The sequence below is a fragment of the Eleutherodactylus coqui genome, chromosome 13 (genome assembly GCF_035609145.1).
Source record: "Eleutherodactylus coqui strain aEleCoq1 chromosome 13, aEleCoq1.hap1, whole genome shotgun sequence".
Classification (NCBI taxonomy): Eukaryota; Metazoa; Chordata; class Amphibia; order Anura; family Eleutherodactylidae; genus Eleutherodactylus; species Eleutherodactylus coqui.
In genome coordinates, this window is record NC_089849.1 from 69,997,876 (window position 1) to 70,069,630 (window position 71,755).

General features: G+C 46.1%; 3 protein-coding genes across 3 annotated transcripts in view; 1 reads left to right on the forward strand and 2 right to left on the reverse strand.

Annotated features, from left to right (window-relative positions):
* Positions 1-713: 713 nt before the first annotated feature.
* SUMO2 (small ubiquitin like modifier 2) lies at positions 714-8,466 on the reverse strand. Its single transcript, XM_066586148.1, has 4 exons — positions 8,309-8,466; positions 5,539-5,670; positions 3,272-3,343; positions 714-1,373 (listed from the first exon to the last, which is right to left on the reverse strand). Exons 1-4 carry the CDS (start codon positions 8,327-8,329, stop codon positions 1,311-1,313), a joined length of 288 nt encoding a protein of 95 aa, XP_066442245.1. The 5' UTR covers positions 8,330-8,466; the 3' UTR covers positions 714-1,310.
* A 24,494-nt stretch (positions 8,467-32,960) lies between these two features.
* NUP85 (nucleoporin 85) lies at positions 32,961-67,755 on the forward strand. The gene is made up of 19 exons (XM_066586121.1): positions 32,961-33,096; positions 36,372-36,465; positions 40,392-40,551; positions 46,391-46,461; positions 51,676-51,719; positions 52,798-52,867; positions 53,304-53,425; positions 58,171-58,305; positions 60,494-60,607; positions 62,534-62,665; positions 62,880-62,986; positions 63,064-63,147; positions 65,281-65,346; positions 65,481-65,632; positions 66,056-66,173; positions 66,569-66,669; positions 66,756-66,907; positions 67,405-67,509; positions 67,598-67,755. The coding sequence occupies exons 1-19, from the start codon at positions 33,064-33,066 to the stop codon at positions 67,694-67,696; spliced, it is 1,959 nt and encodes a 652-aa protein (XP_066442218.1). The 5' UTR covers positions 32,961-33,063; the 3' UTR covers positions 67,697-67,755.
* A 1,864-nt stretch (positions 67,756-69,619) lies between these two features.
* The window catches only part of GGA3 (golgi associated, gamma adaptin ear containing, ARF binding protein 3), a 33,541-nt gene continuing 31,405 nt past the window's right edge, over positions 69,620-71,755 (reverse strand). Inside the window, exon 17 of the mRNA XM_066588017.1 lies at positions 69,620-71,755. This exon is cut by the window's right edge and continues 304 nt beyond it. The gene's annotated coding sequence lies outside the window, so the exon portion shown is untranslated.

Genomic DNA, 71,755 nt, shown 5'->3' on the forward strand with positions numbered 1-71,755 from the left:
GTCCCCATTTATCGCCTCCCCGTGGCATAGCAAGCTGTGTTAAAGATGCTTTACCAGCGGTTTTAATGCACCCCATTTCAAAGGGCGAACAGGGTGTCAAAAACGCGCTAAATGCTCGAAGATAAAATACAGAAATTGTTTTAGCATCCATTAGAAATGCTGGGCTAAAGGCTATAACAAAATACAGCAATTTTCAAGCGCTGTCCGTTCTATTTGTGCGGTTTAGCGCTTAAATGCACCTCATCACCCATAACAATGATAGGGTGCATTAAAAAGCGCTGTCAAATGCTGTAACATGCTCAAAAAACGCTGCGTGAAATCAGTGAAATGCCTTGATTTCAAACAGCATTTTCTGAATGCATGTGTGAGAGTGGCCCGAGTTTTGGCACATGGTAATGAAGAGCTGTATAGTTTATAGGTGCATTCTGGCTGCTGTCTCTGTGGATATAGTGCTCACCATATGCGTAGCATTCGGATTTAGGTTTTATATATCCTTTTATGCAGCTTGACAAAGCGAATAAGTTTGCAGTTACAACGTTTCAGGCCAAGTGTGAACATCTGGACTGTTTCGATAAACCTAATGAGCATTTAGAGAAAAAAAAAATTCCTGTGTGCTGTCCAACCGTTTACTACTATCAGTCCATAACTCCTTAAAAGTTCTCAGGTTTCACCCCCATATTGATAAAAGGGAAAAAAACCCCACAACAAACAAGTTTCTTTTAAACCAGGTTTATTTAAACAACAAGATGCCGGAAGGGAATTTCTACCTAAGATTTTTCAGCTTTTTACATTTTTTCCTATTCACCCAGCTACATGTAACAGCTACATACAAAAAGTTATAAAATCGTAATCCGTTCAATAATAAAAAAAAGAAAAAAAAAAAAAAAAAGTGAAAGATACCAATTGAGAGGTGGGCTTGCTCCCTTAAGAATTCTAACCCATTGACCACCAGAGGTGTCACAGTTGCTGTTTAAGGCACCCCAGGCAATAACAGTTGAATATCTGTGAGCAGTTGATGGGCTTGTAAAACAAAAGCAAAATAATTTACTGGAATAAAAGTAGAGAGCATAGCAGTATCGGGTGAGGTGGGAGACTGTGCAAAGCACCCACCATCTCAAATTAACTTGGTCCAGAATCATAAATGACAGGAAGCAAAGATAAAAGGAAAGGAGAGGGGGCAGGTGTGAAAATTAACCCCTAGAATAACACACATCCACCCTATATTATGTACAGTATGGGAAGGGGGATGATGGTGAACATAGGAAACTGAACAGTGGAGGCAGTGGGTGAGGGACTGGTCAGAACTTGTTCTAGAAGTTTCCTCCCGTTTGCTGCTGGAAAACATCAATCGTATCTTCATCCTCCATTTCCAACTAAAGAGATAGGGAAGCAAAAAAATATATATATTAGGCAAGAAATTTAGCAAAGGTTGGTTTTCTCAAACTAATTAAAGCAATACATTCATAGTAATGTTTTCAGTGACAAGTAAAAGTTTTAATTGCCTCCGATACTTGTGCGGTCCAAGGCGCTATTCACACTGGTGTTACTGGTTTTGATCACTACAGGGTCGGGATTCACTGGTATTCATTATAAAGTGGACTCTGCATAACGATCATTACTACAAAATACACAGAAGCCATGATGCTATGGAGAATGTAGCCCTAGTTGTCACCCATAACGATCAAACATGCACACACCATGTATACTTAACCCCACTGGATGCAAGTTTACATCCTCGCTAGAGGGTACTTAAAACACAGTAAGACGTAAACTTACGTCCCCATTACTGGTGCGGGCTCAGAAGCTGAACTCTACCACCACACAGTGGGAGCCAGGCATTACTGATAGCTGGCCTCCTACTACAACAGCGGGGATAGATACCAGGTATCCCCGCTATGTAGATTGCAGCATGCAGAGGGTTCGGAGGAGCAGCACACTCCCTCGGTGATGGCATCAGCCCTCTGCAGTGTAATCCTGGAGGGCTGATCTTTCACAATGGAAACAGGACTCTAGATACTAGGTTTATAGTTCACAAGTCCGGCAGCACTCAGTCAGTAAGCAGTTTCCAGCAGAGGTGTGTTTTAATATGCAGAGCCACATTCCAGGGATCATGGACCTCCAATTCCCTCCAACGTCCACACAATAGCAAATAGTGGCAGCATCAGTGGTGTTTAAATAAAGTAGTAAATTATTGCTCCATGTTAAAAAAAAAAACAGGCAACGTTTCGACTACTCTAGTCTCTTAAGCCTCAGGCTTGAGAAAGACTATAGCAGTCAAAACGTTGCCTGTTTGCGAATGTTCTATTGTTTGAATGTGTGAGGAATGTGGCAAATTGTCCGTGTGGATGACTATTGCGGATTTTGCAATTCAAACCTAGAGACCAGCCTTAAAGGAGTTATCCGTGGAAAAGACTATCAGGATAGGTCATCAATAGTTGGATCAGCCGGGTCGGTTGCTTGGGACCCCGATTGTCTGAGCGAGCGCATGCTGTCAGAGCCGCAAATACAGAGGTCGGAGTGGAAGTCTCTGCGCCGACCTCTGTGTAGTGTCCAGCACTTATAACTGCAGGCACAGCTTGTGCTGATTTCGATACAAGCCGTGCCTGCAGTTACAAGCACTGGCCACTACACAGAGATCGGCACAGAGACTTCCACTCCAACCTCTATATTTTAAGCTTACAGTCAGCCAAAATCCCCAATTCCTTTCCCACGTCAGTGTTACTCATTTAGTGTGCAAGTGTAGATTTATCAGTGTTAAACATCATTCTTTAAGTAAATGAGGTTAAGGATGTTTTTAAGCCAATAAGCCTTGCTTTCTGAAGTTCAGCACTTTTTGTAGCGCCCCGATAAGACACCCTATTGAAAGACTAGTGAATTTTTACTATAACCACCAAATACGCACACCGTGAAAATAGTGAGTTTTTTCATGGACCAACAATTACATAGTGTGAATGAGCCCTCAGTCAACCAGATTTTTTTTATATTTGCATCAAGTGAAAAACCTAGAAATACTATTCACTGAGTGGATCCATCAATTGGAACGGAGGACGCCACTCAGACAATTCGTCAAACATATATCCACCCGATTTTGACTGAGCGCAGTTTCGAACAAAAGGAAGAGGTAACAATTCTATTGTTTTTAGGTGCCCAGACGCCATACACAATACCTATATTTGAAAGATTGCTACAGCGAGTATCGCATCATCTAGGTTATTATGTAGGGTACTATCCAGTTTGCACCAAGTAAGCTTTGATAACAAGAGTTACTCACCTGTGCTGGTGTATCTGTCTCATTAATAGGCTGGCCATCAAATCGGAATCTAATTTGCCTCATTGATAACCCCTAAAGACCAGAGGAAAAAGAAAGAAATAGCATGATGATCTTAAGAAACTATAAAAATGCAGTATGTTAGTAACTTGTCCTCCAGACTCTATACACAATGGTAAGGCACCTGGGGTTGGGGGAGAGTAGCATAATGCTGCAAGCAAGGTACATAGTAACATTAAAGGGATTGTTCAGGATTAAGGGGAAAAAAAACAAAAAAACATGGCTGCTTTCTTCTAGAAGCAGCGCCACATCTGTCCACAAGTTACTGTTACTATAGTTCAATACACTTCACTTCAGTGGTGCTAAGCTATTTGGAAGAAAGTAGCCATATTTTTCTAAACCTGTACAAGTAATAATCAAGACGTTGCATGTACCCTAAAAATTATACCATAGAAAGCTACAGCTTGTCTTGCAAAAAAAAACCCTCACCCCCAGTCCATTGGCAACATTTTTTTCTTTACTGTGCAAAAGTAGAAAAAAAAAATAAAACCAAGTTTGATACAGCTGTATTATACTGATCAGGAGAATAAAGTTGTGAATGCTGGAAAAACAAAACCCAATAGAAATATATAAAAAAAAAAATATAAAAAAATAAAAAATAGAAGAGCCAATTTTTATTCAGGATCTTTGGCCCTTTATACACACATTAAGTGTGGCATTACACCTGCCTGAATAGGTCTTACATAGCAGTATTCTGTATTTGTAAGACAAGGAGTGGAACCTACTGAAAAGATTTGCATCTCTTCTGTATCTTGGATATAATACTGGCTTTTGCTTGCAAATGCAAAATGCTAACAAAAAAATAGTGTGAATTTGGCCTTAGACCGGCTTTGCATCAGAGTATTTGCACGTCCAATACACAGAATAGAGAACCTTGATCTTAACGGGTTCGTTTCCATTTCTGTATTTTGCATGCGCATTTCAGTCAGGCAAGAAAAGATAGAACATGTTCTATTTCTCTGCAAATTTGTGCATTCAAAGGCCCCACAGAAGTCAATGAGGGGGTGTGCAAATGTGTGCACAATACACAAGGACATGCATGAAACACTAAGGCCGACCTCACATAGGCAGACTGGATTGTGCAGGTGGGAGGCCCGTAGCGGATTCTGGCTGTGGGTGCAGCGGGCGACCCTGCTTACTGGAATAATCTGTATTGCGTATCACCGCAGCGGCTCACCATTGGTTATGCGCAGTACAGTTTTCTTTTTTTGAAATGTTTGTATTTCCTGCACTGTCGCTATGCGGGTACTAGTAGCCCATATGCAATGTTAAATGGATATGTGCTGTGGGTCAGACGGCCTCCAATGAGCTCAATGGAGGCCGTCCGCAGTAAAATAAAGTATGCTGCAATTTTTCCTCGCGGAATTTGTATCCGCGAGTGTGAGCAAAAAAGCGGAAGTACGTTCCTTTGAAAGGCTGCGTTTTGCTGCGGATCTTCTGCACGGACACTGATCAGATACCACAAGTGGAATCCACTTGTGTAATCCAGGCCTAACTGTGCAGGGGGGGGGGGGGGGGGGGGGGGGGGAGATCTGGAACTTAAGACTAATTAGCCGTTTCAAGTAGCGAGTCTCTTTGCTGTGTACAAATGGACATGTCGTAAGGGCACAAAAAGTACAGTAAAATACGCTGACGCTCGCACAGAAAAAAAATTAAATTATATAATAAAAAATATATTACTCCGCAAAACCAGTACGCTTAGGCGCAAGCAAATTTGCGTATGCTCCGGATGCTGGCGCTAAAGTCAGTCTGCATGTGCAGGTAGGAACAGTTCCATATTAAGCACATGAAATAGGGATGCCAGAACAAACTGGGCTTGGTGACCTGCAGATAAGGACAACGAGGCGGTGCCCAGACTATTTCCTTATGTACCTACAGAAGAGCATCCTTCATTTGCATGATCTAAAAATATGGAAACAAGCATGTGTAGAAACTGGAAGTGACCTGTTACAAAGTAAGGCTCTGTTCATAACACATGAGCTTCTACCTGATATACTGTACACCAGTAGTATTTACTGACATACCACTGTATAGAGTATAGTGTGATGTATAGTAAGGTGCAGGAGACTTACAGACATAGTAACACACACTTGGGGTGAGTGTACGCAAACAGTAAAAACATGACAGGAACATTATAGAATCCCAGAGGGTTGAAGCGGCCTCCTCCAGTAAGGCAGACAGCGGCCAGCATGCTCGGAGAACGGACTCACCTGTCGTTCACAATAAGCCTTCATGAGCTTGTTGAGCGGTGTATGTTTTTTAATCTTGAACTGGACGACGGAGCCATCCTGGCCGGCTACCTTCAGGTTAATGTGGTCGTTGTTTTCAGTTTTCACACCCTCCTGCAACATGAAGAAAGTGTACCGGTTACAGCGCCGCCAACTGGTCAGCTTATAGCCCATTTGCTACATAAAGCCCATGAATGGCGCATTCACGTGTCGGGGAAATGCTGCGGTTTTGTTGCAGAATTTCCACAGCAAAACCGCAGGTTAGAGTTCCAGCAGCAAAATCTAAGGCGTTTTTTCCTCCCCTTGTGAGCATGATTTGCTTTAATAGTACGTTTGCAGCATTTCTGCAATGTGTGAGCGCACCCCTAAGGGCATTTTCCCTCCAAAAACTTATCACCCATCCACAGTATGACTGCCACCATCTAATCGCTGGGGTCCTTAGGGAACGTGAGAACGATGGTCCCCAACAACTGGAGCGGTGGTACACATGTGACCATTCAGTCTTTTTTGTCCCATTAGGGGACTTAAACATCTGCATCTTTTTTTCATTTTTCTAATACATCAGTATAGTAGTGCATTAGAAACACTAAGAATTCAGCCAGAAACAGAGCCCCACAAGCCACTCTAGTCAAGCCTCCAGGTGCCATAGCAACCCATCGAGACCATGCGATCACAATGCAGGGATCCGATGAGTAACAGAGGGAGCCCCCTCCCTGTCTTACACGCTGCAGTTGCATGGGCCATGGAGTGAGAAGGGATAATAGTGGGAATTGAAAGACTTTGGTTCCCGATATTAGAGCAAGTGCCCGGCTGTCTTCCAAAACATAAGTATGCGTTGGGCTTCTAAAGGAGTGCCTTTTTTTTTTTTTTAAATCACGCTGCAGAAAAAAAGAAACACTCAACGGCCGCCGTCACATGCCTATTCATGTATTTAGGCACACCTTGGCTCCTCCGTGACCTAGACAGTGGCTGGACCTGGTATAAGTCGTACATAAATGTGTTGGTTTAGCTTAGCCCCTCCCCCTCCTGACAAGCCACACCCCTTAAAAACCATTGTGGAAGAGCAAGTTACAAAATTTTAGTGCCAGCATCATAGCTGCCTTGGCTAACTGATGGAGGTTACAAGTCATGCAAGCAATTAACTGTATTCCTGACTCCCAATCACTGCATAGAGCCGGGAAGGAGTGAGCGATCCAGAGGTGGGAACTATCTATGAAACTTACATGGATATCCTGTGAATGTGCTTAAAGGGCTTTTCCCATCTGAAACACTTAACCCACCGTGCATACTCGAGTTTAAAGGGGTTACCCCTCTAAAGCCACCCATCATCTATGCACAAGGAGGGGTGATAAACAATGATTGCTGCAGGTCCAAAAACTGGGTCCACTTGTGACTAGTGAGCGTGACCACCGCTCTAGACTATACTACAGGCAGCGGCGTTCACATGTGCACCACCACTACAGCAGAGCTCACCACCTGAGGCATTTTATCCAACAGCGCCAAGTATCGCTTTGTGTGGCCATATGGCCACCTGTAAGGCGGACGGAGCTGAACGAAAGCGGGTGCAGAGAAGGCTACCAGGGGGTAACTGAGGAACAGGTAGATTGTACTACCAAGATGAGGGGTCAAACTAGCAGTTAAAAGATTTGGAGAAAACAAAAAAACAACAACTGTGGGGCGACGTAATTCCAGTTTACAGATCTGTGGATGGCCAGGACAATCCCTCCACCCCATGGCCTGTAACCACCTATACATCTAACTGAATGAAGGTCTCCCCATCAGGCAGAGGGTTCCTTACTGTAACAGCAGGCAGACTGGTAACTTTCTGGCACAAGATGTGGAGTTGCTGAACTTCAAAAAGGCTTGAACAATATAAAGCTTATGGGAAGTAGATCTCTGGAGATGGGACGTCGATCCAGGGAATTATTCTGATTACCATTTGGAGTCAGGATGGAATTATCCCCAAAAATAAAGTAATTGGCATCCACCTCAGTAGGGGGTGGGGAGGGAAAAACAAGACACCCCAAACCACTTTTTTCTGGATCAACATTGTGAAGAGTTCTAGGCTGGACATGATGGAAAGGCATGGTTTTCAATGATGTAGTTATAACTTGGCATTCCTATGGCGGGCTGCACAGCAGGGGGGCGGTCATGAGCCACTAGGTAGGGAACGTTATACTAGGGGGGGGTTCAGGATGCACGCTGTGGAATATGCTGGAGCTACACTAAGATCATCCCCCCGGGGTCCCTCCATACATCACCTACACATAGTTAGATACATCTTCAGTGAGAACATCCCTTTAATAAATCTCGCATCATGGGTTCCCCAGCAGCCTCCCCCACATTCATTATAGAGTGCCCCCACAAGTGCAGTGCCACCCCCAGACCCCCCTGCCGGCATCTCCCATCGGTGACTGTAAGCAGCTCACCGTACAAATCAACGGCCGGGGAACCCCAGGAAGCCACTGGATCCCAGCGATCCCCCAACTGCCGGCCATACACGGTGATCGCCCCCTGTAATAGGCTGTAAGTGGCTCCATCGTGCGACGGAGCTAACGGCCCACGTTACAGCCCCTCACAGCAGCATAGCCTCCCACAAGGCTTCCTCCATCCCCTCTCCCCCTCAGCGCCTTCTCCATCCCAGGCCTCTATCCTGCCCGCAGCAACGCCATCACCTCTAGGCCTCACTGCGCCCTATACAGCCGGCACAACGGCCCCCGCCCGGCTCTTCTACCGCCCCACACAAGCTGACCTTTGGTTTATCGTCCGCCATGCTGTGGAGAATACCGGTATCCGGTGGCGTCGCCTCCTCACAAAGAGCCTAAACCCGCGCGGGTCGTCTGCCGGGAGAGCGCACGTACAAGCTTTAAGAAACACTGCGTGTTGACGTGCGCGGCCCCGAGCGGCCCCTCCCACTACGCAACGTCACAGAATCCCGCTCTGTGGACCACGTGGTTAGAGGACTGCGCATGTGCGACTTCTCTAGGACTGGAACTGTCCTGTTGAATTTGTGTTTATTTGCATTGTGTTGTGTAACAGGTTGTCGTGCAGGAGCTGCAGCTGCTCTATCTGGGGGAGGCTGTACTAGTTTACACAAGTGCAATTGTGCACGCAGTGTGCATTCATTTTAATGGGTTTGTTCGCATGCGCGTATTTTGCGTGCACATTTCGTTTGTGCAAAAAAAAAATGCACAGCGTGTTCTGCTTTCCTGCGTATTGCGCAAACATAGCACATATTAAGGCTACAAGTGCAGTTTTCGCACGCGTAATACGCAGTACCATTGTTCCATACAGTTTAAATGGGTTTCGCCATGGGCGTAACTAAAGGTTCAGGGGCCCCCTCCTCTATCTGTATCTGTACCCGTACCCATACCTAAACCATGCTGCACAGAGGCATAGCTTAAAGCCTTTGGGCCCCAATGCAAAACCTGTAACAGGGCCCCAAACTATAATGCTTTATTCATAGTACAGGGCTCCTTATATGGAGGAGAGGCCTTATGGGCCCCCTAAGGCTCCTGGGCCCGGGTGCAACCGCATCCCCTGCACCCTCTATAGTGACACCCCTGGGTCTTGCACATAATGCGAGGAACGTGACCACAGACAGAACTGCGGTATGCACTATCTTGGCACGCATACACGTCAAAATGCTGTCTGCTGACACTCCCCATACACTGAGTACACATGTAATTGTATACTTGCGTGAGAAAGATACACACAGCGCATTGTGCCCGTTTTAAAGAGAGGCCTTACACTAATTTAACCCCTCAGTGACCAAGCCTGTTTGCGCCCTAATGACCAGGCCAAATTTTAGAAATGTGACATGTCACTTTAACATAGAATAACTCCGTAAAGGTTTTGCATATCCAAGTGATTCTGACATTGTTTTTTCGGCACATATTGTACTTCATTTAGGGCTCATGCCCACGAGATACGCCCGCAGATTTACTCCGCGGGAGTACCGTGGTGGTAAACAAAACGGGCCCGCTGATGACTGTGCAAAAACGCACGTTTTTCCGTGGTCTCCATGAATACTATATTGATCAAGACCTCCTGCGGCGTAATTCTGCGGAAAATAGAACATGACACGATTTTTTCCCGCTGTGGAAATCCACGGTAAAATTCTGCGTGTCAGCATTAGCTGGCGGAAAAGCTACTAGGTTCAATTGAACCGAATAGCTGCGGTACAAATCCGTTTGTGAGCATTAGCCCATAGGTGGTAAAAATAGACCAATAGAATTTGTGTGTATTTATTAAAAGCACCAAAATTTTGAAAAATGTACATTTTTTTTCATATTTTCAACTGCAATATCTCAAATATGTGCAAACACACTATACAAATTCATGAGATATATATTTCCATCCGTTTACTTTATTCTGGAAGCATATTGGAAAAACTTCCGTTTTTTTAACCATTTAGCAGATGTACAAATTTAACATTGATTATTAACACTTTGAGGAACATTTTGCCTTCCTGCACCAAGTCAAGATTGCAAAGGTTTATAGGTGTCAGAATGATAGATACCCTCACAAATGTCCCCATTTTAAAAAATACACATTTTAATGTATTCACTGAGGGGGGGGGGGGGAGGGCGGAGTACTTTTACCCCAAAGTTTCTTTTCACGCACTTTAGAGGAGAAAAAATAAAATTTCATATTTTTGCAAATATGTCATTCAAAAGACAGGATTTTTTTCTGTAGTGCACATGAAAATGAGAATTTGCACCCGAAAATGCCCCCCCCCCCCTTGTGTCCAGAGACATACCCATTGTGGCCCTAATATTATGTCTGTATACACAATGGGGCCCAAACCGAAAGGAGCAGCCGGTAGTTTTCAAAACAGACATTTTGCTTGTAGGTGTTTTAGGCCCCACTGCCCGCTTGTAGAGCCCTTGAACTGCCAAAACAATGGAGAACCCCCACAAATGACCCCATTTTAAAAACTGTATATTTTTACCCCACAGTTTTTGAATGAATCTGAGCAAAGCAGAAGGAAAAAATTAGGATTTTAATTTTTTTGGCAATTGTGTCATTTTAAAAACAGTTTTTTTTGTACAGCACATACATGAATGAAGATTTTCACCCCAAAATGGATACCCCTGTTTGTCTTGTGCTCAGAAACATACTTATAGTGGCCCTAATATTATGTCCGTATGCACAACGGGGCTCAAACCGAAAGGAGCATAAAACGTTAACGGTGTTTTAACATTTACGTAATCGCTATTATCCATTGGATAACGGCGATCACGTGACTGGAGACGTCAGTGTTCCAGGCTCTGGGCTACCTGTAGTACGCAGGAGCAAGGAGGCTTTAAATTTCCCGAGCCCTCCCGAACGTCTGCGCTTGCGTCCGCCATTTTGCAGATGGGCACATGTGCAGAAGTCGGGGAAAGGTTCACGGATAAAGATCCCGTTGGGGGATATCGCCGGAGACCTTAGGTAAGTAATTTTACCTTCCCTCACAGATCCAATCCGTGAGGGGAGGTGAAACTAACTTTTTTTACTTTTACCTGATTGCCGTACTGTGGCCCCCTGTGCAATCTCCAGGCTATTGGCTATGTTTACCCTGGTAATCCGCAGCTTTTGCACGTGTGTCCGCCATATTAGTGGCGAGCACATGCGCAAAAGTCGTTGTGATGTCTGCGGATAAATGTGGGGGCCTTAGGTACGTATTTTCATCTCCCCTCATGAATATGATTTTTAAAGTTTTTTTTTTACTTTACATGATTGCTGTTATCCATTGGATAGCAGCGATCATGTGACCGGAGACCACAGACAGCGGCTCCCGGTGCTATCTCTCTGCTCTGGGCTACACATGTTATACGGGAGCTAGAGAGATTTTTTATTTCCAGGGCCGCACGCATGACATCAGGCATGCATGCACAGAAGGTGACGTCGGGAACGGGAGGCCAGAATGCCGCAGAGGATGGGGGTGCGTATAAGTCCTCAGCTTGCAGGGTTTTAATCCCCGCAGGGAGCATGTTTTTACGTCCCTGGGGATTAAAGCCCAGCAAGCCAGGACGTAAAAACACCAAGGGGTTAACTTAACTGCCCATAATTTAACTTAACTGTCCATTGAAATCAATGGGTGCACGCTGAAGTATTTTTTTGCGTGCGTAAAAAATTCAGTAAAACACAGGCACATGGAAAAACACAACGCCCATTGTGCAAATAGTTGGGGGACTGGGCACTGGCACAACAGGATAGGAAAGCCAGGATGTGAATACCTGTCTAGTCCTTTAAAGCGACCCTCTGGTTCTGGACAAATAAAGATGCCTTCCCTGTATGGTGAATTATAATAGGGGCACCGCTCCTGGCCCGAGACTCTAAGGGGGCCCACAGCCGTCCCAATTGCCCCTTTAAAAAAAAAACCCTGCCACAGGGAGAGAAAGGAGTTAAACTCCTAACAGCACACAACTCCTTTCCCTTTGGTGTGGTGATCTCACAGGCACACAGCAGGACATCATCACTCCTCCCCCTCACTGGCTCCAATACTAGGAATTGAGTGAGTGCCAGGGAGAGAAGTGATGACGCCCTGTTGTGCGCCTGTGAGATCCCAGCAGAGATGGAAGGCTGTGAGTGTAGTAAGGAGTTTAACCCCTTCTCCTCCCTGCAGCCAAATGTGCAGCAGGGGGCCAAGCACTCTACTGAGGGCCACAAAGGGGCCCTATACTATCTGAAGCACAGATTATTCTGTTAGTAATTGGGGCCCACAGGAAGACCTATTGCTATATTGGGGCCACAATAGGGTCACTATTACTAATTTGGGACACAGATGGGATCCTATTACTAGATAGGGGTAACCTGGGGGTCCTATTTCTAATTGAAACCAGAGAGGGTCATATTACTACATGGCACCACACATAGAGGGTCACTAACATAGTAATTTAACATAGTATGTAAGGCTGAACAAGACACATGTCTATCTAGATCAGCCTACTAACCCCAATGCCAAAGGAGGGCAAAAAAAAACACGAGGTAGAAGCCAATTTTCCTCATGTTAGGGGAAAAAAAGTCCTTCCAGACTTCTATCTGGCAATCAGAATAATCCCTGGATCACCGACCCTCCTGAAGTAATCTAGTGATACAACATATAATATTGTAATGTACAAGAAAGGTGTCCAGGCCCCTCTTAAACTCTTTTATCAAATTCACCATCACCATGTCCTCAGGCAGAGAGTTCCACAGTCTCACTGCTCTTAGGCTGGATTCACACGAACGTATATCGACTCGGTTTTCACGCCAAGCCGATATACGTCGTCTCTCTCTGCAGGGGGGGGGACGCTGGAAGAGCCAGGAGCAGTGCTCTGAGCTCCCGCCCCCTCTCTGCCTCCTCTCCGCCCCTCTGCACTATTTGCAGCGGGGAGAGGCGGTACGGGGCAGGGCCAATTCTTGAAACAGCCCCACCCCCTTTAATTGCAAATAGTGCAGAAGGGTGGAGAGGAGACAGAGAGGGGGCGGGAGCTCAGTTCCTGCTCGTGGCTCTTCCACCCCCCCCGCAGATGAGGACGACATATATCGGCTCGGCGTGAAAACCGAGCTGATATACGTTCGTGTGAATCCACCCTTACAGTAAAGAACCCTCTTCTATGTTCTTTCCTCTAGAACACATACTTGCATCATTGGTTGTTACATTCCCAGTCCTCGGTATAAACAGATGATGGGAGAGATCTCTGTCTTGTTCTCTGATATATTTATACATAGTTATTAGGTCGCCCCTCAGCTGTCCTTTTTGTAAACTACATAACCTCTCTGGGTATTGTAGTCTGCCCATTCCATTTATTACTTTAGATGAAATCTTTGAACCCGCTGAAGCTCTGAAATGTCCCTCTTGAGTATCAGTGCCCAAAACTGTACACAATATTCCATGTGTGGTCTGACCAGTGACTTGTAAAGAGGAAGTACAATGTTCTCATCATGTGCCCCTAGACCTCTTAAGATGCACCCCATGATCCTAATTGCCTTGGCAGCAGCTGCCTGACACTGGTTGCTCCAGTTAAGCTTACAGTTAACTAAACTCCCCAAGTCCTTTTCTGTGTCAGTGTTAGGCCTCTTTCCCACGAGCGTATATAGGCTCGCCGTTTTCACGGTCAGCTGATATATGCTGTGATCTGATGCATTGGTATCCAATGCATCAGATCACATGGCCGTATTTCTGTGACGTAAAAGCACCCGGCCTGCCAATATAGTGCTGGGCGTTTTTACGTTGGGCCCAAAAGATAGTCCTGGAACTATCTTTTGGGCCAGAATACTTCGGCCGCTGCATAGGCTCCTATGAAAGCCAATTACAGCAGCCAGAGAAGGGAGGTGGCAGGGAGTTTAGCTGGGTGACTGCTAAACTCCCTCCCTCTTCTCTCTTCCCCTCTGGCTGATTGCAATGGGAGGGGGAGGAGCTGAGTGCCACCACGCCTCCTTCCATTGCTGGCTGCAGACAAGGTGCGGGATAGGGGTGGAGCTAAGCTCAGACCCCCTCCACTTGCCGCAGCCAGCAAATTGGAGGAGACGGGACAGGGCGGTGCTTAGCTCCGCCCCCGGCCATTGCAATCAGCCGATGGGGAGGAGAGAAGGGGAAGGCTCAACGGTATGGCAGCCTCGGCGTGTATATGCGCCAGGGCCCATGCCATCTGAATGGCATAACCTTACATTTATCAGTGTCAAACCTCATTTGCCATTTTTCTGCCCCCAACTTATCCAGATGCATTTTGAACTGCCTCTGTCCTCTATTGCATTGATTACTTTTAATCGTTTTATACCATCTGCCGTTTTGGCCTTTTCTTTGGTTTTCTGTATGGGATAAATTATTCTGCTGTGACTGCTATGGTAAATTTTATTTCTTCCCATAATTCATCTGGAGTGACTCATCTGTTTTTTACCTTTACCGTATAGTCTGCTGGGATGTTGCTGGTTATTTTTGCAGTTGCCTATTTAGGCCTCGTTCACATGAGCGCTGTTTTAGCGCATTAGAGGCATGCAAAGAAAGCGCTTCTATTAGAACCAATGGTTTCCTACAGAACCGTTCAGATGAAGGAATTTTAGAAGCGCTAAGTTCTTGCACCTAACAATGATAGTCATGCGACTGCAATGCTCACGTCTAAGGTCTGGTGTGCGTGAAAAGATAAGGCATGACCAACTTTGGTGCATGCTTTCCATAGACTCCTATGGGATCTGGATAACACGCACCTCCGATCGTGCGAACGGGCAATTTCCCAGCTAATTAAAATAGCTTGAAATCACCTGTTCACGTGATCTTTAGTGCAGTATAGTCGCGATCTTTTCACACTGCTATACTGCGCTAAGAAGCACGCTCGTCTGAACAAGACCTTAAATGGGTTGTCCCGCGGCAGCAAGTGGGTCTATACACTTCTGTATGGCCATATTAATGCACTTTGTAATGTACATTGTGCATTAATTATGAGCCATACAGAAGTTATAAGAAGTTTTTCACTTACCTGCTCCGTTGCTAGCGTCCTCGTTTCCATGGAGCCGACTAATTTTCGCCGTCTAATGGCCAAATTAGCCGCGCTTGCGCAGTCCGGGTCTTCTTCTTTTATGAATGGGATCGCTCGTGCAGGATGCCGGCTCCGTGTAGCTCCGCCCCGTCACGTGCCGATTCCAGCCAATCAGGAGGCTAGAATCGACAATGGACCGCACAGAAGCCCTGCGGTCCACCGAGGGTGAAGATCCCGGCGGCCATCTTCAGCAGGTAAGTAAGAAGTCACCGGAGCGCGGGGATTCAGGTAAGCACTCTCCGGTGTTCCTTTTTAACCCCTGCATCGGGGTTGTCTCGCGCCGAACGGGGGGGGGGGGGTTGAAAAAAAAAAAAAAACCGTTTCGGCGCGGGACAACCCCTTTAAAGTGATTTTCCAGGGAGAATACCACTGATGACCTATTCTCAGGATAGATCATCAATAATTGATCAGCTGCGGTCCGTTGCTCGGAACCCTGACTGGTCAGCTGAACGGGCGCATGCTGTCATTGCCACAGTTATACAGAGCTCAGAGCGGAAGTCTCCACACCGACCTCTGTGTAGTGACCGGCACTTGTAACTGCAGGCACAGCTCGCGTTGATTTCCATGAGACCCCAGCAGTGGAATCCGTGCGTGCCCACGGACATGGCGAGAAAAATACATTTTCCGTCCGTCGCGGCCAGATCTTCTTTCTTGATGTGTCCAGGCGCGCTGGCTGACACACCCGGTGCATGCGCAGTGCTTTTTCTCTCTCAAATATCCGTGGCCTGTTCACAGTCACAGCTGCGGGCGATCCGCGGATGAAACGGCTTCCATTGCCGTCCGCGCGGGATCCACATGAAAATGCAGAATGCTGCGATTCCTTTCCACACCTGCGATCCGCATGCTGGGAAAAAAGAAATCACATTCACATGCTGTTTACTGTTCTGCGGACGATAATGCATCGCTGTAGGCAGCTTGATTTGCGGATCTCGCACGGGTACATTGGGCATAAATGCTGCGGAATCTTGGCAGCAAAATCTTCTGCAATGTTTACGGGCCATGCTAAGGTGCCCTTAGGGAGCCAACCCACTATAGATATGTTTTCTTGCGATGCAAGAGCGAGTGAAAACGCAAGCCTCGCAGCGCTAAAAAAACTCTGCGATATCGGTCATTGCTTTAAGCGGGGACGGTGGCAGCAGCAGCGACAGCCCCATTGAAAACATAGGGAGTACATCCCTATGAGACTTGCCCACTTAAGTCATTGGGGTTGTAAAAAAAGAAAAAGCAGAATCCATTGTTAAGAGATGCAGAAAAATAATTTTGATTTTTGGGTAAGGGCTTGACAAAAAAAAAAAAAACAGTAAAAAGAAAATTTTCTTCTCTCCAGCCCTGGTAGTCGTCTTTTGTCTTCTGGAGGCCGGGGATTTAAAAATCCCCGCCCCCAGAAAGCGCTGGTCTGAATGGCTGAATGCTGCCTGTGATTGGCTATGCGCTGTGACCAATCACAGGCAGCGCTCAGCTGTCATTCAATGGCTGAGCACTGCCTGTGATTGGCTGAGCGCTCAGCCAATCAGACCAGCGCTTTCTGGGGGTGGGGATTTTTCATTCCCCAGCCTCCAGAAGATGACGGCCGGGGCTGGAGAGACGAGCGAGACGGCTGTTCTAGGTGAAATTTTTTTTTTCAGCTAGAGAGGATTTTCAGGGAAGGGCTTATATTTCAAGCCGTTTCACGAAAATCATCGCTGTGGGGGTTGCCTGCAACCCACTGCTTTCAATGGGGCCACAGCAGCGCCGGCCCCATTGAAAGCAATGGGATAGCAGCGCGGACTTCTGCCACAGCTGTGACAACTATGGTAGAGGATTCCTTCATCCCCCTGGAGATGAAAACAATGAGCGATATCGCAGATTTTTCTCTGCGAGGCTTGAGTGTAAAAATCGCAAATGAGTATGAAATCATTGAAAACCATTGGCTTCATAATCATACGTTTTTACTCGCATCGCAAGAAACCATATTGCTAGTGGGTAGGTGGCCTGAGGACGCGACCTCAGCCATGAAATACTGAGAACAGTGGAGATGAAAATCCCAAAAGATTGCTACATCCTTAGGGTTTACTTAGACGACCGTATATCGGCTCGGTTTTCACGCCAAGCCGATATACGGTGTCCTTGTCTGCAGGGGGGGGGGGATGGAAGAGCCAGGAGCAGGAACTGAGCTCCCGCCCCCTTTCCGCCCCTCTCTACTATTTGCAATAGGAGAGGGTGAGACGGGGGCGGAGCTAAGTAATGACACTTAGCCCTGCCTCTCCTATTGCAAATAGTGGAGAGGGGCGGAGAAGGGGCGGGAGCTCAGTTCCTGCTCCTAGCTCTTCCACCCTCCCCCTCCACACCCCTTGCAGACAAGGACACCGTATATCGGCTCAGCGTGAAAACCGAGCCGATATACGGTCATCTGAAATAGCCCTTAAAGCCGGCTTCATACAAGCGCTTTGCGCGCGCCTCATTGCAATGTTTTTGCATTATGAACAAGGTTTTTTGCACGCGTATTGGGGTATTTCACTGTACTTTTTCTGTTTATTTGTGCGGGAGACACAAATATGCACAGATTGAAATGGCTAATTAGTCTAATGTGTTCCAGATGTGTTCTTCTTCCAGTTGAATTATGCTGTGTTCTACGCATCCCCTTGTGTATTGTTCACATTCACTTCTATGGAAACCTCTGATGTGCAAATACGCAGAAATGTCTCATGCCCATGGGCATATGCGTGAAACACTGCTGGTATCCCCGCAGCATTTACCCATTTTGCAGACTGCGTATGCCTGTGTATCACATGCAAACGCGGACATGCGCAATGTGATTTTTTTTTTTTTTGTATTGCGTATGGACAGCGTATCATGGGCAGCACATACAACTGTACAGGGTTCACGCTGCTTGGTACGCAGAGTAATAGAGCATGCTGTGATTTATTTCTCTTGTATATCGATACACAGTGCCCACACGCCGGTGTGCATGGATCAATGAAAGTCCACGGACTTTCATTGCCTCCATGTACCATGTATGATGCATCCGTGCAACGCAAATGTGATACACGGTAAAAATACGGTCGTGGACATAAACCTTTTCTTTTGCATTTTTTTGCATGACCCCATTTTTATTTTGCATGACCGAAATGTGCGCGCAAAATACGCACATGTGAATGAACCCATTAAAATCAATTGGTTCTATTCACTGCATAATGCACACAAATACGTCTGAGTGAAGCTGAACGTCTCAGTATTTCATGGTGTTTACTGAGCACCTCCTCGAAAACATCAGCCTTACGCTGATTCTGTAACTCTCACTGCAGTGAATGGGAGCACAGTGTGCTACTCTATTTTGGTATATCCCGTGTTACAGAAACAGAGTAGCGCACTGTGCTATGTTGTTTATTTAACTCCCATTTACTTCAGTGAGAGTTTTCGGAACAGGCAGCAAGGTGGTCGGGAAATATCTACGGTTTTCCACGTCAGCCATGAAATGCTGAGATGGGATAACGCCTTTAAGGATGCAATGATGTTTTGGGGATTTTTATTTAAATATTTGGTACCATTTTGGGGTAGATATAATATATACATTTTTTTATAGCTCACATGCAGGATAACAGGTTTGTTCAATTTAATGTACAGGTACGAATGCGGCGATTCCAAACACATTTTTTTTTACAAAAAACAGAAACTTATGCAAAATAGTTTGTATTATTTATTTATTTTTATTGGATTTTGTTTATGACCATTTTGCTTTCTTTATCACAGTAGGGATCTGGAACCTGCAGTCCTATGATCACTCAAATAATACACTGCAGTACTTCTGGACCGCAGTGTATCATCTCTTATCTTTGAAATCACAAGCCATGGCAGACCCATAAGGCCTCATGTCCACGGGGAAAATCAGATCCGCTGCAGATTCTACATGTAGAATCTGCAGCGGGTCCCTCCTGCCCCGCGGACATGAGGGCTGAAAATAGCAATTTTAAGCATTTACCTGTCCGTAGCGGGCGGCTCTTCCTCACGGCCGGATCTTCATTTTCGGCCGGCGGATGAATTCCTGACGCCGGCGGCACGTCGCCGGCACGTCGTCGACGTGCCGCGCGCATGCGCCGGGCACATCCGCCGAGCCGAAGCAAGGGAGATGCGGCCGTGAGGAAGAGCAGAGCTTCGCGGTCCGCTCCGGGTGAGTAATTCTTTTAAATTCCTATTTGTGGTCTCCCGCGGATCCGGACGGCTTCCATAGGCTTCAATAGAAGCCCGCGGGAGCCGACCCCGCGGGAGACCCGCATGAAAATGGAGCATGGTCCAGATTTTTTCATGCTCCATTTTTTTTTAAATCTCTTTTATTGACGATCCGCGGGTATTTATCTACCCGCGGGTGGTCAATGCATCCCTATGGGGTGCGGATCCGCGCGCGGGAGATCCGCTGCGGATTTTAAATCACATTTTGCCCGTGGACATGAGCCCTAAGTCATTGTCAGGCATTTGGTTGTGATAGATGGTGAAGGGCCGATGACGTCACACAGGGAGTGCACTCCCTCTGTTAACCAGTTACATGCCACAATCAACATTGATCATGACATAGAAGGGTGGCTTCACACCAGCGTTGGAATCGTGCGTTTTCTGTGAGAGATCACAAGATTATGAATCCTACGGTTCCCTATAGCTAACGTCACATCTGTGATCTTGTGATCCTGCGATCTCTACAAATCGCAGCATGTCTATTCTTTTTGCAATCTGGCCCATTGTTTCCAATGGGGTCGACGGCAGCAGTGTCAGCCTCATTGAAATCAATGGGAGAGGGTCGCGATCCTCTGCCACCCTGTAACAGCTGTGGCAGGGGACTCCCCGCGACAAGGATTTTCGGGGGGGAGATGGGGGGGGGGCCTTGAAATATAAGCCCTACCCCGAAAATAATCCATAACTGTAAAAATAGAAGAAGAATACATCACCTTAGTAGGGCTGTCATCTCCAGCGTGTCTTCTTGCAGATCCCTGCATTCTTCTTCTGCTTCTCTTCTGGCCGGGAAATGAAAATCCCCGTCTCCTGAAAGTGCTGCCTCTGATTGGCTGTATTCTGTGACCAATCAGAGGTAGCGCTTTCAGGAGCGGGGATTTTCAATCCCCGTCCAGAAGAGAAGCAGAAGAAGAGTGCAGGGACCTGCAAGAAGACGCGCCGGAGATGACAGCGCTACTAAGGTGATGTATTCTTATTTTTTTTTTTTATAGTTATTGATTATTATCAGGGTAGGGCTTATATTTCAAGCCTCCCCTCCCCCCCCCCCCCCCCCCCAGAAAATCCTCATCTCGGAGAGTCCCCTGCCACTGCTGTCACAGAAGTGGCAGAAGATCATGATCGTGTCCCATTGATTTCAATGGTGCTGACACTGCTGTCGCCGACCCCATTGGAAACAAAGGGAGAGGAACACCATCTCCTGTTGTGGCTGTGACAGCCACTGCAGGCGAATCCTTCAACCCCGCTGGGATGGGAGGTTGTTTCTCTGCGGAAATGCCTCGCATCCAGGGCTTCAAGGAGGATTGCGACAGCTATATCAGGGTGTCAATCACATGCCGATATGTATGAGCCTGTGTCATATACATGTTATACATGTTCAGCATCTCACGCAAATCCCTTACTTTTCAGAATGCCTCCAAAAATAGAAGCGTTGATAATTTTTTGGGTCAATTAACAAAAGGCAAATTGAAATCAAAATTCCATGTGACCATCATTTGCCTTCAGAACAACATCAATTCTTCTAGGTACACTTGCACACTGTTTTTGAAGGAAGGTTGGTGCAAACATCTTGAAGAACTAACCACGGATCTTCTGTAGATGTGAGCTTACTCACATCATTCTTTCTTTATGTAACACCAGACTGACTTTATGATGTTGAGATCAGGGCTTTGTGGAGGCCAAATCATGATTTCCAGGACTCCTTGTTCTTCTTTACCCTGAAGATATTTCTTAATAACACTGGCTTTATGTTCGGGATTGTTGTCCTGTGCAAAAGAAAAAAAAATCAATCAGACGCTTTCCATTTCTGAAAAAAATTCTTACTTTGCAGCGCTTTTTCCACACCTACCTAAAACTTTTACACAGTACTGCACGTTATGGGGCATGAAGGCATTAAGGACTAATTCACAGGAGCTTATTTTCAGCCCCTTTGCTTTCCAAGTTTACAACAGACTAGACTGACAGCACACAGACCCATAGTAGTCAAGTAATGACAATTCACACATCAGTTTTTTTTCACATGAATATAATGATTGCATGAAAAAGGTTACAGCATGAACTATTCTGGTCGGATTTGCAGATGAGACTTGCCCATTTAAGTCATCGGGGGTGTAAAAAAAGCAGAATCCATTGTTAAGAGATGCAGAAAAATAATTTGGAGTCTGATTCGTTTTTTTTTTTGTTGATATGAAAAAGAAATGCAATACAGAAGTAAAAAACGGACATAGAGACCAGATACTGATTTCATACGTAACTACATGGATGAGAAGAACATGTTTTTTTATGAATACAACACGGATGATTTTTTTAATAAACTTGTGTGAATTTGGTCTTACTGTAGGTCATCAACCAAACTCTGAAGTCATATGGTGGGGTTCCAACTCTCACTGACCATGTTTTCAGTGGGGGGTATGTTGTACAGTAAACCCTTGAGTAGCATTGCTCTTAAGTAACACTGTTTTCAACTTAAGTCAATGTGTCAGGACAGCGGCGGTCCCTCAAATAAAGTTGCATTCCTCAGATAAGGGCGCCAACCGTTCCATGACCCCGGGCGCCGCTCAGTGAGCCGGCGCGCAGCTGATGCCGGTCACTTCCTGCTTCTCCAGCATCAGCGCGTGCCTACTCTTCCCCCTACCCTCTCCATAGTGCACAGTGCCGGCTGAACGTTGCTGTGTCTACCTGCCTCCTGACACAGTACAGCAGCTGAATCCCCAAAGTGCCGGCTGAACGCTGCCTGCCTCCTGAATCCCCACTGTACTGCAAAATGTAAGTACTGTACAGATGGTTACAGTACAGTAAAGAAACGTTTGCACATAAATACTGCAGTCCTATGTCAAAGCACAGAGAACAAAGTGATACATACTGCTAATGATGTCCCTGCAGTCCTATGTCAAAGCACAGATAACACAGTGATACGTACTGCTATAATGATGTCTCTGCAGTCCTATGTCAAAGCACTATGTTAAATGTCCAAAAACCTGTTAAATGTTAATTTATTCTTTACAGTTGTGTTTTATATTCATTCAGTATTGTTATTGTTTTTGGTATTAAAGACCAACGTTATTCTCTATTAAATGGGGTTTGGTGTGTTTTTTGGAACGTCTAGAACCAATTAATTGGATTTACATTAATTCCTATGGAAATAATGTCCTCAACTAACATTGATTTCTACTAAAGTCCATTGCCTCCGGAGGGATTAATGACGTTAGTTGAGGTTCTACTGTATTATCTTTTAACTGCAGCGCCACTTCCCCAACAACTGGTTATGTATCCTATAAATATCCTATGTAGCATATATGTCATGCTGTTCTATTATCTATTCATTCTAATAAGGCTGGTCATGTAATTCTTGAGAATCTTGGGAATCTTTGTACTAGGATTTGTACAACATCTTCTGTGATGCTATTACCCAGAAGGCCAGTGCCAACCAAGTAAGAAAGTTCCAACAGTGCCAAACAAGGTCCAAATTGTAGTGCATTACATTACTCAAATAACTACACCAAATGCCTCCACGCTTATGTAGCAGGGCCATTCTCTGGCCGCACAGTTTTGCAGGTTCTACTCGCCCTTATCAATCAGCATTGGATTTTAAAACTGTGTAAGTGAAAGTTCACTTGTCCGCATAGTTTTTGGCTGCTACGAGGGACCCTATCTATGACGAATCGTGGCATGTGCCATCCACCTTCATGTACAGAAGTATTCTCTAGAAGCAGGGGAGAATACTCCATAGACACGGATAGAGCCTGTATGACAGCTCATCTCTTCAGTTGACAAGTATATAACAATTGCCTTTGGCATGCTGTAACGTTATATACACCAGTTGTCTGTTGCCTGTGGCTCTCCAGCTGTTGTGACACCATAGCTCCCAGCTGGAAGGACACAGGTTGCCGACAACTGATAGACATTAGTAATACATTCCACCCTCAATTGGCCTTTAATATTAAAGGGGTCTTCCTATTACACTTATGACCTATCAACAGGATACGCCTTAAATGCTTGATAGTAGCAGTTCCTACCGCTGGGGCCTGCACATACTGTGTCATGCAAGATCTTGCATTTCCGAGTGTTGTCAGAGTGCTCATCATGTCACTTAGAGGAAAAGTGCAGAATACCCAGCCTGGAGGGGACGAGCTACAGGACTGGATTCTTCCCAGCAGAGGTCAGTGATATTATGTGACATGATTCTGTGCAAGATCCTCTGAAGGGACACTCGGACTCCTAACAAATTGACAAATAGTAAGAATTAATATTCTGATCCTCACTCAATTGTTTAATGTTACCCTAGAGATTTATTAGGCCAGATGCGCCAAACATTGCACCCAATCCATGGCGTAAGCCAAAATTTAGTGCAGCAGAACTGGAAATGCTCTCTGGACCCTACCGATTGATTGGTTTTTTGTCCTAATGTAAAAGAGTCCATTTTTGCTGTGATGCTGAGCAAAGTGGAGCAGGACTGAAGACTAAGAAGTTAGCTGTGGTGTTTGGGATCCAGAGCAAGGAGGATTATAACGGCTGTTGGATAAGGCTGACTGATCAGAGAGGAGCAGAGAGAGTAGCGCTCCCGACCCCAGACAACATGGTGGAAGAGATGAGGTTGGTAGAATCGTTGGTGAACCGTAAGTGAGGCCGGCCTCTGACAAGGACTGTATGTGTGCATACAGAAAGGCAGACTTTATTTGCAGGTCTGCTGTAGCACTCGTCGATTGTGTTAGGGAGATCAAACTGTAAGGCCGCTCCAATACCGGACGCTTTTTACCACGATTAGCGCGGAGGTCTGAGTGCCACGCTAATCGCGCTACGCTCCCATCGATTTTTAATGGGGCCTTGCATACATGCACTCGAAAGCCGCATTTTTAACACCGCAATTTTTGAGCGCTGTCTGTTTTATTTTTGTATATTTTTGCGTTTTTTTTTAACACACCTGATCCCCCTTCACAATGATGGGGTGCATTAAAAGATGCTCTGAAATGCTGTGACATGCTTTATAAAATGCAGCTGTAAATCGCTGTAAAATGCCGCGACTTTGAATGTGGCGTTTTGTGAATGCACTTGTGAGAGTGCTCTAAGAGACACTTGAACCCCATTTACGGATTACGATATTTTGCAAAGGGGTAAATAGAAAGATGGCTTTAAAGGTATAGGAGGCTTGGTCACAAAAGGAATGTGAGTTCTGTAATCCGTATTTTTATGAATCTATTGATGTTAGTGAAGTGATATTGATATTGCTCAAGAAGGTATCACCATGTTCTAATTAGTAGGTTGGATATAGATAATTGAAGGCAAAATTCAATTACTTACTATTGTCTAAAGACATATTTACCTGGTCACCCGAATGATCGTTGAAATCACGATTTTGGGAGACTGTCGACCCATGTTACACATGTTAGCAGACAGCTCACTGAAAAGGAACGACTGCGGAACGGCTTCTCGCTCCATATTAAGATAAGTTGCTCAATGTTTGAGCGACAGCCTGTTTACAGTGAATAGAGGCGGATGGGCTGGAATGATTCCTGGCCCACTCTTTCTCCATTCACTTGAATACTTGAATGACTAATGCTCCTATGTAAAGCACAGGAATGATAGTCGCTCACTCGGCTGTCAGCTGCTTATACGATTGGTGGTGGGAGATAAAACTTGTTACTGGAGGCCCCTTGATTTATCCCCGACGCGATCTTCCTCCACAGCCCCCCGGTTTCTGCGCATGCGCCCACCGGCATTCTGACAGACGAATCTGCAGGAGCTGGGGAGGCCCGGGAAATTTAAAATCTTCTATCTCCCAGCCACCAAATGTAGCTGAGCACCTGGCGCATTGACCGCAGGCCTTGTTGAGTGGAACCTGGTCACGGGAATGCCATTACCCAAGGACCAGATAGGAATTGAGGATTCCACAAGTGTTTGATCCACGGTAATAAGTGGAGCAATCAAATGCATTGGATTACACAATTCCACTCACATTAGCGGGTCAGAATTGCGTAAACCGCTAGCAGAAAACAGAACGCAGCAGGTTCTATTTTACTGCAGAAATCCACGACATAGAGCCGTGTTCTCTATGGTTGTGGATATATTTGCAGCCCATATGCAATTACATTGTGGAAGGGCTACAGGTACTCATGTCTACGCTAAGTGACAGCATGGAAACAAAACGAAAAAGTGTACTGTGCATGATTGCCTGCGTGAGTATGTAGTTATATGCAGCACATTATATGAGTTCACAGCTAGAAGACGCTGCGGGCCTCCGCAAGCGGATTCCACATACGGCCGTGTGAGCCCGGCATTATTCAGATCGCTACCTGTAATATGTAATTTACAGGAAGCCCCGGGAACGCTCGCCTTCCTGCATTTCCAGGAGCAGCTTGTTAAGCGCCTTCTGTTTGAGACCTCAGCAAGTCTTCATTCACGTGTGCTGCTGTTCAAAAAACTGTTTTTAAAATTACAGTTGCCAAAAAAATGGAAGTCGTAATTTTTTTCTTCCTGCTTTGCTCAGATTCATTGGGGTAAAAATACGCAGTACACCCCTAGATGAATTTGTTAAGGGGTCTAGTTTTCAAAATGGGGTCATTTGTGGGGGTTCTCCATCGTTTTGGCCGCTCAAGGGCTCTACAAGTGGGTAATGGGGCCTGAAATGCCTTCAAGGAAAATCTCTGTTCAGAAAGCCACCTTTCGGTTTGGGCCCCGTTGTGCATAAGGACATGAGATTAGGGCCACAATGGGTATGTTTCTGAACACAGGACAAACAGGGGGATCCATTTCGGGGTGCAGATCCTCATTTTCATGTGCACTATAGAAAAAAAACCCTCTTTAACCCATTCCCGCTGCAGGGCGTAAGTTTACGTCCTGGCAGCGGGGTACTTCCCGCAACAGGGCGTAAACTTACGTCCTGGGGATAGCGCGGGATCACATATGATCCTGCACTATTCCGCAGCGGGAGCCGGCTGTCAGTCACAGCCTGCGTCCCGCGGCTGTATAAGCGATAAGGCATGGCAGAGCAGTAGCTCTGCCATGCCTTATGACAGCGATCATCAGGGCTGTGGTCAAAGTCCCCCAGGGGGACACAAATGTTGTAAAAAAAAAAAAAAAAAAAGATTAAAAGAAATGAATTAAAAAATGTAAAAAAAGAGTAAAAAAAACATTTTTTATGCTTTTTCTCAGATTAGCACAAAAAAAGGTAAAAAAAATTAAAACCCCACATATTTGGTATTGTCGCGTCCGTAACAACGCGTACAATAAGATACACATGCTTTTGACTGTGCACGGAAAAAAACGCAAAAAAAACCGCTAAAGAACTGAGGCAAAATTCTAATTTTTAGCATTTTGTCTCACTAAAAACGCAATAAAAGTGATCAAAAAAGCCGTATGTACCCCAAAATGGTACCAGTAAAAACTACAGCTCGTCTCGCAAAAAATAAGCCCTCACAGAGCTCCGTACATCAAAAAATAAAAAAGTTACAGGACTTTGAATGCAGCGATTTAGAAAAAAAAAAAAGATTTCCAAAAAAGGGGTTTTATTGCAGAAAAGTGGAAAAACCTAAAAAAATGTAAGAATTTTGGTATTGTTGTAACCGTAGCGGTCCACAGAAAAAATGGAATGTCTCATTTATGCTGCATGATTAACGCTGTAAAAAAAAAATTTTTTTAATCTATGGCAGAATTCATGCGTTTTCTCTCCCTGCTATCATAAAAAAAAAAAAGTTTTACAATATAGTCAATGCACCCAAAAATGACGCCAATAAAAACTACAGTTCGCCACGCAAAAAAACAAGCCCTTACACGGCTGCGTCGATGGAAAAATAAAGTTATGGCTTTTGATAAACGGAGAAGAAAATCCGCCAAAAATTGTTGTGTCCTTAAGCCCAAAATAGGCCATGTCATGAAGGGGTGAAAACTACATATTTGCCAAAATATGAAATTTTATTTTTTCCCCTCAAAATTGCATTAACTTTTGAGAAAAAACTGTATGGTCAAAATACTCATGACACCTCTCAGCGAATACATTAAGATGTGTATTTTTTTTAAATGGGGTCGTTTGTGGGGGTATCTATCATTCTGACACCTAGGGGCCTTTACAATCTTGGCTTGGTGCAGGAAAACAAAATGTTCCTCAAAATTTGAATATATAATGCTAAATTTATAAGTCTCCTAAATGGTTAAAAAAACTAAAGTTTTTCAAATGTGCTTCCTGATGAAAGTAAACAGATGGAAATATATATCTCATCAAAAATGTGTATAGTATGTTTGCACATATTTGACATATTGCATTTGAAAATGTGAAAAAAAATTATAAATGTTTTAAATTTCTTTTCCCAATTTTGGCGCTTCTAATAATCTCAAGTTGCTTGCTTCCACCCACACTAAAATCGCGCAATTTTTTATCACAAAAGACACTAGGACTTTGTCATGTTAAAATCGTATCACAATGCAATTTTGTGCTTTGTGATGCGCTAAAAAGGAGGCTCCATAGGGAAACATGGGAGATAAAAACTAAATAAATTATGCATTACAGAAAGATAGGGCATGCTGCGATTTTTTTTGTTCTCGCAACATTGCATCAGTGAAAACATCGCTGATGGGAAGGAAACCATTGTAAATCATTGGTTTCTGCTTGTTTACTCCCTCTCACATCACGCGATTTTATCGCCCGCATGTAACCACCCTTATTTGCCGCTCTGGACCCTTTTCTCTGTCCTGTGCAGCCGCTAATCTGCCGCTAAGTTTGTAAGCATCACATACGCAATAGACACAACAACAGACTGTTACCTACAACTCCCAGCCAGCGCCGCAGCTCACAGGTCCAGCAACTTACCAGCACCAACCTCCCTCTCACTGAGAAAGACAGAGACAGACGGCTGAGGCAGACAGACAGGACCTTCCGGCACACTGATCTGCATATGAGCAGCACAGCGCAGGGCTTCCATTCCCGTCCTCCCATCATGCACTGCTCAGAGGAGGCTATGGACAGGGGAGGTAGTAGACAAAATATCAGAGAAAGGCCGGGGTCACACGGGCGTATTGCAATAGCGGAATCCGCAACCAAATTCATCCATTCAAAGACATATACTCTTGCTTTTTCGCTCACACAAAATGGTTAAAGGGGTTGTCCCGCGGCAGCAAGTGGGGTTATACACTTCTGTGTGGCCATATTAATGCACTTTGTAATGTACATCGTGCATTAATTATGAGCCATACAGAAGTTATTCACTTACCTGTTCCGTTGCTGGCGTCCTCGTCTCCATGGTGCCGTCTAATTTTCAGCGTCTAATCGCCCGATTAGACACGCTTGCGCAGTCCGGTCTTCTCCGTGTTGAATGGGGCCGCTCGTGCCGGAGAGCGGCTCCGTGTAGCTCCGCCCCGTCACGTGCCGATTCCAGCCAATCAGGAGGCTGGAATCGGCAATGGACCGCACAGAAGCCCTGCGGTCTACCGAGGGTGAAGATCCCGGCGGCCATCTTCAGCCGGTAAGTAAGAAGTCACCGGAGCGCGGGGATTCAGGTAAGCGCTGTGCGGATTTTTTTTTTAGGTCCCTGCATTGGGTTTGTCTCGCGCCGAACGGGGGGGGGGGGGGGGCTGTTATAAAAAAAAAAAAACGTTTCGGCGCGGGACAACCCCTTTAATTAGTCTAATAAGTTCCAGATGTGTTATTTTTCCTGCGCAATTACGCAGCGTTTCAAAAATATTTGTATGTGAATGAACCCATTGAAATCAATGGGTTCTATTCACTGCATATTGCGTGGGTGAATACGCCTACATCAGTGTGGTCACTAACAATCCATGTTATTGGGTGTGTAAGTTCAATGTGGTCAGTGTGGCTTCTGGACGCATACAGCTACGTGCAGGATGGCCAACCGGAATTTTTCTTTTTTTGTGGAACACTTAGGCAAAAATCACGACAGCCAATGTTTTTTACGGACACATTGAAAAATCCTATTGAATGACGAACATAAGTGATAAATGTCTGCGGGATAGAAACTAGCATGAACTCATTAGCAGCATTCACTGTAAAATGCTGATAATTACAGACATAATTTCACTGGTCTACAAAAAAAAAACAACTATTTTTCTGTTACAAGTACAAAACACATTGTTTCTGGAAGATGATTCTTCCCTGAATCCAGATCTCTTTTCAGAATTTCTGTATCAGCCTCAGGTTTTATGTGATAATGGTTTTCGTATAGAGATGAGCGAGCGTACTCGGAAAAGCACTACTCGCTCGAGTAATTGGCTTTATCCGAGTATCGCTGTGCTCGGGTCTAAAGATTCGGGTGCCGGCACGGAGCGGGGAGCTGCAGGGGAGAGCGGGGAGGAACGGAGGTAAGATCTTTCTCTCCCTCTCTCCCGCCCGCTCTCCCCTGCTCCCCGCTGCGACTCACCTGTCAGCCGCAGCGGCACCCGAATCTTCAGGGACGAGCACAGCGATACTCGGATAAAGCAAATTACTCGAGCGAGTAGTGCTTTTCCGAGTACGCTCGCTCATCTCTATTTTTGTAAATGCTTGCGTTGGCGTATATAGCTATAATATGTATCTGGCAGAACGACACGCTTCTGCTACAAGAGTTCCAAAAAAACTGTCAGTTCACAAAGAAATTAAAGATATAAGAAACCTAACAGCAAGGCCTCCCTCACACGGGCGTTTTTGTACAGTGTTCTGCGCTGCTTTTCCAGCATGGCGCTAAACGCTGTACAATGCTCCCATTTATTTCAATGGGGCTGCTCACACAGGGCTGAAAACGTGGCGTTTCCAACGCTGCGCTTTGACAGGCTGCAAGTCCTAATTTTGGCTGTTTGAGCCCTGTGTTGCTCATTGAAATGAATGGGCAACGGGTTCAGTGTTGCCGAAAACGCGGCACAACTTGGTACCGCGCTTTTGGCAGCGCTCAACGTCCTAGCTACACTGCCTGAGTCCAAAAAAAATAATCAATACTCACCTTGCAGGTGATGTCACTGTCTCCGGCGGCGCTCCCGGCACTTGTCAGCCAGCAGGGGAACTTTTTATTAAAAGGGTAGCGTGTCGCAAGAAAACTGAGCCCAATAGGCAAAAACTGATTATACTTTCGAATTCAGCACTCATGACTTAGCTGAGGACACCATTCACATTCTCAGTAACACAAATGCTGTGTACCATTGTAACCTTTGTAACCAGCGTAAAAAAAAAAATCACGGACGCTGGAAAAAGTGCCCTATTTTCACAGAGTGTCCAGGAATTTCTGAACGGTTGACATCCTTGGGCTTTGACCCAACACTGGGTCTTATTTATCGCTAGTCCAGTGATGGCGAACCTTTTAGAGACCGAGTGCCCCAACTGCAACCCAAAACCCACTTATGTATCGCAAAGTGCCAACATGTCAGGGGGCGGGGCTTATCACGATATATGATTTTACCCCCGTACTTCTACAAAAGACAGGGCCGCTTCAAAATAAACAATGTGCAGATTTTGATTGCATTTTGGATGCAGAAATACTGCAGAATGTCCTCAGCGGAAATTTCTGTCACAAATTCTTCAGCATTTCTGCATCCAAAAAGCAGTCAAAATCTGCACCCTGTCTATTTTGAAGCGGCCCTGTTTATTTCCGCCACATGTAAACATACCCCAGCAGTAATAGTGACGCCCCCCCCCCCAGCCCGGGCGATAATAATGACCCCCCAGAGTGGCCCCCAGTATAATAGTGACAGCCCCCAGTATAATAGTGACATCCCCCAGAGCGGCCTCTGCGGTAATAGTGACACCCCCCCACAGCGGCCCCCAGCATAATAGTGACCCCCCACAGCGGCCCCCAGCATAATAGTGACCCCCCACAGCGGCCCCCAGCATAATAGTGACGCACCCACAGCGGCCCCCAGCATAATAGTGACATCCTATAGCGGCCCCAGCGGTAATAGTGACATCCCACTGCGGCCCCCGCAGTAATAGTGACCCCCCCACAGTGGCCCCCAGTATAATCGTGATATCCCACAGCAGCCCCTAGTAAAATAGTGACATTCCACAGCGGCCCCCAGTAGTAATTGTACCCTCCCCACAGCAAGCACCCAGCAGTGACAGTGCCCCCCTGAGACCCACATACTTACCCCCTCCTCCTCGTGGAAGCTCTGCTGTTCCTCTGCCCAGCATGCCGCCAGCAGCGCTGATCGCAGGTGCACATTGTGCCGTCAATGTGTTGCCGGACGCCTCCTCCCCCAGCTCTCACGGAACCTAAGAGGAGACGGTATTAGTGTATCTTGACACCACCAGGGACTCCTGGTGGAGTCAAGATTGACACTGTGGCAACGCCCCCTGTAGCTGATTGGCTCCTGAGGTGCTTAGGCTGAAAGTTCTGGAAGGGCAGTAGCGATGTACTGAAAATCGATACAACGGCCCCAGGTGCAGAAGGCATACAGCGGGCCATGTGTAGCAAGGGCTTCCCCGCCGGTGATAGTGAAGGCGGAACCCCCGCAAGTTTGGCTGCGCAGCGGGGGTTCCAAAGCAGGGAAGTAAATGCGGCCTGCAGCGACTGACACACTGCAGTGACCCCCCCCCCAATTCATCTCCATCTCATTCTGACATCGGGGACAGATTCAGGGAATACAGGAGCCACCCGGCCGCACACTCCCTGAGGACTGCAGGGCTCACACAGCGGCAAACCCCCACCCATGTCACCTACAAATCGCGGCTGCCTTTTGGGAGGCCAGTAGCCGGAGGGGGAGCCGCTGAGACACTGAGAGCCGGCGGACGAGCAGAGAACGGATCACACAGCGGCGCTGAGCACATGGCTGAGTGCATCAGTACTGAAGGGAGCCTACAGCGCGGGGGACTGCCACAGGGACCCGGGTCACATCGGGTGCAGCACACCAGCAGCGGCTAACATAGTAAGGCTCACTGAGCTTCTAGGACCTTAAAATCTTCTGCCAATCAGGAGCTGGGGGTGTGAGAGGGGTGTTTCCCCTGTCAAACCCCTAGCTTCCGGTGGCGTCAAGATACACTAATACCAGAGGAGACATCGGGGGAGGCGGATCCTGGCTGCACACTGACGTCAAAAATTTGATTATGAGGCGTTGTGCAATTGGCGCATCAACTGTACGCGCAATCATCTTCAGTAATATGTCTTTTAGCTGAAATGTTCACTAATGTCACTAGTTGCTACATAAGTGCCGCCGGCGGACACTGTTGGCGAAGTCGCCGACATGCGAAAGGTTTGTTTCGGTGGTATATGGTAGACGGCAGCCGGCGCCGCCAGACCTGATATACGATTTGTGAACGTTCTCATGATGATGTTACAACCTCAGCCGTATAAGAAATTAAAGCTCCACTGTAATTGGTCGCTATTGGTAAAAAAATTTCAGGGCAATCCCGTGGGATTCCGATTTTTCATTCTGCCAGTATTCGTCGCCCGGTGCTGAAGACGCTCATGCAAAATTTCATTCAAATCGGACAGAACTGTGGATTTTTATACGACACAAACGGATCTTGCGTTTTATATATATATATATATATATATATATATAATTACTATTATAATGGCCCTCATTGCCCCTAGCAACCAAACACAGTTTTAACTATTTAAAGTCCTCTGGAGAAAAAAATAGCTGCGCCTTGTTGCTATGGGCAACGCCTGGGCCTGTTTACATGAAAGCCTGATATAAACCAAACCTTTCTAACGGCTCACACAGGAATATCTAGATTTTCCTAGAGGTTACCGCCGCCGGAGAATCCTGTGATACAAAGCACGGCACACGTTTCCTGCCAGTCACTGGAGGGCCGCGCAGGCAGTGCGGAGGACAGCCCGGGGTCCTTCACGAGGTCTGTCAGCAAGCGGGAAGCTGGAAGTAAGCGAAGATAATGGAGGAGCTGGACGAGCAGCCGGCCGAGACGGTAAGCTGCTCAGTCACCTCCCCGCACAGCTGCCGGCGTGCGCTGAGGGCCGCCGGCGGGTACAGCAGCCCGGCTGTGTGCGGACATGTGCGCGTCCAGCAGCACCACCCGGCCCTCCTATACCATCACCCCCAGCCTGTCATCCCAGCCCTCGTGTACTATCACACCCCGCATGCCCGGTGATGCAGAAGCCATGTATACTGTCACCTCTATTATATACAGTGAGGCAGGACCCCGTCATGCCGTCACCCCCAGCGTGTCATCCCGGACCCCGTTATACCGTCACCCCCCCAGCGTGTCATCCCGGACCCCCGTTATACCGTCACCCCCAGCGTGTCATCCCGGACCCCCGTTATACCGTCACCCCCAGCGTGTCATCCCGGACCCCCGTTATACCGTCACCCCCAGCGTGTCATCCCGGACCCCCGTTATACCGTCACCCTGAGCGTGTCATCCCGGACCCCCGTTATACCGTCACCCTGAGCGTGTGATCCCGGACCCCCGTTATGCCGTCACCCCCAGCGTGTCATCCCGGACCCCCGTTATGCCGTCACCCCCAGCGTGTCATCCCGGACCCCCGTTATGCCGTCACCCCCAGCGTGTCATCCCGGACCCCCGTTATACCGTCACCCCCCCAGCGTGTCATCCCGGACCCCCGTTATACCGTCACCCCCCCAGCGTGTCATCCCGGACCCCCGTTATACCGTCACCCCCCCAGCGTGTCATCCCGGACCCCCGTTATACCGTCACCCCCCCAGCGTGTCATCCCGGACCCCCGTTATACCGTCACCCCCCCCAGCGTGTCATCCCGGACCCCCGTTATACCGTCACCCCCCCAGCGTGTCATCCCGGACCCCCGTTATACCGTCACCCCCCCAGCGTGTCATCCCGGACCCCCGTTATACCGTCACCCCCCCAGCGTGTCATCCCGGACCCCCGTTATACCGTCACCCCCCCAGCGTGTCATCCCGGACCCCCGTTATACCGTCACCCCCCCAGCGTGTCATCCCGGACCCCCGTTATACCGTCACCCCCCCAGCGTGTCATCCCGGACCCCCGTTATGCCGTCACCCCCCCAGCGTGTCATCCCGGACCCCCGTTATGCCGTCACCCCCCCAGCGTGTCATCCAGGACCCCCGTTATGCCGTCACCCCCCCAGCGTGTCATCCCGGACCCCCGTTATACCGTCACCCCCCCAGCGTGTCATCCCGGACCCCCGTTATACCGTCACCCCCCCAGCGTGTCATCCCGGACCCCCGTTATACCGTCACCCCCCCAGCGTGTCATCCCGGACCCCCGTTATGCCGTCACCCCCCCAGCGTGTCATCCCGGACCCCCGTTATGCCGTCACCCCCCCAGCGTGTCATCCCGGACCCCCGTTATGCCGTCACCCCCAGCGTGTCATCCCGGAGCCCCGTTATGCCGTCACCCCCCCCCCCCCCAGCGTGTCATCCCGGAGCCCCGTTATACCGTCACCCCCCCCCCAGCGTGTCATCCCGGAGCCCCGTTATACCGTCACCCCCCAGCGTGTCATCCCGGAGCCCCGTTATACCGTCACCCCCCAGCGTGTCATCCCGGAGCCCCGTTATACCGTCACCCCCCAGCGTGTCATCCCGGAGCCCCGTTATACCGTCACCCCCCAGCGTGTCATCCCGGAGCCCCGTTATACCGTCACCCCCCCCCCCCCCCCAGCGTGTCATCCCGGAGCCCCGTTATACCGTCACCCCCCCCCCCCCCCCCCCAGCGTGTCATCCCGGAGCCCCGTTATACCGTCACCCCCCCCCCCCCCCCCAGCGTGTCATCCCGGAGCCCCGTTATACCGTCAGCCCCCCCCCCCAGCGTGTCATCCCGGAGCCCCGTTATACCGTCACCCCCCCCCCCCCAGCGTGTCATCCCGGAGCCCCGTTATACCGTCACCCCCCCCCCCCCCCCCAGCGTGTCATCCCGGACCCCCGTTATACCGTCACCCCCCCCCCCCCAGCGTGTCATCCCGGACCCCCGTTTCTGCCGCCACCCCCCCAGCGTGTCGCGCGGGGCCCCGTTTCTGCCGCCACCCCCCCAGCGTGTCGCGCGGGGCCCCGTTTCTGCCGCCACCCCCCCCAGCGTGTCGCGCGGGGCCCCGTTTCTGCCGCCACCCCCCCAGCGTGTCGCGCGGGGCCCCGTTTCTGCCACCACCCCCAGCGTGCATAAAATAATCTGGAAGTCGTTTCGCTGGGGCGATGTTACCCGCTTACTATCCAGGTGTTATTAGTGAGCACAGTTTGGCGGCATTGTTCTGTCTGATTGGAGCTTTTGCTTCCCCCTATGCTTTACACTGCAGCTCTGCTTTTGCATATTAAGCTGGATTCAGGGTAAAGTGTCCATTCTGTTTTGTCATAAGAGTAGAGAAACTGTAGGGCTGGCCTCACACGGGGCGGAAATCTTGCTGAAGTCCCAAGACATTTGGTGCAGGTTGTTAAAGTGGCTTATGCCGCTGTGGTCATCTCTCCCCTCTGGCAGCACTGAGATCCACTAACAGCATAGAAAGGAGTTGGCTGCTTACTGAGCGGGCACTCGCTAATGGTGGGGGTGGATGGTAGCATGGAGGTGCAGGATAATCAGGCAGCTAGCTGGGTGAACGAAGGATGAGTAGAGGGCAGAGTACCAGGGAGGCCGGTCCTGAACTGGCACACCCCAACCAGTTTGCAAAGTTGTCAGATGAGGGGAATGCCATTAGAGGGTCAGCACGACATGCCCTCTGACCACCAGGGGGATGACTGCTCCAGTAAGAAGGGCAATAGGAGAGCAGGGCAGGCTAGACAGGTGCTAGTGGTGGGGGACTCCGCTTTTAGGGGGACAGACAGGGCAATCTGCCACAAAGACTGGGATCGTTGAACAGTGTGTGGTCTTCCTGGCGCTCGAGTTCAACACATCGCGGATCGGATTGACAGATTACTGGGAGGGGCTGGAGAGGATCCAGCGGTCGTGGTACACATGGGCACCAATGGCAAAGTTAGGCCTCCCTCACCCAGACGTTTTTGTACAGCGTTCAGCGCAGCGCTAAACTCTGTACACCGTTCCCATTTGTTTCAGGGGGCTGCTCACACAAGCAGCAAAGGGCATTTCCATTTTTTAGGTTTTCTTCTGTAATCCTGTAAGTTCACCACCCAGTCACAGCTTTCATCCAACCAGGTCTCAGTTATTCCCACTATGTCATAGTTTTCCCCAGTAATTGCTGCTTCCAATTCGTCTACCTTATTGGATCGTTAAATGTGGTTTTTCTTCCATTAATATAGATAGTACCAGGATTTGGGCAAAGCAGCACACATATTGGGTTTGATTGGGGACCAGGAGAACTGCTGCTGTATGAGACCCGGTACCCAAACAGAGGTATGTGAATGGTTTTCCAAAAAGAATAAGGCCAGTTTTTGTCAGTTCCTCTTTAAATAATAAGACTATGGATGACGTACCTGCAAACAAACCGTGTTTCCCCGAAAATAAGACAGCGTCTTATATTAATTTTTGTTCAAAAAGGTTTAACTTTTTTACATGTATAGCTGCCTGGACACTATTTAAATTGACTTTTTTAATTAACTGTTAGAAGGGCTTAATTTTGGAGTAGGGCTTATATTTCAAGCATCCTCAAAAAGCATGAAAAATCATTTTGCATCCTCAAAAATTCTGGCAAATCATGCTATGTCTTATTTTCAGGGAAACAGGGTAGTTATAGCTTTAAACATGAAGCCTCGCCTTCTGTAGTCACATTTCTCCCTTCTTCCAATCCTAACCATAGATGGGAAAATTAACACAAACCGTACTATACATATTTTATTTATTGATGGCCCAAAAATACTTTCTCAAGCTCTGCGCACCGTATGCCAATTAGTAGCAGATTGTCCCATGGACACTTCAGTCCTTGCAGATAGTCCTGGCTCTCTTCTCCTTACTGCTCCAAGCCTGCTCATTGCCAGTTCATCGACGTCCCCAGCTCTTCTGAGCGGGAGATGCGAGATGCTGTGTGTTCTAGATACGGTGTATGCGGCATACGTAAGTCTGTGATAGATGCATGCGCAGTCATGACAGCAAGTATGGTGCCTCTGGCTAGGCCATCCACTGCACATGGAGCTATCTGAGAAGTGAGGGATACCATACCTATTTCACCAAGGAACAAGCCCTCTCACAGCTCCATCAACTAAACAGCTAAATTTTAAGTTTTTTTTTTTTTTCTTTTAACCCCTAAGGCTCATTTCACGCGGACAAGTGCGATATCAAGCCGTAAAACTCGGCCCAATATCTCGCTCACCAACATGCGATTTCCCCGTGAATGCAAGGCGGTTTTATGTCAATTGTTTTCAATGGGAAACCCCGCATCGCACTCCTGTGCACTTCACACAGTGTGCAAGGCTTTTGCCGACCCCATTGAACACAATGAGCGATGCGTTCCGAGGGAACGCCCCATGATGGGACATGCAAAGATTTTTTTCCCGGACTGCGATGCAGGGAAAAATTGCTCACGTGTATGACGTTCAAATCTGGCGCAATTTTTCTCGGTCGTGTAAAAGCGGCCTAAGTGACAGGTCTGTTTTTGCTCCTTACTGACCAAACTTTACCAAACTATTTTTTTTCTTTTTTTTTTTCGGTTGTATTTCAAAACTCATAACATTTTTTTCGCCAACATAACCGTATGAAGGCTTGTTTGTTGTGTTTTGGCAGGACAAGTTGTACTTTATTTATTTATTTTTTTTCAATGGACCAACTTTAGAGTACATATAATGTATTGTTTTATGATCTCTGGGGATGAGGTCTTGCTTTTTGTAAGATAAGTTGTAGTCACAGAGGTGATGTGTTTTTATTTTATTTTTTTTAGGAGGGGGATGAATGAAAAATGGCAATCCTGTTTTTGTTTTTTTAAATGTCCTTCACACTGTGGGATAAGGCCGCCTGCACATGGGCAGAAATCCCGCGGGATTTCCGCCGCTCAAAACCTGCATAGGATTGCGTTAACAAACGCAATCCTATGCAGACGGTCGCAGTTTGGCCGTGCAAAATCTCGCACAGCAAACAAATTGCGGCATGTCCTATTTCTGTGCGGGGCTCACAGAGCCCCGCACACAAACGTCACTCACCCGGCCGCCGGCTCCGGTCTGCGCATGCGCCGGCCGGCACATGAAAGAGCCGGAGCTGCGGGGCGCGAGTGAGTACGCACTGGTCCCTGTAGGCGCTCGGGTCGGGTCCCTGCAGGCAGCCTAAGAGAGATATTTATTATACAGGTTTATAGCGAATGTAGCAATATTTAATGTTTGGGGTTTTTTTTAAATTAAAAGGGTGTTTTGTAGGTAAAAATATATATATATATTTTTTTTCTTGTTCTACCTTATCAAGTTTAGGGCTCACACCCACTGGCGTTTTTTTCTCCACTGTACTGCGAGAGTAAAGGAAAAGACTTGCAGCGCGAGAAAAAAAACGGCATCATGCCGGGAAATCGCCAGTCTTTCCAATGGGGCCAGCGGCAGCAGCGCTGGCCCCATTGAAAAGAGATGGAGAATGCCGCGGACTTCTGCCACAGCTGTTTCAGAAGTCCCCAACATGCTATCCCATTGCTTTCAATGGGATCGGCATTGCTGCCGATCCCATTGAAAGCACTGCTTTCTGGCAAGCCCTGCTGTATGATTATCGGGGAAGGTCTTGAAATATAAGCCCTTCCCCGATAATCGTCAATCAGTGGTAAAATGTTTTTTTTAAAAATTACTCACCTCTCCGCCGCTCAGACGCGTCCTCCGGCTGGCCCGCCTGCACTGCTGTTAAGCGCTCTCAGCAGGCGGGGATTTAAAAATCCCCGCCTCCTGAAAAGGCTGTGCTGATTGGATGAGGGCTCAGCCAATAGCAGCTAGTGCTTAGGTATTGGCTGAGCGCTCAGCCAATGACAGATAGCCCTTAGCTATTCATTCATGATATTGTATTTCAAGCCCTTTCCCGATAATCATACTGCGGGGCTTGCCAGAAAGCAGTGCTTTCAATGGAATCGGCAGCAGTAACGATCCCATTGAAAGCAATGGGATAGCATGCCGCGGACTTCTGCCCATGGGGATGAAGGAAACTCCTGTCACAGCTGTGGCAAAAGTCCGCGGCATTCTCCCTATGTTTTCAATGGGGCTAGCGCTGCTGCCGCTGGCCCCATTGAAAGCACTAGCGATATGCCGGTTCTATTCCGGCGTCTTTCTTGCACTGCGAGGCGAGAGTTTTCCCGTGCTTTCGCAGCGCAAGAACGCACATATAGCCAGTGGGTGTCCACCCTTACTAACATTTTTTGTACACTTTTTAAGATGCAGTAATTTGATCGCTAATATACTGCACTACTTTGTCTGACAGCAGGAGCCAGACTCCCTGACAACGTCTTTCATGCCATGATTGCTATTGATAATGGCATGTAAGGGGTTAAATGGCTGGGATCGGTGGTTTCTCTGCTACTGGCTGTTAGAGCAAGAGCTCGGCTATCACTGGACAGTTGAGCTCTGGCCCTTCCAGGCATGGGATTCCTGTGCCTCCCTTAGACTAGGTCATTATGGTGGCCTAACATAAGGCCACTTGGTGACTGCTGAAAAACACACATAGCTGTTCACTAAGACGTTACGTGATGAAGCCTAATAACTCCTAATCATATTAATCTACAGAATAAAGTAATTTTTACCACCCAGTGAATTCCATAAAAACAAACTCCCCAAAAATGTTGCAATTGCATTTTTTTTTCATCTGAAAGTGTTAAAACATTCTCTAGTAGATTATATGGTACCAGATAGAAATACGATCCGTCCCGCAAAGGACAAGCCCTCGTACAGCTATGTTTGACGAAAAAGGAAGTTTTGGCTCTGCCTGTCTTTGCGAAGGGTTAAAGGTAGAGATGAGCGAGTGTACTCGCTAAGGCAAACGACTTGAGCAAGTAGTGCCTTATGTGAGTATCTCCCTGCTCGTCTCTAAAGTTTCGTGTGCCGGCGGGGGAGAGCGGTGAGTTGCGAGAGTGAGCAGGGAGGAGCGGGAGGGGGGGAGTGAGTTAGAGACGAGCGGGCAGGTACTCACATAAGGCACTACTCGCTCGAGTAGTTTGCCTTAGCGAGTACGCTCACTCATCTCTAGTTAAAGGGGATATATAGTGTGCGAGAAAATTAGTGCAATCCCCTCGGATGCTCTCACTAGTAATTCTCTCTCACTAGTTCATGATGCATCCTCTGTCCTGTCAGCTCTGTAGGACAAATATACCCAGAGATAAAGTGAAGAATGTTGTCAATAATAAAACAGATTTTTTTTTCTTTCCTCTATAGATAATCTCCGCTTGGCCAACTCGGGCTGCATATCCTTTCTGTGTATTGATGACGATCTCTACTCGCCTATACTGAGAAAGCTATTCAATGAGTCGCATGGAATTTTCTTAAGCCTGCAAAAGAGTGAAGATGAAGCTTCCAGCAGGACGCGCAAAACGCAGTATGTGATACCTGTATTCTTCCTTCACACGCTTTTTTTGGTGGTGTTTTTTGTAGCCTAAGGCCTCCTTCCCACGAACGGATTTCCGCCGCGTAATTCGCGGCGAAAATCCGCTGCGTTGCCCGCAGCTATTAGGTTCTATTGAACCTAATAGCTCCGTGCTCACGATGCGTAATTCCACCGCGGAATTACGCACCGCGATTTCTCCCGTCCTCACCCGCAGCATGCTCTATTTTCTGCGGGTGAGGACGGGCTGTACGCACTGACGGCTTCCATTGAAGTCAATGGAAGCCGTCCATTCACGCTATCTCCCGCTGTAACCAGCGGGAGATAGCGTGAAAAAACGCTTTCCCGCCCACCGCCGCGCGTCATATGACGTCATATGACGCGCCCGGCCGCGTCACGTGACACGGCCGGCCGCGGCACGTGACACGGCTGGTGACGTGGCGGCGGTGGGCGGTGACGCGCGGTGACGCGGCGGCGGTGGGCGGGGAAGCGATTTCACGCTATCTCCCGCAGGTAAGTATAGGGTCTCTGGGGGGCGCCGTGACGGGCTTCGCAGCGGAATATTACGCGGCGGAGCCCGTCACGCTCGTGGGAAGGAGGCCTTAAGTGTGTGTTTTTATTTATTTATATATATTTTATTATTTTTTCCACACATTTTGAAATGTTATTTTCCTTTTCTGTTAAAAAAAAAGCCACACTTAGAGCATCCTTTTTTAAAAAAGATATGCACTAAAACATATACCAAAGGTTTTGAAAAAATGGCACAAATTTTGGAGAGGGAGGAAAAAAAAGAGCCAGTAAAAACGCTGCAAAAAAGTGGCATTTAGGGCTTCTACCCACTAGCGTTTTTTTTTTTTTTTTTTTAAATGCTGCAATATCCCTTATAGTAATAATTAAAAAAAAAAAAAAAAGCCCTGTGTGCATTCACACGTTACGAATTTGGTGTGCATTTTCCACAGTGGTGAAATCTGCTACGGATCTGCGTCAAAATCCACACAAGTTGGTGCAGATTTTGGTTTAAGGAAATGTGCTGTGGATTTTGATGTGGATTAGCGCCAAACTCCACCACGTGTGAGCGCAGCCTTTAGGGTAGGATTTGATGTGAATCTTTCGGGGAATATTTTGATGTGGATCCTCGTGAAAAACCGCTGTACAAAACATTGGTGCGAATTCTCACACAGAGAGGGAGCAGACTTCACCCAATCAGTTGAAAGAGTGAAATCTGCTGTGGATCCGTGTCAAAATCTGCACCAAATGCAGCGGATTTTGTTGCAGATCTGGACCAAACGCCTCAGTACAAATATGCCGCAGATTTTGCTGTGGATTGTGCTCTCAGACTTCACCCAGCAGGATGATTCATCCCCCTCTTATATTTCCTGTTCTCATTCATTGCCTGCTGTCAAGTAAAGTACCGTTACATAGGCCGATAGTCTCCCGAATAATCGCTCTAATGAGTGATTTGGGGTGACTGTCGTCTCGTGTTCATACGACCCCTGACAGGTCACAGTGAGGAGTTGCTCGGTTGTCACTAGTCGTCCCGTTCTACTTCAGCTCTCTGAAAGGAACGCCTGCTGAGTGGCTTTTTAACTCGTGTTTCCTTTGACTGCAGGCGGGCCGGATCGATCCCTGGCCCACTTTATCTTCATTCTCTCGAACAACTATCCCTCCTGTGTAAAGTATAGGAGTGATGAGTGATGATCGCTGCTATGGCTGTCGGGCACATATCATCTTGGCAGTCATACTGTGTAAGGGTGCCTTTAGGGAGAAGGGAGACCCGTTGTGGCTTGCACTTTTTTTTAGCTCAAAAACTTCAGTTTAGGTAAATTTAAAGTGATTAACACTCTACTTTAACCATCATATTAAAGCAAGTTGTTTGTAACCAAAAGTTAGTAACCATTTAAAAGAAATTTGTTACAAATGTAAATCTAGTTACAAGTAGTGTTTGTTTCAGGCCGCCTGCGCAGGGGCGGCTCGGATTCCACATGCAGAATCCGTCCGGCCCTGGCAGCACCGGCGTCCGCGAGTACCTGCCTTTCTTTCTCTTCATCTGTACTGCGGATGGTCTGCATGGCTCGCTGTTGGACATGGGCAATAGCTAATGTTTTTATTTTTAAACTGCTTCTTCTCTAGGCTATGACTTATTTTCTAGGTGATGACGCAGAATCCACGACCTTTCTGCAGTATCAATTGTGGAAGGGCCGCGGATCGGATGGCTTCCATTGACATGAATGGAAGGCGTCCGTGCGAAATCCGCACAAAAATGGAGCGTGCTGTTTTTTGTTTGTTTGTTTTGTTTTTGTTTTTCACCTGCGAGCGGAAACTGCAACTGGTTTCCGCTCGTGTGCAGAAAGAATCACCCGGGATTCCGCAATGCAAATCTGCCTGTTTGCAGGTGGCCTTAGGGTGCATGGCTGTGCAGCTTCTGTGGTTGCACACCTCAATCATTATGACAGCGGGTGCTCATCATTGCACTTGCAAAATTATTTATTGAATGTCCCTCTGCAGCCCAAAAAGCACATAACCGTGCGCTGGGGGTACATTTAATATAAATTAAAGGGGGAGAAAAAGAGAAAGGGTAGACTCACATCACAGGGAGAGACCTAGTCATGGCATGAATGCATCATAGAAGGACTACCTACCAGTGAGGGACACATTGTCACCCTTTATCTTTCCCATTAGACCCCTTTCTTTGCGCTTGCTGAGTGCTGCCTTCTGTTGGTATTATTGTATCTGGTCACCACCAGGAAGTAGTGGTGGAGTGAAGACTGCGGACAGAGCCGGCGGTCTGTGTCAGCACTCGTGGCTGCGGCTCATACACTGGTGGAGAAGTGAGTGGAATGCCGGTGCGCCGTTTTGCCTGCCCAGGAGGGTTAGGGTAAGGAGTTTGTTTCACCATTAGCCTTAGATTATTAGGTGTAAAGGCTTCTGCATTTACACCTAACAACACTAACCCCTTACCCTAGCCGTCCTAGGCCGTCAAAAAGCAGTACGGATGCTGCAGCTAAGACCTTCAAGGACTTTGAAAAGTCACCGATCAGGAGCTAGGGGTGTGACGGGGGCATTACTCCATCCAAGCCCTGTCAAACCCCTAGCTTCCTGGTGGTGACAAGATACAATAATACCCCTTCAGTCATAGTGATTGACTGTTTGACACCTTGCTTCCGGCTCAGAGGAATCAAATGGAAAAATGCTGTTCTCGGTGCTCCTTTTAAGGCCGCTCTCACACTGGATGCTTTTTACCATGATTAGCGCAGCGTCCTGAAAGACGCTCTAACTACAGTACAATGCTCTCATGGATTTCTGTGGGGCTTCGCAGACCTGCGCCCGAATGCCCCCAGTGTTTTTTTTTTTTTTAATGCACATCATATCAAAAGCGCAGCTGGAAATCACTATAAAACACTGCGATTTTGAATACAGTGTTTTGTGAATGCACTTGTGAGAGTGGCCTAAGCCTTTGCAGCTGCTGAGCAGAGCAGTTATGGAGGTGAGCACTGTTCCATCACAGATGGGTGATCTATTAATAAGGGCTAAGGCTGGCTTTACACGAACGAATTCCTATTGTAGAACCTGTAATTGGCGTCCACACGGGGGATCGACAGCAAATCGCACGCATTGAAAGGCATGTACTTTCGGTTTTTCATTCCAACTTGCAGATACAAATTGCGTCTTCCACGAGTGGAGAAAAAACTGCAGCATGCTGTATTTTGCTGCGTACAGGTTTCATTGAAGTTAATAGAGGCCACAGCCCATACGCAATTAATATCGTGTATGGACCACGTCATCACTAAGCAACGACGTAGGAAATGCATATATTGGGGGAAAAGATCTGTACTGCGCATGACCGATGGCGAGCTGCTGCAGTCCTCTGCAATACAGAAATCACAAGTACATCTGAACACGGAGTGCTGCGCAATATCCTGTGGAGTATTCCACCATGCTAAGTAATGTGCCAATTATGTTTAACATTTGGATTTTGCCATGGATATTAAAAGTCCTTAATCCTGCTCCCAATTCCACACCAAAGTCCATGTAGAACGGCAAAGGTTAACACAGAATTCGCAGCATATTTCAAGTACGCGGCAAATTCTAAATTTACAGCGTGTCCATTTATGCTGCCGATTTTAACAGCTGGTTTCGGACTTCGTAAAGCAAAGGTTGAAACTCACAGCAAATCGGCAGCATTTGGGTACAGCTTTGGCCACTGCAGACTAGCTGTGTATTGGCTGCCCATTTTCCGTTGCGGGAAGCCCTCAGTGAGTATGGCCTTTGTGAAGGCACCGCTAAGGGAAGGTACATGGGGTTACTTACTATTTGGGTTTGTTCACACATTCCCTTCAATATACTTTTGCAAGTTGCAGACAATGTGATTTGACTCTGATGTGTGAACCCAGCATTGATGTGAGGTACATGATGTTATTAATTTGCCATCCCACATTACTAGCAGGTAACTCTGTGTACCTCACATTAGCCTCATGTTGATACAGGTTTCAAATGATTGTTAATGTCTGCGAAACCACAATTGTAGCTGCACAGATCACATGGACATTAACAATCATTTGAAAGTTGAACCCAAGTATCTGGCATTGCATCGCGGCTCCCGTTGAGCCTCGGGTTCCGCTTACATCTGTGTTAGACCCAGCGGCACAGATCTGGTGCGGATTGGCAGACAAAATAGCACAGCACGCCAGAGCTACTTGCTCCCCCTCCTACTAGCTTAGAGGGTTGCAGAGTACTGAAGCATTGTGAGATCGGTGTAAACTGCAAACATTAGTACATTCATGGGTCAAAAAGAAAATGTATTTTTTCTGTATATAAACCCCCTCCCTATTCAGGCTGAGCTGCACTGGTGGCCTTCTTCCCAAGTGGCATACAAGGGGCTGGTGATGACAACAGTTGGCATACAACAGGGTAGGGCACCAAACCCTTATACAATACAGTGAGTGGTACCACCCAAAAAAAAAGTTTGATTAAACTTTGTTTAATAAAGTTGGTGCTTGCATCTTCACAGGTTAGGGTATAACTAGTGTTAGTCTGACTGTTGAAACCTCCACATATTCTGAGAACGGGGTCCAGAAGGACCTTGCATGAATGCAGCGGAGGTCTCACATATGCATACATCTGCTCCATTCATTCATTTCATTAGGAACGTTGTAACTGGCTGGGTACAGGCTCTTGGCAAACTCTCTCAATGAAATAACGGAGCAGCGGTGCGCATGCGTGACCTCCACGCCATATAGGGACCTTCGGGATGGAGGAGATAGGGGATAACTTTTTAACTTGGTACAACCACTTTGACCCTTTAATGACACATGATGTACAGTTACTCTCCTCTGTGTTTTGGGTATGTATGGGGGGTATCAGGGATTGATCCCGCTCCATACAATGTGGATGCTGGCTGTATCTTACAATCGTCAATCCATACAGATTAGGCTAAAGGTCGTTTTATGTAGGCCGATGATTGATCACAAATGTTCGTTTGCCCGATCATCGGTCCTTGAGGATTTGCTTGTGATCGAGTGAATGCTCATTCATTGGGTGCTCATGTTTATACAGACATATTAATGCTCAGTTGTCGGCTGAACTGCTAAACAAAGGGAAGTGCTGCCGAGGAATATTAGTGACCCCTCCGATCTTCTGCTGCATATAAACAGTAATGAACGCTGGCCAGCGCTTATTGTAACTGGCAGAGAATCGGCCTGTGCAGAAGGGCCCGAAATGAGGGACTTTGTAATATTTACTTGTTTTCTAAATCCATATTTCCATGAACGGATTTGAGATTTGCTGTGAAGCTATTAGTGTATTTGTGTTTTAATATTTATTTCACTTTTCACAGATTGGTTCGTGTTAGTAAAAATTATCGCTCGGTGCTCCATGCTTGCATGCAAGAAATGCTCAAAGTGGCAAGTAAGGGTTAAAACTTTCACTACTGTATTTTTTTTTTTTTTTATATAATTTTCTTAAAATCTTAGTGTGACTTCCTACTAGGAAATTATGCTGGCTGTAAACCTACAGTAAGTGTGGGGAGCGTCCAGGGCCGTGCACCCACACCTCTTGGGTTCCCATGTGTATGCTTTGGGGTACACAACCTAGGACCATGGGTATAGCTACAGCCATTAGGAGGTGGACACTAAGCAAAAAAAAAGTTTTAGCTCCTCCTACCATCTAAACTCCTCCTGCAGGCACCATGTTAACCAGTTTTAGGTTGGTGTCTGTAGGAGACAGACCTCTCCTTCATTGGCCTTCAGTTTTCCTCTGGGACTACAAGGCTGGCACTAGACCCTTTTCTGTTTACCCTATTGATGAGGGTAAACAGACTGGATTTAACCACTCTGTTCACAACCTGATCCTCTGAAGACAATGTTTGACCCTCTTCGCCAGCGCATACCTCCAGACTCCATGTAGTGCCCTTTCTGGGAGGAAGCGGTTTAGCCTGCTGCACTCAGGCGGGGGGTTTAATGGCACCTCCCACTTTCTTCAATCCCCTAGGTGGCAGGAGTTCCCTTCACTCCTTGACACCAGGGCCACTTCTTAGGTGTTTTCATGGCTGCAATGGGGACAGGGAGACGAGTCCCGGGGCAAGGAGGTCTCTTTCTGTCTCTCCCTGTTCCCCGCACAACTTCACTGCACATCCAGCAGTGTCTCTTTCTGACTGTGGGAGACGCTTCCTACCGCAGGGCTTGTCAGAGCTGGGGGCAGCTTTTAGGCGCCACACCCACAGAACTTTAGGCATCTAGGCCCTGACTGCAGCTTATTACAAGCCATTCCAGTCGGGGTATATTCCTTCCCCTCTTGCAGTAATTAAGGCCAGGGGATTTCCTGGCAACGAAAGCCCCTAAGTCAGCCGTCCGTACATTTCTGCACGGAGTCGCACATGCCACTTTTCCATACCATTCTCCTGTCCTTTCTTGAGACTATAATGTGGTATTGGGTGCCCTGCAGGCTCACCCTTTCAAGCCGTTGCCTAACATCCCGGCTTGCCTTTTGTCCTGTAAGGTAGCCTTTTGAGTAGCGATCACTTCCATCTGCAGGGTTTCTGAGCTTGCAGTCTTGTCGCCTAAGCCTTCCATCAGGACAAGGTGGTCCTATGTCCCTCCTTCACTAAGGTGGTGTCGGCCTTCCACATTAATGAGGAAATTGTGTTGCCTTCCTTTTGTCCTTCCGCCATATAACCCTACAGCTGGTAGGAGGAGCTAACTTTTTTTTTTTTTTTAATCAACCTCCTAGTGGCAGTAGCTATACCCATGGTCCTAGACTGTGTCCCTAATGAATGAAATGAGAGAAATTTTACAGAAAGTACAAAAATCTGACTTTTTAAACTCTTGACTATCAGTCTGAGTGCAGAATCGTGTGTTCCATCTGAGTCTTGGATAGAGTTCATGCGGAAAACTCGTCCGTGTGAATACAGCCTAATACTACATCCTAAATGTTTCCAATCGCCTTTTTTGTCACATTGTAGCTCCATTTGTGCTCTCTTAGCACATCAAGAGCGAACTTGTCTTCAAGCAGCCATGTGGGATCAGCAGTGCATTGCACTGACAGCTATTCCCTGTATTCCTCTGGCTGCTGAAGAGCAGGTCTCGCCCCCGCTTGTGCACATCGTTTTCTCTCCCTCACTGCTGAGTCTCTCACATTAGTTCCTAGTTACCACCCCTTCCATCTGCTGTTTCATAGACCATTAGATTTCCTTGCTATAATTGCTAGTTCTGGGTAAGAAAAAAAATTCCCCTCAAAATTCTTATTCAATCCCATGACGCAGCTTCCTATACACCTAGTACCAATCAGGCTTGCATGTACATACAGACCAGGATTGGTCCTATATAATAAAATGGTGAGAAATGTTTTTGAACTACCAGGTCCCATAGTAGGACCTACAATTCAGTCATGTATGGCATATCCCATTGACGGGAATACCCCTTTATGTGGACCTGTCAACTGTCATTACTTGTTGTGTGTTTTTGTTTGTTTGTTTGTTTGTTTTCTTTTTTTAAGTAAAAGCTTGCATTTCCTGTTAAATAGCTTTTCTTTGTGTGCTTTCCTTCTGTTATCCCTCCTGGACATATAGGTATAAATTCCCAACTGGACTAACAATCTGATTAATCTCTGAGCGGGGTATACAGAAGACAGCTGGAGCGCTGTCTTCTCTATACTCCTGTTGTGTTCACGGAGCGCACAGCTGCTATACAGCTGAGTGCTCCGATCGGGGTATACAGAAGACAGCTCCATACTCCAGGCAGGATACCAGCTGAAACAATAGTATCAGTAGTATCGCGCTGAGAACTCAGCGAGCGGCACTGATGAGGCTAATCGTTAACGAAAACTGCACGATGGCCGCACGTTTAGACACGACGATTATCGCTCAAAAGACAGCTTTGGAGCGAATTTTGAGCGATAATCGTTGTCTAAATGCCACTTAAGTAATGCAGTGGGCTTTTCTAGCGATCAATCGCATCTTCAACCTGCTTTCAGGGATTAAAAATAGTGTCAAAAGTCAATAAAGTTTAATTTAAAGAAGAAAAAATCAAGTTTAAAAAAATATATGCATTTTTTTTTTTACCCACAAAAAAGTTTTACATAGATAAAATCACCCACAAAGGAACACATACAAGGGGCATTAATTTAAAGATTTTTTTTTTTCCTGATCCACTTTCTGTGGACTTGGGGCTCAGTCACACGGGCGCCGATCCGCCCGTGTTTCTACACGAGGAGACGGAATGACTCTGCATGACCGGCTCTGTTGCCAGCCATGTGTTCTTTCACCAGCCGGTGCAGAGAGTCGTCCGCACCTACAGTGCAGCAGTCAGAATCGTACAGAAACATGGGCGGATCGGCGCCCGTGTGACTGACCCATTAGAGCAATGAAACGTGGCCCCGTTATTAGTCCTTCTCTACATTGCTGCCACCGGGGGGCACACTTCTTACATCTCTTCATGCAGCTGTAAGCACCTCACTTGTAGAAGTCGACCGGTCGCTCTAAAAGCCAAGTTGTGTCTTCAGGAATCAGAGTCTCATCGTCTGGAAAACGGTCGCTCTTCAAAAATGACTTAATTGTTGGAAAGAGGTGGAAGACCGATGGGGCCTTAAGGTGAATAAGGGGGGTGCGGTAGAATTTCATGGCTGTGAGTTGTGAACTGGGGCATGGTCTTGCAGAAGGAGGACACCTTTGAGCATGCCACGTCTCTTGGTTTTGATGGCCTCCCGCAGCAGTGAAGCATCGTATGCCCCAGTAATCGCTAGGAAATCCATCAAGACGCCTCCGTGCTCGTCCCAAAAGACTGTGAGCATGACCTTGGCTTCCGAGGGATGGACATGTGCCTTCTTTGGAGGCGGTGAGTCCAGATGCTTCCATTGCATCGGCTGGACTTTAGTCTCCAGATCACAATGATGGGACCCGGCATTCATCCGGTGTGATCAGTCTGTTGGAGAAGGCCTCCTGGTTTCCACAGCAGATCATCCAAAGAGCCTCGTTCCTGCTTCTGGAAAGGTGTGAGCAGGCGGGGAACCCAGCGAGTGGATACCATATGCATATGGAGATGGTCTTGGATGATATTTTCCACGGACCCCACACTAATCTTGACATTTTGGGCCAGGTCGCGAATGGTTGCGTGGCGATTTTCCAAAATGGCGGCCTCCACTTGCTGGATGGTGTGTTTATCGATAGCGGAGTTGGGTCACCCTGGAATTGAAGCCGTTTCCACTGAAGTCCGACCACATTTGAATTGGCGATGCCAGTTCTTGACTACATCATATGATGGAAATCCTCCCCATAAACATCTATCATCTCATCGACCGGCTCCATTGGGGTCATCAAGTAAAGGAACTTCATGCCTGCTCTGTATCCCACTGGGTCTGTTATCAGGCCTCGGGCCACTTCAGCACCTGGAAAAGAAAGACCGTTATCAGTTCAGAGCTGCAAATTGGTGCGTAAACTATAGAGACTTCTATCATTATACGTGCGCCGTTTCAGCATCCTGCGATAAGTAGAAGTGCGTCAGAGGGAATCTTTAATGCTCGGTTCTCGTAATGGGTATTAATGCGATTGTAACGACCCAGACAATAAAATAATTTAGTTTATCTTACATGGTGAAGGGCGTATAAATAGTTTTAAAAAGTAATTATGGAATTATTTTTCTTTTATTTACCTCCCAAAAGAAATGCAATAAAAAGCAACCCAAAAGTCACACGTACCTCAAACTGATGCCAATAAAAACTACAACTCTTCCTGCAAAAGAAAAGCCCTCACGTAGCTGCATTACCGGAAGAACGTCAAAAGTAATTTAAAAAAAGAAAAACCTCCAAATAAACTTGGAATCGTAGTAATCGTGCTGATCCACAAACGGTGAACGCTGTAAAACCAAACCCCAAAACAATGGTGAATTTCTGGTTGTTTTTTTCCCCAACTAATCTCCATCCTTATTTATAAAAAAAAAAAAAATTTAATAAGTGGTTCATCACATTAAATCATTAGATGTACCCCGGAGTGGTGCTGTTAAAAAAAAAAAAAAAAAAAAAAAAAAAAAGGGAAAAAATTTAATTATATATAAAATTTTCTTACAAGAATATGAAAATTGTGTATGTGTGTGTGTATGTATGTATATATATATATATATATAAAATTACACACACAATACAGTTTTTCCCACTAAAAGAAGTCTATATCAGCAAGTTGTGTGACTTGCAATGTCATCGCTTGTTCCTTAAGGCACTAATAGGCTGGTCTCCAAATGGTTAGTTTATCACCTACCCACTAGATATGGAATAAGTGTCTGATTGGGTCCAAACACTGTGAGCCGTAGTGATCACGAGAACACGGATCCTATGATCCCTACCCCCTATATGAATGTTACCCCGGCAGAGCATGCACGCTGCTGTTCCAGTCATCCCTATAGGACTAGCAGGTTAATTTAAAATCTTTGAATAACTCCTCTAAGAGGGATAAAAGAGGAACTGCTTTGTGAACCAAACGCATATCTGCTTGTTATATATTAGCCCTTTTGCTTTCTTGCCTCTGTAATGTTTTGTGTTTATATTGCCCTTTTGTTGCTCCGCTTGCTTCTTCTTTCTCATTTGTGCCCACATATCCAAAGCAATAAACAGATTTTTTTGAAATCCTTATTTCAGACTCGACACGAGATAAAACTCAAAGTGCCAAGTACTCTGAGCAGGTAAGGCAATATAATGACTATACATTCCCTTTAAAAGAACAGGAGTCTCCACCATTCTACTTTTAAAGGGGTTGTCTGGGACTCTGCTACTGATGACCTAATCTCAGAATAGGCCTTCAATAGTTGATCGTCAGGGGTCTCCACCAATGAGTTGTTCACCCAGGACCTCTGTCCGTGCAGATAGAGCTGGAAGCAGAGAACTCAATCTGTAATGCAACTATTTGGGTTGGTATTGGAACTCAATCAGAGCTGCCCGTGCAATACCAACCCAGGCCGCTGCACTACAGGCAGAACTGTCTGCCCCCACCTCTGTCAGCACTGGCAGCAGGCCCGATGTCAGTTAACTTACATGAATCCCGAGGGAAGAGACCAAGCGGATAAGTACATCCTGTGCTGGTGTCACCATTTGGGCTGAACTCCCTCTCTCTTTAACCCTTTAGTGACTGCACTATAGTGGTTTTACGTACTGTAGCTGCAGGACGTAATGGAGGGAGATCGCAGGATGATCGCTCTCCCTACATCCCGAGTGTCAGCTGTTTCTTATAGCTGACACCTAGCAGACACCGCTTCGATAAGCCGAGTCGCTCATCGGAGATGTTAACCCTTTAAATGCCACTGTCACTTCTGTTAGCAACATTTAAATCCCATACGTCTCCTTGTAGTCCTGGTTGTTGGCATGCAGACTTTGCCAGGGGGCACCGTAGGAATGGAGCACTGGCTGAACATGGGACACTGCTCCTCAGACTGCCTGTCTAATAAACTAAGCGCCATAACTGGCAGTTTACGGGGCTTAATACGTAGCTTATGACAGGTTCCCTTTGATTTTAGGCCAAATCGCCCAGCTCTAGGCATGACTGTAAAGATAAAGTATGTGCAACTGGCGGTATGGAGACTGCTTCTCATCAAAATCATCATCTTTGTCAATCTATTTCTGATAAAATGACCTATTATAGAACTTTATGTAATTCATATAAGCTACCATTTCACACAAATGAACCTGCGTTCCTTCTAAACATGGTGGTCCTGGAGAGCTGCAGAGTTTGTGTTCTCTAATCAGCTTTTCTCTTATGGGTTGCAGCTCTCTATCCTGTCCGCCATGGAGTTATGTTGGAACCTTTGCGAAATACTTTTCATTGAAACTGCCACAGGTGAGCATTCTTGGTAAATGGTTGTCTGGTGAGATATAGATGTATGCGTTTTCAACTCTTGACTAACGAATAGCTTGTGTAATTGACTGCGTCCTCCTGTGCTGCCCAACTCCCTCTCCTCAATGAGATGCCTTCTCTGACACAGATTCCCACGATAGAAGATTTTGTTAGGTCCTAGAAATCTGCCTGTCAGTTTTACACTGCAGGTAAAATATACTGCAATACAGAAGTACAGCGATCAGAGTAACTTAAAGGGATGTTCCTATCCCAGCCAAGCATGGCTACAATTTGTGGAGGAGCATGTTAGATTTCTCATGTAATATTGAAGTAAGGAATGGCTCCAGGTTAATGAGACATAAACTAATTACTTTGATCATTTAGAAGAGAAGTAAATTGCTTGCATGTTGGAGTAAACTTATCTATCTTACTCTTTTAGCTGGTTCCCTGCTGGTACTACTTCTTGACTGGATACGTTTCCATGCGAGCGACATAGACAGTATAGCTGAAGAGGTTCTGCAGAGTGAAAATCCCCTGCAGCATGACAAGTTCTGGGATTTGGTGAGTGTGAACCTAGCAAATACTAAACATTCTACGATTGGTAACCTGTATTCTGCTTTACAGTCTTAAAGGAGTTTTCCGAGGTTTTTAAAATTTAGTTTTGTGCCCCACCTTCATGCCCAAAACTATATAAAAGTAATATACTAACCATGGCTCCAGACCGCTGCTTCAGATATCTGGCTCCACGGCATCTGACGAGTGAAGTCCCCCGTCCAGAAGGCCTGCTGACGTTCTGTAAATCTGTCATGTGGGCTCCTAATGTAGAAGCCGCAAGGCAGGTTTACTTGACGTCACTGATGACATTTCTGTTTAGCCTCCTGTTGGCTGCAGCAGTCACATGGGTAAACCAGTCGCATGACTGCTGCAGCGAAGGTAAATAGAAGACTGGAGCTGGCGGTAGGGAAGCAAGAAGGTGGGAATTGTTTCTTTTTTTCCCTAGCCCCTTAACGACCGCCAAAACGCCTTGTGACGGCTTCCCGAGCTTGGCCTTATTCCACATGGCTGTCAAAAGACTGCCTCACTGTGAAATAGAGCCATGGGTGTCACCGCTCCAGGCTACTACCAGAGGCAGGTGTGAGTCTGGAGCACAACCTAAGGGCTGCGGATTGCAGTCCCCAGTCATCCAAATGAAAGTAAACAGCAGAACATGAAGGGTGAACGTTTCAGCTCCTTTCAGCGATTGGACCGCTTTGGGGTGCTAAAACGGCTTATCTGTAGCCTGCCGCATTCCCCGCACCCGCCACCTTCCCTCCTAGTGTCCTGGCTCCATGCGCTGTGCCTGTGCCCGCCGTTCAAAATAGCGGGTGCAAGCACACTAGCAGGGAGAGACCCAGGAAGTCTTAAATTTATCTGCTCTCCGCTAGCAAAGGCAATAAGGACCAGCAATAAGACACTGGGGGCTGCGCTTTGCAGTCCCCAGGCACAAAATGGCTTTGATCAGCAATAATAGCGATCTCGTGCAAAGTTAAAAAAAAAAAAAAAAAGTTAAATAAGAGTTTCAGCTCCCCTTACGGATCGGATCCATGAGTGGAGCTAAGAGTACTGTCCTCCATCCTTCGCTAAGCCCCGCGGCATTATGGTCCTTCCAGTACCAGACTCCACCTTTTGTGAATGTGTGCCAGACGTCAAGCGTATGTGCAGAAGGCCAGGGAGCCTGGGAGATTTAAAAACTCCCTGTTCCCAGCTAGCATGAGTAGCTGAGAGCAGGGAGATGTCATCAGGCACCGCTGCATACGGTTCCCAGTCACATGATCCCCCATTATCCATTTTAACGGCGATAATGTAAAGTTTGTAAAACAAGTTTCAAAAAAGTTTTATCTCCCATCACAGATCTTATCTGTCATGAAATTGCGTACCTAAGACCAGATTTATAGTGCTTATCCACTGCTTCTGTGCACACGCCCGTTGGCAAGATGGCGGACACGTGCATAAAATAAGCGGCTTGCCAGGATAATTTAAAAGCTCCTTGCTCCCAGCTACCAAATGTAACTAAGAGCCTGGACATTTCACAGGGGCTGCGGTATGTGGTCCTTGGTCACGTGATCACCGTTAGCCAATGACAACCGCTGATCCAATCCGTGAGGGGAGGTGAAATTACTTACCTAAGGCCTTCAGCTATGTTCCCCCCCCGACGAGATCTTTATCCACGGACCTTTCCCCAGCTTTGGTGCATGCACCCATCGGCAGAATAGCGGGTGCTAAACGCAGAAGCTGGGGAGGCGCAGAGAAAATTCAAATATTCATGCTGTTGGCTACTAAAGGTAGCCGAGAGTCTGGGACAGTGACCGAGGGCCGCGGTGAGTGGTCCCCAGTCACGTGATCACCAGTATCCAATGGAAATCCTCATTTTCATATGCACTATAGGAAAAATAAAAACTGTCTTTAAAATGACATGTTTTCAAAAATGTATGTACGTTTAGTTTTTTTTTTCTCCTCTAAATTGCATTAACTTCTGAAAAAAAAACCTGTGTGGTCAAAATACTCCTGACCGCCTCGGTGAATACATTAAGATGTGTATTTTTTAAATGGGGTCATTTGTGGGGGTATCTATCAATCTCACAGCTATGAGCCTTTGCAATCTTGGCTTGGTGTAGGAAAATAGTGTTCCTCAAAATGTTAATAATCAATGTTAAATTTGCATGTCTACTAAATAGTTATAAAAGCTAAAGTTTTTCAAATGTGCGTCTAGAATAAACAGATGGAAATATATATCTGATCAAAAATGTGTACAGTATGTTTGCACATATTTGAGATATTGCAGTTGAAAATGTAAAGAAATATAAATTTGCAAAATTTTCCCAATTTTGGCGCTTGTAATAAATTATACAAAAATTCGGTCTATTTTTACCACCTAAATGAAGTACAACATGTGGCGAAAAAACACTGTCAGAATCACTTGGATATGCAAAACCTTTATGGAGTTATTCTACATTGAAGTGACACATGTCAGATTTCCAAAATTTGTCTTGGTCCTTAAGGCGCAAATGGGCTTTGTCACTAAAGGGTTAAATACATCCCTCTTTTGACCTCTTTCTCCCTAATATTTCAATTTTCAGTGCATTAGGTAGATTTTTGTTTTAAGTATAATAATTATTATGAAGAGCTAAAGGAGGTCAGTGTAAAGTAGTTGCAGTGTAGTTGGGTCATGGAGTTCATCATAACGCGTCCTCGTCAGACTGTTTGTTTTTTGTGGCGATTTTGTGAAAGTTGCATGAAAACTAAAAGTGCTTTTGCGCTGCAAGATTCTCGTTGTCAGGAGCTGGTGACGTCATCACCATCTCGTTCGCGCTCTGCAGCCTGTCTAGACGGGCAGATTCATTGTTGACTCGTTTGAGTTTGACTCATTCACTTCTCGATCAGTGTTCTCATTCCCTTCTGCGAAATGCTGAATGAGAAGTGTTTAAGTGGAACGACAAGTGAACGAGCCAACAAGGATTTCTAGTCCTACAGAAATTGAACGGCCAATGAGAAGCGAACGAATCTCGTTAGTCATTGGCTTGCATTTAGACCGAACGATTCTTTTTGAGCAATAAACATTCTGTCTAAACGCACCTTAACAGAAGCTTATCTATAGATCATTTAAAGGGATTCTGTCACCAGGTTCATTAAGTTGAACTCGAAGCTGAGCTCCGAGTTGGGAAATGGGCCATACTGGCTTGGCTTCACCACAGCATGCAGAATGACAGCTCTCCCTATACACACAAGAGGAGGGAGCTGTCGGTCTGCACGATGCAGGATTGGAGTAGCCAGCATGGCTCACCTCTATGACTTGTAGCTCCGCTCAGAGTCAAACTTGAACCTGTTGACAGAATCCCTGTAAGTGTAAAATACAAAGTTTTAGAAGTAACTCCGGTGAAATTTTCGTTTTTTTCATTATGTAACTGGATCCACCGACAGTGTATATAAAGTGGCTAGGGTTACCGTAGTTAGTTGTTTCTATATGAAACTTCTGAAGTCCTTTTTTCCTCAGGGCTAATTTCCTCAGACGGATTTCTGCGGGTCTCGCGCAGCGGCTCCGGAGAGGTGAATAATGGGGTCTTTGGGGAGCGCAGTGTCGGACTCCACTGCGGTATTCCACTGGCAGAGTCCAACACTGCCGTGGGCATGAGGCCTTAGGTGCGTCATGTGATCTTAATTCTGACTAAATGAAGATTTACTTGGGTTTATGTGTTCTCCAATTAGTCACTTTTTCAGTGAGCTTGTGTGACCCTACCACACAAGCTCTTTAGAGATGGGGGAGGGGGTGGGGCATAAACTCCTATCCTTTACTACTAATGATTAGAGGCTTCTGTCAAACATTTATAATGAAGGAGATGATCGTTCAACCTCCTGACTGTGCATTCACCTAAATAGGCTGCAGCCATAAGTATACAGATTACTGATAATCACACTGCCCTCCCTGCGTGCAGAGATGGTACAGGCTTAAATGCAGTTTGTGATGTGCTGATATATTATGGGATTGATGGCACAAAATAGTGAAAGAGGAAGTGGGCACATATCTCTGCAACTAGTTGGTAACCGATAAGTATCAGACAGGAGGTTGCACTGCATGGAAATGATTGCTATATACAAAGGAGACATCCAGAATGTGAAAGTAATCAAGTGAGGGGGGTGGGTGGGGGGGTGATGAAAAATGTGTTTTCAATGGAGTGGCCCCTTAAAGGCATCCCAGGTTTTTAGCTTATTCCCTATCCACAGATTAAAGTGATAAATGTCTGATCGACAGAGGTCCGACAACTGTGACTTCAACCAATGATGAGAAGGGGGAGTCCTGTGTCATCACCTCTATACGCTGTGATCGCCACCCCGTATGAATGGAGTGGCAGCACACATTCTCAATCGCCTCTCCATTCACAGGAAGCCATGAGTAAATCTGTTCCTTTTGTGTTTTCCTGCTGCTGGGGTACAAGCTGACTTCTGCAGACACTGCGATAGCGGTATAGCCTGCATAGGAGAAGTGGCAGCAGCCTATATACCCCATGATTTTCTCAAATCCCACAATGTAGACTGTGTGAGAGATTTTATTTGGGATCCAGGCTCCTCCCCTTTCTTTTCCTGTGCCTTCTTGGAGTTCTAATCCTTGCAGCGTGGTTCTGCATATGAGAGTATGTTATGGATTTGCATGTATTAGTTATCCTCTGTATTTTGATGACTGGTTTAGATCTGATCGCGCTGTGGTTCACTCTGGGCTTTTTCATACCTGAGATGTGTTTATAATGATTCCTTGTTTTGTACCTTGACTGCAGATTACCGGATATGTCCTGCAGGCTCGTATGGATGAAGCCCGCCAACTGCTAGCCAGACAAGCAGTGGTTTCCACAAGCACCCGGGGCATGTGCCGAGTCTTAGATGATCTCCTCAGGAAAATGCCTGCATTCAAGGTATGTAACTGTAAGCAACTCGTGAAGGATACACTTGGGTCTATTGTGTGTTAGGAACAAAGGGTTACAGGAATTTGGGTTCATGGCAGTGAAATTTGCATTTTCTTATCCATGTCATTGAGGGACACAGCAAGACCTTGGGATAGCTGCTGCTCTTAGGCCCCCTGTCCACAGGTACTGTGGTAACCCGGGGCGAATCTCTGCCGCGGGAGCCGCCGCCTGGGAGCAGGAGCCGGCAGATGGATCTCTGCTGTCAGCCTTACAGGCTGACCGCGGAGAATCGCGGCAATTCGCAGCCTGCTGCGAATTGCCGTCCGTGAGCGGAGAATCGCAATGATTCTCTGCTTGTGGACACGGGGCCCTCGCTTTCCATAGCATTGCTATAGAAAGCTTCAGACGGCGTGATTTGCTGTCGATTTACCGCCGGTTAAATCATGCCTGTGGAAAGGGGGCCTTAGGAGGCGAACAAATTTTAAAAATGGGTTAGCTCCTTTGACCAGCTGTCCCCCTCTTGCAGACACTGAGTTAAACCAGTTTTAAAATAGTGTCTGTAGGAGGCAGCCAGCAGACTTGCTATCTCGCAGGTCTCCCTGTTTATGTTAACTTTATTTATTTTTTTTCAACTTTTTTATATCTGGAATACAGGTTGAGAAGATCACTGTTACTCACAAAGGAGGGATAGGGGCAGACTGGCCTTATTCTCTCTGACCACCCTGCCTTTAGAAGAACAGGTGGCACAGATGAGCACTAACCTCTCTCTCACCTGCTAGCTATTGGGTATCAACCTTCACAAGTCCTCTTTTCCCTCTCAAAAATGGACTTTTCTGGGCCTGTTCTTCAACACCACTCGGTCCAAGATGCGACACCCATTGCAGAAAGTTTTCATTCTTCAGCAGAACATCGCTCCCTCTGGGTGCAAAGACTGACCTCAATATGTCATTGCAGCGGGTACTGGGCCTCATGGTTTCCTACATCTGTTATTTCATGCAGCAAATTCTACAGCTGTCCATTTCAGAGGACCATCCTGTTACATGGGATCGAGTCTATATTCTCTGGGACGGCTTTATTCTTCTAACCTTCTCAGTCACTCCTTGCGGTGGTAGATAACGTCTCTCAACCTTACCCTTGGATGCTCCTTCCTTCCCCTCCAGTGGAAAGTGTTAACAATGGATGACAGCCTCCTGGACTGGGGGATAATCTTCCTCAGACTGACTGTTCAGGGCCAATGATTCAAGCAGAAGTGGCCTCTACCAATCAACAGCCTGGAACTTCGGGCCACCCACCTGTCACTGGACTTGTGCCATAGCAGGTCACCCTTTCTGAGTACAAACTGGCAACGCAACTGCAATTGGCAACATGTCTCTACAGTGACATGACGGTGGAGAACGGAGGCTTACTGCTCCACAGAGGTGGGCAAGAAGTAAAGCCTCCTTCTCCTGGAATGGCTACCAGAAATGGCCAGTAAAGCTAAGTAGATGCTGCGTCCTAACGTTGTAGGAAAGGAGCCAGCCACTCTGGGGAAGCAGCCAATCACTGCTTTCATATACAGTGCAGGGCCCGCCTCTTTTTTTGGCTAGAGTGGTCCATCCCTGTCCCAGGGAAAAACTATGCCACAAACGGGATGTTTCGGTATTTCTGATCTGTCTGCATCACACTTGTTCTTTGTCATTTGAACTTCCCGTTCATACCACCAGGTGTTCATAAGAGTGGTCTGACCGCTTCCAAAGCTACCGTTGCCCTGCCAATCAGCTGATTGAAGTGACAGTAGCACTCTGGTAAGCACCAGGCCACTTCAGTCCATAACAGACACAGTGCAAGTACATTGCATGGCTGCTGTTTCTGGGACTAAGCTGCTCTCAAGCCATGTGACCGATGAACGTGATGCCACATGTCCCTTCAGCCAGCTGATCGGCGGAGCCCCCGAGCTGACGGACCCCCACAATCTGATATTGATGAACTATCATGAGGTCAGCAATATCTCAGTCCAAAAAAACCATTAAAAACTGTTCTACGCATCTTCCTGCCCGTAAAGCACTTTATATATTGAAGTAGACCTTAATGCTTCATTATTCATATACTCATTTAGGTCTTTGAATTGTGCCGTTACGATGCATGACAATTAATCATCGTTACAAGAGCCAATGACAATACTTCTGGTCTAACCGTTTTTTTGTATTCTCCTTTATAGACTCAGACACTGACAGAGTTCGAGTTAAAGTGGCAGCACTGGCGGGAGGAATGTGAACGTCATTTGCAGTGTGGGACTTTCTCATCCAGTCCTCCCATGGAATCAATCTGTAAGGTGTGTACCCTTATTGTAATATATGTTTAGAAGTGCTTTTATTTAGGGTTATAGAGACTTATGCCATTACTGGAAGAATTGAAGATCCTCTGGAACCTAGAGTGAAGAGGCTTAAAGGGATTCTGTCTCAAGGGTAGACCCGTTTGACTTAGGGCTCTAATACATGCTTCAAGCCATGGCACCTTAGAAACTAAAGTGTTCTGGATGCAGTCATGTAGTCCGTGTTTAACAGCTTTGTCCTACTCGGTTTAACGCAGGGAACGCCCTTTAGTGGAGCCCTGCTGGCTTGTTTAGCATAAAGCATCATCTACAGACGTTAGTGGTTGTCTGGGATTTATACAAATTTTGAGGACAGGAAATGTTCTAAATGAACAAACCAAGTTATGCTCACTTGTTCCATTACCCTTGCTAGTCCTGTACCGCTGCTTCCACCCCACCCTGCCCCAAACACACGCACACAGCTTTAGCGGTATATAGCATGAGAATACTCAGGTCAGTGATTGACTGCAGTGCTTACATGTGTATGTCGCTGCTGCAGTCATGTAAATAAAGCCCATCCGGGGGAACCTGAGTGTATAGGACTTTATTTTGTTACTTTATAGCATTTCCTGCTTTTATTGAAATTCCAATTCCTGTCCATGTCATTGGAGGACACAGCAGACCTTGGGTATAGCTCCTGCCACTAGGAGACGGGCACTCAGCAGAGAGTTAGTTCCTCCTACCAGCTATACCCCTGAGCTAAATCCGTTTTAGCTTGGTGTCTGTTGGAGGCAGACCTGCAGAGTAAATGGGATTAGGTGAGTATGGCGTAATCGCCCCTCACATTCCACACTCTCATCGTCTTCCCCCTCCTCTCAACTCCCCTTTTGGCTTCGTTTTTAAAACTCCAGTCAGGTAATTACCTGTGATGCCTCCCACCCCTCCCTCCACCATGGCCTTTGGAACACGGCCGCCTCCAGCTGTCCCTGGCCTGCCCTCATGTCTGCCAACCATACCAGCTCTAACAGTCGCTATTTTTCGGTGGCTTATGAGGCCCCCTGCTTGCACACACCTATCCGCACCTCTGCTGCTCTACACGGGGACTCTGTGTACCTTTTAACGCTGCGCCCTGCACCTCTGGCTGGGTTACTGCTACTGGTTTGCATCCCTGCTTCTTGGCTCTGATGAGCTGCGGTTGGGGATTGTGGTTGCTATCCTATTTCCGTAGCTCCCATTCACTTCACTGAGAGCTACAGAAACTATGTTCGGCTCTTTCCAACAGGTTGTCAGTACAGAACACTAGGTTTTCCTGTCTCGGCCATGAAAAACCTGAGCTAGGAATACCCCTTTCAGAAAACTCGATGCATGACCTGTTGAAGTACTGTAGCTCCTTCACACTGGCAAGAAAATCGTGCAATTTTCTCGTGATGCGAGAGTGAGTGAAAACGCATGATAATGAAATTAAGCATTTTCAATGGTTTCATTCTCATTTGCGATGTTTTCACTTCTGCGTTGCTGCATGGGAAAAAAAACGCTGCATCTTTCTTTTTGCGATGTCGCCCATTGTTTTCAATGGGGACGAGGGCAGCAGTTCTGGCCCCATTGAAAACAGTGGGAGAACATTGTGATCCCCTGCCGCGAGTGTGACAGCCGCGGCGGGGATGAAGGGAACCCCTGCAGGGATGCAAGGCTAATTCCATGTGAAACCACCTCACATCCAGGGGTTTTCAGAAGTATTGCGAGGGCGATATCGGGATTCGCAGGCAGATATCGCTCTTGCCAGTCTGCAGAAGCCCTGGTACCTATGTAAAAAAAATAAAGCTTAAATGTAGTTGTATTTTTAATGTCATGTCAGCTGTATGATCGGGGCACATTTCACTTCTGTTATATTCTGGGGGGTCTGTCTTATGATTCACTAAGTTACTGATCTCCTTTACTTCTGAATAGGTTTTGCTGGGAGCGGAGGATACGTTGCTTGAGAAGAAAGATCTGATGGGCACTTGGTATCATTTCCTTGTATCACAGCTACTATTTACACATCCTACGGTGACCGTGGGAGAAATCCACTCCTACGCTCAGGTGAGATGCGGCCTGACCGTCTTATATTGCAGTAATAAGAAATGGTCTCTTGGCCTCTCAGTGAAGTGATTAGCACTAAAGTCAACTGACCATATTGGAACGCATGTGGAGGGCAGCCTAAGGATCCGAAACCATTCAGTTTTTGCTACTAGTGAGAATTCTTGTGCTGACCGCTTCTCCTATTTTTTTACTGTCTGTCCTCTTGTACCCCCAGTCCTGCTTGGACATCTTTAATGCTGGAGACAGCAGTTCTGAACCCCTGGACAATGTGCTGCTCGCAGCCTTTGAGCTCGATATTCACCAAGTCATTAAGGAATTCAGGTACCTAACCCAATACCATCTGATGCTTCGGCAGTGTGAATCCAGCGTGTTTACTCTCATGTCTTTTTGTTTTGCAGCATTGTGACAAATAACTGGTGGTTTGTGGCCCATCTAACAGACCTGCTGGATCACTGTCAGCTCTTCCAGTCTCACAACCTATAGTAAGCTATAAAGAGCAGAATAAAATGCCTCGTGACTTGTTTTGGACTTTTAATAAGACTGTTATTTCCCAGAAATGGTATTGTGCTCATAATATTCAATACTTTTACCAGATTAATCAGTAGTCCTTCAACTTATCATCTTTTGGTGTCTGGGAGCTACAATCCTTCCATTGTATACCCAAGCACAGCACTGTACGTGCTTTTCTGGCTGTGTTTAGTACTGCAGCACAACACCTTTTCACAGATTACGGCTGAGCTGCAATACCACACAAAGGTGTTTTCCATGCAGAGGGATAGAGTAAACAATAAGTATACAGTGCAACAAGTATATAATACAAATTACAATCCCAGTTTAAAAAAAAAAAAAAAAAAAAAAGTTGGGATGCTGCGTGAAATGTAAAGAGTGCCATGATTTGGAAATTTTGTATAACCATATTTTATTCACAGTAGAACATATAAGTCGTATCAATAGTTAAAAATAAGACCGTTTTCCATTTTATTAAAAGAAAATTAACTCCTTTAGTAATGTGTGGTAGCAATACATCTCAAAAAACTTTGACCAGGACCATCTCTACCATTGCTGGAGTTTTGGGAGAGGAATGTTGTCCCATTCTTGTCTGATAGGATTCTAGCGGCTCAGCAGTCCCGAGTCGTCTTTGCCGAAGTTTTCATTATATAATGCACCAAATGTTTTCTACTGGTGAAAGGTCTGTATTGCAGGCGGCCGGTTCAGCCCCCGGACTCTTCTTCTGTGGAGCCATGCCGTTGTGATGGATGCCGTATGTGGTTTAGCATTGTCTTGCTGAGATATACAAGGTCTTCCCTGAAAGAGACGTTGTCTGGTGGGAGCAGATGGTGTTCTAGAACTCCTACATACTGCTCAGCATTGATAGTGCCTTTCATGATGTGTAAGCTGCCCATGCCATAGGCTCTAATGCAACCCCATACCATCAGAGATGCAGGCTTTCATCTGTGTGCTGTTAACAAGCTGGATGGTTCCTCTCCTCTGAGTCCACAGCGTCCATGGTTGCCAAAAAGAATTTCAAATTTTGATTCATCTGGCCACAGAACAGTTTCTCATTTTTGCCTCAGTCCATTCTCAAAGTGTTTTGGCCCAGAGAAAACCCTGTTATTTCTGGATCATGTGATATATGGCTTCTTATTTGTATGATACAGCTTTATCTTGTATTTGTGGATGGAGTGAAATGTGTTCCCGGACAATGATTTCCGGAAGTATTCTTGAGTCCACGCAGTGATTTGTATTGGGGCCCGTAGATCTCGAGCATCAAATATTGACCATCGTCCTTGTCCCTTGTTCACATGAATTTCTCCAGATTCTCGAAATCTTTTGTTGATGGTGTTTCCCTGAAAATAAGACCCTGTCTTATATTAATTTTGGGCCCAAAATAGACACTAGTTCTTATTTTCGGGGGGTGTCTTATAGTCACCTAGCAGGCGCCATCTGAGTCCCTACCGCTGGTCTCCGGCGCTCCGGCAGGCTTTCGTGCAGTCCCCAATGCTGACAGAGTATTTCTTCCAGGTAACGGGGCTTGAATACCCCACCTCCAGCAGGTGATTGCTCTGATTGGTTGAGGCGGCAATAGTGAACCAATCAAAGTTGGCGCTTGATTTAAGCAATCACAGCCAGTTAATTTTTTAAAATGGAATGGATAATAAATGTCTCGCTGTCACCTTCTGATGTGTTCTAGGTTCTAATGTGAATAAAATACGGTCATATCAGATTTTAAAGTTATTGCATTCTTTTAATTCTTAAAATTTTTTTACATTTTACACAGTCCCAATTTTTTTTAAAATTGGGGTTGTATATATCTTTCTTTTACAATGAGAGTCAATAGCCAACATGCTGTATGCCTATACAGTGGCATATGTCAGAGGTGAACCTTGGGGAATTCTCCCAACGTATTCCTGAAGGTAGAAACAACTTCTGACCAAAGTATAAGCAAACACCCCTTCATTCTTCTGATTAGTGAAGCTGCCAGTGTTTGAGCTCCAGTGATGATGGCCCAGGGTAGGGTAGTGTATCAATAAAGTCCAGAGAAATGCTTTCAACACTGATTTGCAAGATTTTGTTAATGTACCAACTAATATCTCTTCCTCCTCGTTATATTTTAGTTTTGGGTCCAACATGCGAGAACACTTACTGCTGGAGTATGCCTCTGGTCTCTTCTCCCATCATAGGTATAATATGCAAAATGTTACCTTGTTTTAAAGCCTTTAACAAAATTTATGATTGTTTTCACTTATAGTTTTCTGCTCCGCTTCAGTTCATATTCACGTATTAAGATGAGGGAAATTTTGTTATTTTTTTGCAGTCTGTGGCAACTTGGGGTTGACTATTTAGATCACTGTCCTGAACTGGGTCGAGTTTACCTTGAGCTTCACATGGAGAGGATTCCTCTAACCACTGAAAAGAAAGCTTTGAAGGCATTGCGCATCTGTGAGCAGCGGCAAATGGTTGAGCAAGGTATGTGCAAGAAGATATTTAAGACTTTTAGTTAATTTATGAGACTTGGCACGCACGGATTTTGAGTACAGAATCTGCCCATGCCCGCGGCCACGGACAGTTTGTTACCTATTGTGATGTGGTGCGGGTCTCCTGCATTCCGGACGGATCTTCTTTCTTTTGAATGTCAGATGTGTGCTTGGATGGAAGCCACCCGTGCGGGAATCCGCAGAAAATGGAGCATGCTGCTAATGCATCCCTTTGGGCGGCTTAATTTGTGGATCTCTCGCAAATCAAATCCACCTGTGGACATTGGGCCTTAAGGTTTTTGTGTTAAGATATCAGACCGTAAAGATGAGCAGAGCTTGCTGACAGAAGGAAACTTTTATCTTGTTTGCGATGTGCCCAGTGTTGTAGGGTGACCAACTTATTTCTCCTTTCTAGTCCGCAGTATCTGTAAGACGATGGCAATGCAAGCCATGCGCAATAGACGATTGGGATCGGCACTGTCATGGAGCATTCGAGCCAAAGATGCAGCTTTCGCCACACTCATATCTGATCGGTGAGTACACACTAAATTCCTATGATGGCATTAAAGGAATATTTTAGGGGCATTTCTAATTTTATTTTTTTTTTTTTTATGACTGATTAGGGACTAGAGATGAGCAAGTATACTGGCTAAGACACATTACTCAACCGAGTAGTGCCTTAGCCGAGTATCTCCCCGCTCGTCTCTAAAGATTCGGGGGGCGGGGAGGAACGGAGGGGAGATCTCTCCCCCCCATGAAGAGATGTAATCTTCATGTGATAGTTAAGAGAATAAATGCAACTACGGGCTCTTTCACGGGCTCTTTCACATGAGCGTATATTTGCCGTCCTTTTCACGTCCGGCCGATATTCGCTATGATCTGATGCATTGGATTAAGGAGTCTTAAACAGGTTTTGTTTCTTATGAAGGTTCCTGAAGGATTACTATGAGCAAGGAAGCTTCTCTGACTTGGATCTGATTGACAACCTGGGTCCCGCTATGTTGCTGAGTGATCGTCTGACATTTCTAGGTGAGTGCGTTTCTGAAAGCTGCAGTTTTGCACAATTGTTTACCTCTCAGCGGTTTGAGCTAATTCCTGTGAATTTTTTATTACAGGCAAATACCGGGAGTTTCACAGGATGTATCATGATGAGCAGTTTAAGGACGCTGCCAGCTTACTGCTCTCACTCATGACGGCTTGCATTGCTCCCTGCTCCTTTTGGCTTACCCTACTACTGGATGCTCTGCCTCTGCTTGAGCAGCAACAGGTCAGTCATGCAGAGTGCATGCTTGATTAGAAACAGAAAAATCTCTACAGTCATGTTGTAGTTAGACTTAATTTTCCAGCTCTTTAAAAAAAAACAAAAAACATTTGAATGAACTATTCTCAGGATAAGTCATCAATAGCTGAACAGTGGGAGTCTGTGGCTAAGGACCCCCACCAATCAGCACCGGGTCACTCTCTATGAAGCAGATGGCTCCATACATTGTGTAGTGGCTTAGCATGGTATTGCAGACACTGACCTTATTTTTTTTCTTATGCCAGTCACCTATGTCCTCTCCATTATTTTCTAGTGAACCTACTTTACTTGCAAGAGGGACACCATTGTGTGTGTGTATATATATAATATATGCGCTTTTAATGCAATATCCTTTGAAAGCACCATCCATGCTTGTAGAGTCCCTGGTGGCATTTTAACAATGTGCTAGGTCTCTTTTAGAAAAGCTCTTGGGACCCCCAACAAGACTGTTTTTCATTTTATAGGTGATCTTCTCTGCTGATCAGACATATCAGCTAATGAGCTGCTTGGAGGATATGACTGCAGCAAAGCTGGAACCTATCCAGTCGGAGCCGAACAGGAAAACCCAGGTAACTCACATCGGTTCCTGTGTGGCATAGGAACAGCAATAAATATTTCCCCTAATTAATACTTGACTTGTGATGTATTTTCCCACAGGACAGCAGCCTTGAAAACACAAAGCTTGAGATGCTAAGGTTGGCTCTTGCACGAAACCTGGCCCGCGCCATTGTTAAAGAAGGAACTGTTTTGGTGTAAATAGAGAAAATGTACTCACATGTAATTATTTTGTTTTGCAAATAAACCTCTTTTTCTTATTTTCTGTGTCTGCCTGGGGGTGCTTATACAATGGAGAAATTCTACATTATAACTACTTTTAACCCATCCCCAAACAGTTTATTCTGCAGGAAAAGGACATTATCGTTTTGAATGAACTGACCTGGTTTTAATTCAAACAGCGGCCGCTCCAGGTCTATTAGAGCAACCACCCTGCTTCTGATGGCATTTTAAAACCAAGAACCCTGGCTATAGCTGTTTGAATTGGGGTTGGGAATACTGACGGTACAGCTGTCATTTTTTTTCAATCTGCAGTGCAAAGCAGTAAAGATGAGATGCAGCAGAGACTGATTCTCCTGTATGTATGTCTTCCTGTACCAGGGAAGGGGTGACATGAATTTTGCTTCATTATCACCTCTCATCAATTAGAGACCATATTTGCTCTCTTATTGACACATATCCTTCTTTCCCAGAAAAGGAGTGAAAAATGAGGACTCGTTCATCTAATTACTACTCTGCTTCACCCTGCAGGTGCCGCAGTCATTGCTGACTGGAATCTAAACATTTTTACAGACCCCCCCTCACACAAGGATTTTAACATTGAAAAAAAAAAAAACTATGCATAATTGGTATCCCCCACATCCAAGCAGAAGGAAGCCCACATGCTGTCTCTGCTTCCACAATTTAAATCGCCAAAACAAATATTTATATATCAAAACATAATCAAACTATTAAAAATAAAATCAACCAAATGCTGACAAAGTCCATGTCACAAGTAAACACAAATAATAAAAAAGGTGCATAATTTAAATACTGGAAAGGTCTTACCAGTTTTGCTGAAAGTCCTTCATATAGCTCATATGTCATCTACAGTGATACAAAGGGATACATCCAAGACCACCATATGCAAAAAGGGGGGCAAATGGACCAATTTCAGCTGTCCCTAAATAGTCCTAAGGATGATATAGGTTGGGTCATCCTTCAGAACAGGGCAGCCCCACACTATTCCTTGCGAGACCCTGTTAAGAGTCCTATCGAATGATCCACAGGTTCTACACATTTCACCCCTCAGTGGGTCATCGGGGAGCATGTTAATATGCAGAAAATCAAATGCTACCTACACAGATACTAGATACAAGTATCCCTAGTGCTGTAGCATAAAGTGAGAACTGCTGGGCATACTGCGTATAGCAGCGCAATGACTGGGGTCTGCACCGTGGTGTGCATGGTCTTATCTGTTGAATGCTGCTGGCACCTGAAATGGGGAAAAAACACCATCAACCCTGCCTTCATCTGTAGGAGTATTTACGGACAGCTGACATTGGTCAATTTGCAGATGGTGGTTATGGATGTATCCCTTTGTATCATTGTAGATGACATATGAGTTACATAAGGGGCTTTCAGCAAAACTGCTAAGACTTTTCCAGCATCTAAATTATGCAGCATTTTCTCAATATTTGTGTTTACTTGTGGTATGGAAGTGGCCAGCACTCGGCTGATTAGCACCAATATATTTTAATATGCAATGATTCATCACCACATCCATAACAACCGGACAATAAAATAATTATTTATCCAACATGCTAAATTCCATTTAACAAAAAAAAAAAAACTAAAAAAATAAAATGGCCAACTATCAGTCTGCAGCAAAACGTCAAGTATACCTCCAAAACAGTAACACTCAAACAAAAACTAAAGAATAACAGTTGACGGCGCTGTTCTGTACTCCAAGTATAATGGAAGCAAACAAAGAACTAGAAGGGCATGGCCCGGATTTGTTTCTGTCCGTGGATTCGGTTACCACACAGCGCATACAATATCTCCTGTGTGATTCCACCCCAGTAAGGTACAACCATTCTACTTCCATGCTATTAGGATTGTGGACACCAATAGAAAATGACAAAATGAGAACAAACAAGACAAAGGCTTTATTAAACATGCATGCTCAAGAGTTAAACTGACAGTCACATCTTCGATCTGTACTTGGTGACAACATGTCCACGCAACAAATATTACAGAACTTTTCAGTCTTACAATAGTAGGACTTCCAGGAGTCATAGCTAGGAGTCTTTAAGAAGATTTAAGGCCCTTTTACACGGGCCAGCAATTGTTCAGATTCCTACCATCCAGCATGAATCTGAACAATCACTATTCAGTGTAAATGCTTGCACTGACTGAATGACGAACGCTAATTCATTCGCTTATTGGTTGTCATTCAGTTTATGCATGTATAAAAACCGATTAAGAATTGATCCATGCAAACAGGCAGTTCATTTATGAACGACTGCCTGTTTACTGGGAATGGGCAGAATGATCCCTGACTCGCTCGGCCTGTATGCACTAAGTGATGATCGTTCCTATGTAGAAGCACAGGAACCATCATCGCTCAGACGACTGTCAGGCGCTTCTACACCCAACAGGTCGTACCGTGTAAAAGGGCCCTTAGAGATGTTCATCTACTTAATTCTCTACAGTACAATCAACTAGATCAAAAGGAGCATTTAAAATAAAGGTTGTGTTTTCTTGTAAAAGATGACTTCTATGTTTTATTCCCATATGGCACTGCAAAGGGGAATTATCTCTTGGTCACCAAACGGAAAGTGGTTACTGTATAAAATGTACTTTAGGTCCCTAAACTGTAGATGTGCAGGACAGAAAAACCACTCTTCCTTACCAAGGACTGTAAATCCCGGATTGGAACATGCAGTGCTGACTAGCACTAGAGTTTGCGCACCGTTATTAGTATGGAAAAGGGTGTTCAAGTCTGAACTATTAGTGACCGATCCTCTATAGTTGGTCAGCGGGTATCCGCCACTTGGGACCCCCGAGATCAGCTGCTCTCCGCCCTGCTTCATTGTGTGCAGAGACAAAATCTGATAACTGTCCACATCGTAGCAACCCATGTTGCTAATGCAGGTACAACTCCCATTGGGAAGGATAGGTCAGCAATAATTCTAACCTGGAATGTCCCTTTAACACAAAGAAGGTATGTCCCTAGCTATTAAAAAAGTAGAGTTACGAACCATGAATGAATCCTAAGTCTAAGCAGCAGATTATCTTAAAACGCTTTTAAAAGGAGAAATATTAAAATGAGCGTCTGTAAACTAGGGGATCTTCTACTACTGGGTGCAGGTTCTGCCTGCTACACTGTATGTAGTGTGGATGACTCCCCGATACGTCTGGTGCACAAAGTAGTACTTTCTTTTGGCCAGAATCTGCCGGGTTTGCTGCAGTATAATAAAGAGAAGGCGATTCCTCTCAGTCCTGCATTGCCTACGTTTCGCACAGATGCCCCCTCCCCTTCCAGTTTGGGCTGGGTACAGGTTAACCCACTGGCACACAAGCAGGGTATTGTGCAATAATAATAATTGCAGTACTTTGATTTGTATACATAGAGGCATCTGTAATATATATTACGGAATTTAAGAAGTTGCATTTTCACATCTCCGGATTTTTCTAGTAGAAATACAAAATCTCTTTATAGTCTAAAGCAGGGCTGCACCCCTCCACTCTTCAAGGAAGCCCAACAGGTCATGTTTTCTGGATTTCCTCAGCATTGCACAGGTGCTCTTACTATAGGATATCCTGAAAACATGATCTGTTGCAGCCCTTGAAGGATTGTCTCATGAAGACTTAACCTGTCCATATGCCTTATTGGGGTATACAGACGGGGCCCCATCTTCTATGAGCAGCTTCCGTTTTGTTGGACTCGAGACTTTTCCTATCTAAATCCGCTGTTTGCCGAGAATGCTTCCTGTATGGGACAATCTCTTTAGAGACCTTCCAAGAAGTAAAATAATTCTTCCAACTAAGGACAATCTTTGGTCTCTGGTAAGTAAACCCCCACTAGCTGCATCGTTCCATGTCTGTACATGAGCTGACCAGAGCATTGATATTTTACTATACAGGCTAGAATAAATAACCTTAATACTGTATACAGAAAAAAAAATGACCATCCGAAAACTTGGCCCTAAATCTCTCTTGACAATAAATGTTTCTACAGGACAGAGGTTTACTGGGCATCATAGAAACATCAGTAGT

Excerpts from the sequence above, each read along its gene's own strand:
- SUMO2 (XM_066586148.1), bottom strand. The coding sequence starts at position 8,329 with ATGGCGGACGATAAACCAAAG. Across the intron at positions 3,344-5,538 it reads AGGCTTATTGTGAACGACAG|GGGTTATCAATGAGGCAAAT; the intron begins GTGAGTCCGTTC and ends TCTGGTCTTTAG. Across the intron at positions 1,374-3,271 it reads AGACAGATACACCAGCACAG|TTGGAAATGGAGGATGAAGA; the intron begins GTGAGTAACTCT and ends CTATCTCTTTAG.
- NUP85 (XM_066586121.1), top strand. The coding sequence starts at position 33,064 with ATGGAGGAGCTGGACGAGCAGCCGGCCGAGACG. Across the intron at positions 52,868-53,303 it reads TTTCATTGAAACTGCCACAG|CTGGTTCCCTGCTGGTACTA; the intron begins GTGAGCATTCTT and ends TTACTCTTTTAG. Across the intron at positions 53,426-58,170 it reads ATGACAAGTTCTGGGATTTG|ATTACCGGATATGTCCTGCA; the intron begins GTGAGTGTGAAC and ends CCTTGACTGCAG.